The 72,089-nt window shown below is 40.1% G+C and overlaps 1 long non-coding RNA gene across 2 annotated transcripts; it reads left to right on the forward strand.

Annotated features, from left to right (window-relative positions):
• The first annotated feature begins 258 nt into the window (after positions 1 to 258).
• Positions 259 to 15,995, forward strand: LOC139678896 (uncharacterized). 2 transcript variants are annotated; one of them, XR_011699111.1, is made up of 3 exons: positions 259 to 381; positions 14,137 to 14,342; positions 15,591 to 15,995. It is a non-coding gene; the product is annotated as an uncharacterized lncRNA (long non-coding RNA). The 2 variants fall into 2 exon arrangements; XR_011699112.1 differs by having other exon boundaries at positions 14,137 to 14,277.
• Positions 15,996 to 72,089: the final 56,094 nt, after the last annotated feature.

A 72,089-nucleotide genomic window follows, 5' to 3' on the forward strand; every position in this document is an offset into this window, starting at 1 on the left:
TGGCTTATTATAGTTTATTTTTCCAGAGTATTTTTATAAGATACTGATAGTCTTCTTTTCAGGTGGATTTTGAGTTGCCCTATTTATAAAAATGTGTTATTATTTTAGTTGTGAATATCTGTTCACCAGGGTGATAATAAACATACACTCTGCTTTCCTGCCTCTACAGAGCTGGAGGCGGGTTTTCACCTTGTCCTAGTTAGACCAGTCATTGATACAATGTAGAGGTGATCATTAACTACAGCTGTATACAGAGACCCTACAGTTTTAACAGTATTAGGCTTTTCTTGGGCAAGTGAAGAAATGCCAGAGGAGATTGTCTAAGTGCATACTGACACTTTCAAGAATCAGCTGTTCCCCTAAACATGTCTGACAAACTAAGTAAGTATTAATTATCTAATTTAATGTAGCTTGGCTGATCTGTTTATCAGACAGAAATTTTGTATATCATGTGTGTCTTTTATTATTGTTGTATGTCAAACTGAGGTGGGATTTGCCTCAATTTTTGAAGACTTGTTTCAAAAGAACACAGCTAAAGTTTGCAAGAGAATTATTTTTGTAACATTTTCCCACAAGGTTGGCTTGTCAGCCTTATCAAGGCACTTTATGTGCTCTCTTATAATGTAATATTTAATACCTTTGTTTTTTGCATTTGGTTTCCTTGGTACCATTAGGGTAGGACATGAAAAAAGGCAGATACAAAAGTGTAAATGTTGCTTTGTCATTTAATCTGCCAATCTATACACAACCAGCTGGATGACTAAAGAGCAGGGTCGTGATCCTGCAGGCACCTAACAGAGCACTTCTCATTCTTCATGTGGGTAATTCCACCCAGGTGTTCTCACTGACCAAGGAAACATTTTCCACTTTGATGCATGGAGAACCACAACATAGCACATATGAGGCTTCCTGTGGCAATTTCTCCCCTTGAACTAACACTATAAGGTGGTTGAAGGGCTAGGGCTCAAATGTGAGGTTATGTATGCCTGACAGTCAGCCAAACAATTGGAAATGCAAGAGGTCTGTGGTTTGGGCTTGTTGTAGCATTTAGCAGTCTGCTCAAGTATCTTCAAAAATAATGTTTCATTTCTGTGGCTGCTTGGAAATGTTGAATTCTGCCCCTGTACTGAGTTTTTGGGTTGCTAAAGGTAGTGCCAACTGCAAGGGGAATTTATCACAAACAGTGTTACCAGAAGCTAAGAGAACATAATTCACATTCCCAAAATACAAGGACTTAAAATAGAATGCTGTCAGGTGTGAGAGTTTATGTCCTGGCTATTTTCAACTTTAGTGAGAGGTTCTCATCCTGAATTTGTAGTCAGTGAATTTAGATTTCCACCTATGGCAACACAAAAATGCAGGCCTTTCCTTTTCATGCTCATTCTTACTGGCAATTCAGTGGAGCTTCACTGAGTCTCAGCTGCATCCTCCATAAATAGGGGAATGTACTTCATCTGGCCTTTTTCCAATTCCCTTCATTTTTCTTTCTTCTGAAACTTTTGAATATAGTCCAGTAATGTGGTTCCAAAAAGGAATTCCAGTCCTACTACTATCCCCTACTTTATGTATTTATTTCTCAGTCTTCCTTGTCCTCTATTTCTTCAGTTTCCCATAGGGAAATAAAATAAGAATCATAGAATCAGTTGAGTTGGAAGAGACCTCTGAGATTATGAAGTCCAACCCTTGATCCAACACCACTGTGATTGCTCGATCATGGCACTCAGTGCCACATCCAGTCTCATCTTAAAAACCTCCAGGGTCAGAGAATCCACCACCCTCCTGGGCAGCCCATTCCAATGCCTGACTACTCTCTCTGGAAAGAATTTCTTTCTTATATCCATCTTGAACTTCCTCTGGCAGAGCATAAGCCCATGCCCTCTTGTCCTACTGTTGGTTGCCTGAGTGAAGAGACCAATCCCCACCTGGCTACAATCTCCTTTCAGGTAGTTGTAGAGAGTGATAAGGTCTCCCCCGAGCTAACCAGGTTGTAGAGAGTGATAAGGTCTCCAGGCTAACCAACCCCAGCTCCCTCAGCCTTTCCTCATAGGACTTTAGCTCAAGCCCCTTCACCAGCCTTGTTGCTCTTCTCTGGACCTGCTGCAGTACCTCAATATCTTTCCTGAACTGAGGGGCCCAGAACTGAACACAATACTCAAGGTGTGGCCTCACCAATGCAGAGTACAGGGGAAGGATCACTTCCCTGGTCCTGCTGGCCACGCTATTCTTGATACAGGCCAGGATCCCATTGACCTTCTAGGCCACCTGGGCACACTGCTGGCTCATGTTTAGCCTGCTGTCCATCCAAACACCCAGGTCCCTTTCCACCTGGCTGCTCTCCAGCCACTCTGTGCCCAGCCAGTAAGTCTGCATGGGGTTGTTGTGGCCAAAGTTCAGGAGAAGGAACTCCTCCTTTTTTTTACTTCAATTTTTGATCTTTGGTCCGTTCCTTGTGACAATGGTCATCTCTACTAGAAGCAACATCTCTTGAGTAAAAAAAAAAAGACAAGCCTTTTAAATAAATCATCTCTGCTAGGAGGAAGTGGGAGATGACGGCCATTTTCAGGCACAATCCTCGTTGGAAAGCCAGGCATTCTGTGTTGATTTCAAAGCCCTTTGTTACTACAGAACATTGTTTTATATTCACAAATGTCAGTCTTCAGTAGCATTCTGCATCAAATCTGAACAATATTTTTAAATACCCTTCATTTTTGCTAAATTAGCATAGATTTGTTAATATGGCGGAGAATGTTTGTCTGCTACACAATCTTTCCATATGTTTGATTGCTGCCACTTGTCTGAGTGCAGCTGAACTTTATTGTAGGTCCTACAGAGCTAATTTCACCCAGCCAAAGATGGCACAAGATGCACCTGGGTTTAAGTTTACTTTCTCTGGCTTTTCTGCCATTTCTAACCCCAAGAAGCAACCTGTACTGAATTTTTCCTGAATGCGAGATGTGATACTTTAGCACAGGTGGTATGGCAAACTCAAAAGGTAGTAACTATCCAGTGACACTTCAGGGTCAAAAACAGAGAGAAAACAAGCATTTTACCTTCAACTCCTGTCAGAGAAAGTAGTGGTACGAGTCTGCCTGAAGTACATAAAAACAGCTTGTGTTTTTCTTCTCTTTCAGAAATATTCCTGGATTTTATGTTTATTGTTTAAACAGAACTAGTGAGACCATGTATACTGTGAGATTTTTACACTCAATAAGCTTTGGCATTTAAGTTTCACAAATTGTGTGCCTTCATTAGCTATATTCTCAGAGGTGTTAAGCTCCTGAAAACTCCAGTGTTCAGGGTACAAGTTACTAACCAGCTCTGAAAACTCAGTTGCAAGAGATAGACAATTTTCTTTCTTACCAGCACTTATTTCACTAAGCAGTGTTTCTTGCCGTATAGACTCTGCACAGGGAAACTTTTGTAGTGTTTGCAATATTGTTTCAGAAATGGTTTTATGATTTGTGGCTTCCAGAAAAACATATTCCAATGAAACAGCTTTGACACTTGCTTCACCTGGTTACTCAAAATATTAACATCTCTGTTGAGTGAGGGTATGGCAAGCACATCGAGGACATAGTAATCTTGGGCACTTCCTCTTTCATCACAGACAACTGACACAGAAATTGTTCCAGTTAATTTCTTTTTTCCCCCGGCAACATGGTAATCAAAGACTTTAGGGAGATACTCAGCATGCAACCATTGAGATGTTGGCATGACCCCAGGAGATTTTAGGTTTGCTTCAAGGTAGTAATACAGACTTGGGTTATCAAGATCACTGAGTGCCACATTAACACATGTAAATGCTCCCACCATCTTAAAAAAAAAAAAAGGCTTACCGAATTGTTTTTGTTCTAAACAGTTACCTGTTTTCCTGTGGGGCACATGGGAACAAAATCAGGGTCTCCCCTTGTGCCACACTCTGTGGGTCCAGGACAACCGATGGGGAGCAGCCTCTTCTCCAGGAGAGCAGGGCTGGTACCTGTGGGCAAAGCGCCGCCACCAGAAACGTTAAATGGCATTTCATAGGGAAAAGGTGGAAACCACTTGGAAATATTGCTAAATATTGTTTTTGTCTGCCTCATCCCCATGGATACAGTGGTTCTGGTTTTAAGCTCTCTCTGTTTCTCAGGCTCCTGCCCACCCTGAGGGCACCTGACCTTTTAGGAAGTGGGGAAACAGGAGAAAAACCAAGATCTGCTTCTGTGCTTTAGGGGTGTTGCATTACCCACTTTTTTTTGAGAAATTAGGGGTGTCTCTCCTCCCTAAAGTCCGGGGCTGTTTCTTGCACCCCTCACCCCCACCCTGGGTGCGGAAGCTCCCTCTGGTTGTGGTGGCATGAAGGGCCCTTTGCCCAGGGAAGGAGAGAGCTCTGGAGAAGAACCACCTTAGTTTATTTTCAAGAGCTTCAGGCCTCCTCCCTTATGTGTTCCCTGGGAATTTTCCCCTCTGTTACCCAGGGCTAGGAAGGGGTGATGGAGCCCAAGGGCAGGCTGAGTCCTGGTGGACAGAGCTGCCCAGGGGCAGCAGAAGCTGTAGGAATGCTGGGCCCATGGAGCAGAATGCCAGTGGCTTCTGGCACCTTCCTGAGCCCACTCATCTGGGTCAGCATGGGTACATTAAAAGAGGGGCTCATAACAGGGAAAACGCTGTGTGCAATAGTGCTGTGGGGCAGCACTTGGAAGTGCACAGGGGTTCTGCCTGATTTTGGAAGGCATCACCTCCTGGAGCAAGGGGCTGACCCCCTTAGGAGCCCCCAGTGGTGCCAGTGACTGGAGGGGGAATGGTGGGAAGGTGGAAGGATGGGACACGAGGCGGGGCAGAATGGGAGAACCCTCACACACCCCTTTGCTGTCTGGTTACGTCTGTCTCCAGTCAGGACCGCATGGATAATGCAAGTACCAGATAAGCGAACACTTATGGATTTCCGTAGGATTTAAGGGTTAGTTAAATATGCTCCTCTAAAAAAAAAAGGAAAAGTTTTCTCACTGTTTTGATACAGTATTTCTGTTATCATGATATTAATAATTTCGAGGACACTGTGGAAGACTGTACTAAGCTGTTGCCGTGTCAATTACACAGAGCTATATTTTTGTGCTCATTATTATTCTTGGATGTCTCTAATTTACATCTAAATGTACTGACTAATTTTGATTCAATCATGTCAAAAATGATAGGTCATGTGTGGGAGGAGATGACAGTCCTACCATCAGGAATTGCCAGAATGTGAATTCCTTGGGGCAATGATTTAATGCCCAAGTCAAGCAGTGCTGTCAGAATTGGAGGCCAAATTATGACACATTATGCTGTACTATGGACTTGCACATACAATACATATGAAAAAAGTAACTGAGATTGCAGTTATTAAACTATGCTTTAACCACTGCTGCATTTTCCCTCTCACTCTCACTCTTTCCCCCACCACTGTCTTTTCTTTTTCCCTGCTCACTGCATTTGTTCAGAGGTACTAATAATGGTACAGAAATCTCTTCTGTAACAACCAACATCTCAAACCATTCTGAATAGCAGCCTGTGATTAAAGTGGGTGATAAAATAATGGCACTTGATGTACATTTCTGGCTTAGCCTTTCTTTAAATAATTTACACTATTTTAGCAAGCTACATGTCAAATAGGTGTTCTGTGAAAGGGCAGGGCCCACTTGTTCCATTGTGCTTTTTTCCCCAGGATAAATTTTTTTTAAAGAAATCCACTGTCTCTTTGTAAACCTGCTGAATAACCTTCAACAGCTCCTGAGCAATCCACAGGAACTGATTTGCATGTTGGATAACCCATCCTAATTATTGCATCCTATTTGTCTTTTTTTTTAGCTTAAGGGGAATTGTCTGTCAGAAGTGAGGTGTTGGGGTTTGTTTTGTTTTTTTTTTTTTTTTTTTTTAGGAAATGTTTGCTTTTCTACCTGGCCTTTGGAAGCTGGGAGAGAAGGTGCAGAGCTGTTTAGCATGAACACTGTGTGCAGTTCGTCGCATACTCTTGTGAACCAGTGCTGTGATTAATGTCTTATAATACTAGGTTAGAGTCACTGTGAAGCTGTTGAATTTGATGATCTCACATTTTCATATTGCTATTTTGTATGTTCATCTATTGCAGTCCTAAAACAGTGCTTACCTACTATGATATAATTGATAGCTGAGACAAAGTAACTGTTTTATCAAGTATATAGAATAACTTAAAAATCCCTCCCTTGATATTTCAAATCATTGATTTGAGGAATTCTCCTAATTGACTTTATGGGCACAGGAGTGAACAATTTCAATGGTACGCATCTGAATTTTAAATGAAATCCTTTTTTTGATATACTGGAGATGAAAGAAAGGGAAATAATTTTGTGCTGTCACAAATAAAACATTTTAAGCATTCCATTTTATGAATAATAAAAACAGCTGACATTTAAGCCTATAAGCTGAGAATGGACACTGGGAGAAAAGGCCATTGCTGAATTTGGAAAAGATCGGTTTGATTGTCGGCAAGTCTGGATTGTTTGGATGAAATGCAGTGACATTTTCAGAGAAGGTTTGGAATCCTCTTGATAAATCCTTAGGCTTAATGTTCACAGAGCCCCAAATCCTGAGAAGTAAGTCTCTTCCCAAGAAGATCTTCCTTGCTGCAGGCATGTGGTTTGTGTTGTTCTTTTCTTACCTTCCAGGGTACACTGAATCTAATGGTGTCTCAACTTTCTCAGTCGGGCTGTAGCTGAATGCTAGCCTGGGAACTCTCTCCATGTCTGATGTGGTGGTTGCCAATTTTAGCTCCAAATACCCAACCATGTCCTGGAAGTGCAAGAGGTTTCCAAATGGCTTTTTTACTCTGCGTGCTGTTCTAGCAGCTGTTCCTGGTGTCCTTTGAGGCCATGGGGAAAAAAAGGCAGCAGAATGGATGGACTGCATGGGCCAGCTGGACCAATCAACTCAATTTTACATTACTGCAATGCAAGTGACAATTTTTGTTACACTGTGAGGAGACTGTATTACACCTACTCTCATGAAGGCAAGGTGAATGCACTGTGTGTTATATGGAAAGGTTCCTCCATCTTCTGGAGAGTTTTCAGACAGTTGGAATTGTCCCCAAAGCCTCAGGATTTTTTATGTGGTTGTTGATGTCTGTGCCAAAGCTGCAATGCTGGGTGTTCCAAGGGGTCGTGCAGACAGCAATAGGAATGAAAAGTTCAATACAATCAAGTTCCTATTTCCCAGGGGCCACTTTGAAGAAAGAGGAGTAGAATTTGTCAGGACTTGGAAGGAAATCAGTGAGAGGTTGCATGGACAAGACTGGGTGTTGCGATTGTGAGAGGCAAACAGGGAAAGTCTACGGATCTGATTTCACTTCTGCAGGCATGCAACTGAAATTCGTCCTTGCACTGATGTGTTGTAGAAATGATCTGCAGCCAAGTGGATTTCATACTTCAGTCTGCATTTCCCTGAATGAGGAGAGTTCCTATTCCTGAAAATTAAACTTCAAAGCTAACACCCTATTAAATAAATCGAGATATTATTTCAGTCTGTTTGGTCACAGTCAGTTGACATTGTGAAGGCATTAAAGAGAGCTATGAACTCCACTGTTTTCAAACAAAAGCATTGTTTTAAAAAATACAGCAAAATCATCAGGAATATCTTAATCTCATTATGTCTGTATGCCCAAATATCTCTTTTCAGTGCTTAAAAATAACATGAACTAAGCTAGTTTTCCTCACTTCTACTTGCCATAGGCATACTGAAAAGCTAGGACCATCAGTCTCATTTCAGTTGCAGAAGGAAAGTGAACAGCTGACAGGGAGACCACACCCGGAAAGGCAGAAAGCCATAGCTCAGTAAGTTATCTTACCATTTTGCTGGTACCTGAAAGAAACACATTTTTATATCACACACATGTAAACTTGCAAGATTTTGTACAAAATTATTTTTGAATTTCTATTTGTGATCCTACATTAAAAAGGCAATTCCTTAAGATTTCTGAGCACTGGAAACTGCTGAAATTTTGCATATGCAACTGTGTCAAGTAGCTGTCCTTCCATTTTTGCCAATCAACTTAATTCTATTAGTTCCTGGTTTTCCTGGAGATTTCATGGTTGTTTTTTTTTCCAAGTAAAGTTTGCTCTATTTCACAAAAAGTAAGACTTCTTAAGTAAGCTTGTCACTGGTCACTGACCTAACAGTCTTATTTTCTCAGGATTAGGGTAGAAGAGGAGCTAGAATAGACTCTAAAATGCTGCTTGAATAGCCTGCAACTTTATTAACACATCTGGGATCTATCCAGCAATAACTTGCACAAAACAGATCATTCTTCCTTCCATAATCCACTCCACCTGTTGGAGGACTGCCATCAGGATGACTGACCACCATGGCCATTCTGGCTTATTTTGCATCATTGTTTTCCATGTGGTCAATATAGCTGCGAAGAAATGATCAGACATCAACCTCATTCAGCATCTTCTCTGGACCCTCAGTGCCTCTACCTCTTTGCTCTTTTCTGGTTGCCAGCCTGCTAGATCTATTGTCTGCCTGTCCCACAATAGTCTCTTTGCAAGTTCTAAAATATTGACCATCATTTTCCAAGCTCCATTCTGAGAACTGCTGTAGTGACTTTGCTCATTCTTTGTTCCATCTGTAACTCCAGTCCAGTTACTCCCTGTTAAAAAGGAAAGGAAACGAAGAAATTTTCCCTCATCTGGAAGAATGTGGCTTTTATTGAAACATGACTTCCCTAAACTTTGTCTTTTTTAAATGCACTGTAATCTAGGAGCAACACATACCTGAAGGAGCAGCACATACCTGAAGGTGCTTAGAAAGCCACCCCACACTGAATAAGAAAAGTTCATTTCAGACATACTTGTCCTTTTCCTTTCCTGGAATTCCTGTGCAGCACGATAGCAATGCTTATTAGCAGTAGAATAAATTTTCAGCTATGGAGATACAAAACTTACAGAATACAAATTTTTGTGAATCTGACAAGCTATTTTTAGAAACCTCAAGATTCACCAAACATAGTCTGAACTTACAAAAGTTCTGTAATTTGACCCATAGGTACATTTTCAGTCACATTACCCACAGAAATAGTTCTGACTATCTAGGAAAGACTTTCTGTTAGCATCCTCAGTCATGTTTCCTCTCTTCTCTTAATAAAGCTACCAGCCACTGATACAAGCCATCTTTTTTTTTTTCATGTTAGCCACTGACCCACAATGCCCTTTTCTGAAAGACAGAGGAAGAACAGGAAGTACAGTTTGGCAGGAAGGTCAGAGCTGTCTTTGTGTTCTTCTCATAGTGTGGGAAGTCTCTAAGGAGGGACATGAATCTCACAAAAAGGAAGTCTAACCCTCAAAATTGAGAAGAAATAATACCAGCCAACAGAAAAGTTATGCTTGGATGTGGGAGTGGGAGGGTGTTGGAAAAGCCAGCCACTGCTGGGGATAGCATGTTTGTGAAACAACTTGCACAGAAAGAGCAGCTTTCAGGAAAAGACTTGGAGTTTGTGGGTTGCTTGTTCATGGATAAAAGGGGTAGAAGGATGGCACATCCAAGTCCTTTACAGAGGACAAGTTCAATTTGCATGTGGTACTCTTTTTCTTACTCCTTTCCCTACCTATGTGATCTGGAAAATCTACCTTCACTGGTGTATGAAAACATTCCAAATTAAAGCCCATTATGAGCAAAGGGGCAAAACAGCAGATGTGAATACATGCACTAATTAATTGAATGCTCCACCTACAGTATGGCACTGGTGCTTCTGAAGATTAGAATAGAAAAAATGTTTCTTGAAAGTTATGTATTTCTATACAGAAATCTTTCCTGTTTGGCATTATGGTAAGATGAATGTATTATACAGATTACAACAAATGCTGTTTTCCAGATGTGACTTTACCAGTTACTCCAAGCTATTAAACTCTCAGTGCCCCCAGACTTGACACATATTTGACATATAAACAACGTTACACAAATAAAATAGAAATTCCTTAGGAAACTGATCTAATAACATTGGAGTGATAAACCTTTAATGTTAGCTAAGAATAACATGAATTATCAACAGCAAGTGACAGACTGGGAACTGTGTTAGCAGGACAATGCCTATGGTGTAAAGAAACACAACAAGCAGAGCAAACAAAACATTGTGGCTGGAATTTGATTTGGAGGACTGCTCTGGCAGGTAAATGTATAAGGCGCTGCACGTGCATGTGTTTTTATGTGGGCAATGGTCACATCATCTAGTTTTGAATAATCAATAACTGAGAAAAGGCCATGAAAATAGCTGACACAATTTACTGGGTTAGGGTGCACTCCGTTGATTTCACGAGTGGAGGTTGCTAAGGGCTTCCTTCCTATGGCTCCTGCAAGGAAAAGGGGGAACTGATTTAGCACTTGCTGCTTTCTTTCTTCCTATTCTGCTTACACCTTTGCATGAAATGAGTAATGCTTTTGTTTCTTCTGCCTGACTTTGCTGAATGATTTACATTCAAGAAAAATGGTTCCCTGTGGAAATAACAGTTATTAATTTCAAGTACCAAGGCTACAATAGCCTTGATACCATCATGATAAAGAATAGTGTGGTTACAATCACTGTGGTATAGCATTCACTATGACTTTTTTAAATGTTAATTTGGTCTCTTAATTTGACCTCCTGTTAGGCACTTTATGAAATGCAGATAAAAATGGAAAGGGTAATACATTAATGCTTAATCCACTTAATGAAATAGGATTTCCTTTGTGATTCTATATAAATTAGTGTATAACTGTGACTATTTTACCTGACATAATAATAGAGATGAAATTAATTCTCAGCTGTAAATCCTTGCAGTTAATTTTGAAGTGGTCACTTTACCCCTGTGGATTACTGCATTTTACTATTGTTCGGGAGACTTAGATTGTAGTTTTACTTTGTGCTGTTTTCTACTTCGTGCAGTTTTTTGCCTCCTGCATCTGATACCCTACAGATGTGAAGAATGCTGTGGATTAATATATGCCAAGGGAAAGGTTAATAACAGTGCATTCCTCACACAGGATTGTTTTGAGGTGGTCTGTGCAGGTTACTATGTTGCTTCACTTTTTTTGTTTTCCTAAGTCAAGGCAAGTGATTAAGAGATGAAGAAGGAGGGCTTTGGATTCTGCATTTCTTTCTCTTTGAGCCTCACAAGAAATAAATAATTTGCATGTAAACATCTTTCAGTCTTCATGGCTTACTGTTAAGCATCCAGATTTGAGGTCTGTGTCCTGTAGGTGTTAGCCATTGTCCCCTGAAGTGAGTCTTTCCATGGTTCATGTATGATTTATTGGCATTGTAACCGACACACTGTGGATTGAATGAATGATGTCAAAAGCATGAATGGCTATGGTATGACTTAAACCTGTCTCAGCCTGGCTGGTCACTGATTCTGTGGAGTCTGCGTAGGGGAAAGATCAACAGCACACACATTAATGGGTCTTCATGTTGGAGGACCTGAAGAGCATTAATGAGTGTTAATCTTGCCTCACCAAATCTGTGCATTGTAGAGCAAAACAAAGACAGCAAATTATCAGGGCAGACAGTTTATGGTATAGGCACACCATTTAAAAGATATTAAATATACTTGATCATATGCAGTATTATATGTGTTTTGCTAAAGAGTTCATGAGAACTTGGTGGAGTCAATTACACTGTGGCCCAATTAAGATTTCTCCACAACTGCTTTGCAGTTTTTCAGCCCCCATGGAAACACTGGAATTACTCCTCATTTGTAGGTTTGTGAGATCAGAGTCACTTCACTCCACCATCACTGGCTACAGACAGATGCTTTTAACACAAACATCCCGTTCTGCCAGTGGATTTGTCGTGTACCAATTCTGTTTATGGTTTTGGTTGAGTAATAAATTCCCAGTTATTTAGTACAGTGTTCTGCCTCTTTGTTTACATCAGCAGGACTTTTCCATTAATGTACAACCTTGTATTCAGTTGGGACCAAGTAATGTTCCATGTGTACTGATTTTAGTGTATTAAAATATTACAAATTTTGTATTTTTAAAAGGAACCACTGGAAATTCAATTCTTTCTTTCTTTGAGTTTCATTATTCCAATATCAGAAAACATATGTGGGTCTCTACTCTGTTGTTTGTTGTAACATGTGGCTGAAAAATAATATAAAATTGGGACTTAATTGGACTAAATGATTGGCAGTCAAGCTGCATATGGTTTAAAGAAAACCCACACATCTTTCTTTCTGAAGAATGTGGGCCTTGAAAGTAGTCAATTGAGAAGGATTTAAAAAATTATTGAGCAGATTGAGTAAAATGGCCTACCAACCAAGAGATTTGGGGTCTGATTCTGATGTTACTTGCCTGGCAAAAAACCAGTTGCTTCACTAGAGTTAGAGGCATTACAGCAGTACAAAACCCATTAAATGTCAGATCAGGGTCTAGTCAGTTATTTGGAATTGAGAGTATTGTAGTCCAAGATCTGCAGTCTCTGCCTTTTGAAGTGTAAGGGCTCGGTCCACCAGGTCCCAAAAGCTTTATATGCTCTGCTGGTAAAAATCTGCTCTGGTCTCTTAATTTCAGAGGTCATCTTCTGAGCTTGGAGGAAAAGGCAAGGAGCAGGCAAGATGAGGATAGGTCCTGATTTATTAAGGTATTACAGTAACGTAAAAGGAGAAAAAAAAAAGAGTGCAAGTACTTTAAAAAGTGTAATTTTCGACTGTTTGAAGATTTGTGTAATTTAAATGTGCAGTTCCTTAACTTGGAACCTCAGCTGGCTTTATCAAGTATCAAACCAATGGGAATCCTTAGGTAGAATGGCAAATTTAAGTGGTTTCCCTCTCTCTCTAAGCCATATCTTACTTTTACACTATGTATGTCATTTCAGTTGTATGTGCAGCAAGCATCGAAAAAGAAGTGTGGCTGGGGTGAGAGTTTGACAGGTTGTTTCACTTAAGGAACATTTATTCCTTGCTTTCTGTCATGGCAGAGCATTCCCAGGCCTGCCTTAATGTTTCTCCTGGCATTCAGAGTAAATATCCTGAAGCTGTTTAAAATTAAAAAGTGAAAGTAGTTAATGCTTGTATATGGTAATTCCCGTCTGTGGAATGCAGTCACGCTTTTGCGAGAGGAAAGATGAGGCATGGAAAAATGAAGTGTTCTTCATATGATGAAATAGTAAGTTGGTAGCAGAGCCTGGAAAAAGGAAATTGGATCTTTAGATTGCCAGCCCATTTCCTCCACAGCATGGACTCTTGGAATGGGCATTAATACCAACATTTGTATTTCCATGTCAGGCTTTTTTTTCCCAATGAATATTTATCTACATATGGTTGGGGGAGGAAAATAACTGTAACCCTCCTCTTCCCCAGGGTACTGCCTTTAACCATTCAAGGGTGCATTACAGAGGAACATGGAAGATTTGTGTGTCAGTACGTTAATGGATTTCTTTATCACCCACTTGGGTTTCAACCTATTCCACTCAAACCTGATCATTTGCAACAAACATGCCAGCTCTGAAGGCTGTAAATTCTGAATGTTAATTCTGTAAGTGGTGATCCAAACCGAAAACAAGGAATTAAACAGTAAATGACCAAGCAGAAGAGAGAACAAAAAACCTGTCTGCAACTGGATTAAAGTCTAAATAAAAGATTATTGTCTGTTCGGTGACACCAAGGATAGAGAGTATTTCTAAATCTGTTTATCTTGATTGCCATAAAATACTTAAATTGGGCCAATTGTATTTTTTGCTTCCAAAAGACAAGCAGGCAATTATTGTTTTTCAGTGCATAAGAGAAACAAAGAGAATCTCTTACAGAAAAACTTTTTTGAGCATTCAGACCCAATAAACCAATTTTCTTTCCACTGAATATAAATCAGTTCTATGAACTTCATTGGATTCAGAAAGTGAGATATTTTTGTTCTTTTTGCTGTGTTTGGAAACTCACAACAGCTAAGGAAGTTTGGTTGATGCTCATAGTGCTGTTTATCAGGGCTACACTCAAGTGGAGCAAATATGAGAAGCAGCAGAAAATCTTGGTCACTGTGTTTTCAAAAGTGGCTTGATGTATCAAACAATAAAATGTCATAAAATGAGACTCATATCTCATTTCTGAAGTACCTTGTGAGAATGACAAAACAAAGAAATTCCCACAGTAACAAGACTTTTTTTCTTCTCTTTAGCAAAGCTGAACCTTTGGAAAAGGAATATGCTGGAAGACTGTAGACCAACTACTGAAGATGCTGCTTGGGAAACTGCAGTTTACCTTATTGATTTTTCAGCTAGAAAATTGTTACCTGCTCACACTACCTGGTGGAAATAAAGTATGTGTTGAGGGAATCAGGCGACTGAGATCAATAATGATATGGAGAATGTCAGCTATTTTAGTGTAAGTTGGACTTTATAGACAGATCAGACATGTACATAAAAAAACCAGCAGGGAATTTCCTTGAAGTACAGGTGTTTCAACAGTTACTAGACCTCAGCTTGGATTCCTAGGAAGTTTTTAGGCAGGTCAGTGGCTTACAAAGGCAAGTGATTTTTGTTGAGTCTACAAAGGGTGGCCAAGTCCTGAAGTAACGTCCTTACTTGGGAATGGTGCATTAAAATGATCCTTCCTGTTTTTGAAGCTAAAAGTTGTAATGAACATTAATTACAAGCACTCTTGCATGCTTTGGCTCCAATTTAGTCTCCATTTAAATTAGCTGGAAATCTATGCCCTTGATTTATTGCATTTGCAACAGTCGCACTAAAGGAAGGTAATTCCTTCTGAAAATGCCACATGCAGGCAGGAACAGGAAACCAATTAGGAATCAGTGGATGATAAATGGGCATTTTTACCAGCAGTTTACTTAATATCCCCATTAAATAAGCCTCTTTGCATTTATCATTTCATTCTCCCTCAGTCTATAAGGTCCTTTAATTGCTGCCTAAATGAGCCCTGTGTTTCAGTCCAAATTTAATCTTGGATCGGGAGAGAGAGATCCTTTCCAATGCTTGCCTGCCCTGCTGCCAAGAACTGTCAGAAATGATCACATACCTTTGCACATTTCTCACAGTCTCATTGGAGAAATTTAAGATTGACAGACCGCCCTCTCCCCCCCCACCCCAGCCCCCAAAAAACCAAAAAAAACCAACAACAAAACCAAACCCCCAAACAAAAACCCCAACCAAAAATGCAGGTCATATTTTTGCTTTAAATTGTAAACTGCAGTGTGAGCAGCCCTTTTCCTCAATTACATTTCTTGTATTTTTTTTAAACAGTTGCACTAAAAATAGATGGAAGTTGTAATGTTGCTCTGTGCTTTTTCATTTTGGAAAGTTACCTTCACTGGTAGTAGATGTGTGGCAGAACTAATGAAGTGTTACAGAGTTTGTGCAGCAAACAATTATTGCCTGGCTGTGGCAGAGTGGGTTGGTTACTGAACATGTGATTTGTGGGTGGAACATGTGATGTGTGAGTGGAACATGGCATCTCCAGGCTAAATGGCAGTTCATGATAAAGAATCTCAAAGCAGTTGACTAAACCTGCTTTGTATTTGTTTTTTCTGTTAACACTCAGATTCGGAGGTCTAGGGTTGGGGCTCTTGAAAATGAAAATTTAATTGTGTTTTGTTTTTTGCTTCTGTTATTTCAGAGGTCTTCTTCTGAGCTTGGAGCAGAAGCAGATGTTTGCAGCATATGTAGAATTCAGGGATCAACCCCCAGACATAATTTTTTTAAGGGGACATTTCCAAGCATTTAGAGTCAACTGTTTCCTGAACTGCAATGGACTTTCACCTGGGTGGTCCAGATGTCAGACCTCGAGCCAAAAGTACAAAACCTAATCACCAGTGTACTAAACTTCACATATTTCTGAAAAATTGGCAGCAAGTAACAGGCCCAGAGGAGGCATATTACCCAAATATTCACTGCTGATTAATTTCCTACTGTCAAAAGCATACACATCTGCCTTGGTGCAAAGAGCAACTCAATGCCAATGCTGTTAACTCACCCTTCATCAAGACCCTTTAGCTTCTAATTAAAAATATCTATCAATGTGGATTCTGGTATTAATGCTAGAGGAGTTTTAACTGATGTCAGTGAGACAGTCTAGGACTGAGTCACTCATATCTAGTGTTAAATGATGACAAGTGTTATAATAATCTCCAAAACCAGAAGGATGACTGAATCTCTTGTCGAACTTGTCCTTCTAACACCATAAACCAACAAATAAGACAAGAAAAAAAGAGAAATACAGCTTCTGTGGAGATCTGATCGCAGGCATGGGATTATAAGCAGTGCAAGCAATGCTTTATATATGTTCTTGTCTGCTATTTTTCTTCCTTAAAAAAAAGAAAAAAAGGAAATTCAGAGTATATAGACATATAGACAATAACAGCATGTGAAACGTTAGACACATATCAAAAATATTTTTCTCTTAATTCACTGAACGGTGGTTGACTATGGACACTGTCATGTGGATTCAAAACTGTAGAAAAAATCATATACGAAGGTAATTGTATTCTGTTGAAGAAGGGAAATGATTGATGGGCTTGAGGGTGTACTAATATAAGATTTGTCTTATTTTACTGTCTCTGCTAAAGATTTGAAGGTGAGAGTAAGAAGGAAGTTATTTGCATTCAGACGTGATACAAAGCTGTCATCCTATGCCATCCAAAATCAGTCACTTTCGAGCATTTTTGTCTTAATGTTTTCTTTAAATCATTTGTCATCACTCAGAGTCTGGGGAAAACCCAACCTGAAACCTAATATTTCAGATAATGAAGATGAGATTACTGTATAAAAGTGCCTGTATGAAGCAAGACCATAGGTCCATTTATTCCAGCTTCTGTCACAGAAGTGGCCAATAGCAGATGCCTAGGGAGGAGTATAAAACAGGGCAAGCCTTCAGGGATACTTTTCCTGACTAAGGAAGTGTAGGTGTCAAAATATGTGGTATTCATCCAAATTAATACATTCAGCACCTGAGAGGCTGGTAAGGACTACGTTAGTTATGTTCAGCTTCTGAAAACCAGCAAATACTGTTCTCGTTTTTCAAAAAACTGATAAGAAAATTAAGTCAACAAAATCCAGTTATTCTAGGGGAGGTCAAAGTGTTGAAATTCTACCACCAATTGTGGCTGGTTTTCAGGCAAAAAAAGAATTGGAATAAATAGTCAATTTTTAGCATGATATGACAATGTTGCTGTGTGTGATCCCAAGCATATAACAGACCCCTTTCTAATCTGTAAGAAGTGGGGGAGGAAAAGGTTGAGCTCACAAAATCTGCAAAATTATTTAGGTTAGTCTGGGTGAAATAAGAGTGTGAGAAACTCTGTTGGGACTTAACAGAGCTAGATGGCTGGGGAATATGATGTCAGATGAAATTCAGTGCTGACAAATACATGGTAATACATATTGGAAGGAATAATTTGATCTACTTTGTTCACATTGCTACCTTTTAACTGAGCTGCAGAAAAGGGTTTGTCATTGAACAAATAAGGGAGCAGCAGTGATGAAAAAGCAAGAAAAGTGTTAAAGTCAAGGACTAGAGAACTCTGAAAATACTGAATTTTGATCATATAACTGGAAATATAGTGCATAAGTAAGATGGGCAATGGATAGAAGTTATTAAAGGCAATTCACAAACTCTGTGTCTGGGAAGAATTGAAAGGTTACAGCATGAGAGGACAATTAGAAGGAAGCATGATGAAAGTATATAAAGAGATTAAGCACTTCAAATAGATATATCATGGGTTCTTATTCTTTTTCATAATAAGGAAAATAGGGCTGTGAAATGAATGCCAAGAATAGGGCTAAAGGAGTTCAAATGTCTGTTAGGCCTCCTTCAAACTAATGAAGAACTGACAGAAAAAATTAATTGCTAACAAGGCAAAATCTCTGAGAGTCTTTATTGAGTAACTTCCTTGCTTGTCTCCTCCCCATCACATTAAAGAAACCTAAAAAAACCCCAACCAAACAACTAATTCTTAGCTTGATAAATAAAACATCTTTTTGAATAATAATTAAATATTACTCCCTATTTGGTAGAAATGCATTAATCAAGCTTCCTGCTGGCCAGTTTTAACATCTGATGTTGAAGTATCTCTTTGCCATGCTCCTTTACTCTTTCACATCCCTTGAATCTTGAAGACTTGTGGTTAGGTGACGGTATTGTGCCAGACATGAGGTGTGTTTGGGTAAGCATGGTCAGCTGACCCTCAGAAGCGATTATCTCAGCCTGGACTGGAGCTCCCCTGGCCACAGCTCTTCAGTGATTTCAGCTTTTTGAGGGGATGATTCATGTGAATGCAAAACGCTATTTGTAGGTATTGCATGACTTATCCATGCCACTCCTCAACTTTTGATACTATTGAGGCAATAACGTTACCTAAAAAATATGAGATATGTATAGATACAAAGTTCTAATTAGGGGTAGAAAGGTCTGTTATTGTATGACATTGAAGAGAACCTTGTTTTTTACCATATTTTTTGAGAGTCATCCATTAAAAAACTTTGAAAACTTTATAGTAACAGTCTAACACTATCAGCTCTAGGATCCTGGAACTGACACTGGCCCCTAAGTCCCAGATAAGCCCTATGCAAAGGGATATAGCCACTGGTTAGTAACATAAAATATCTTGTCATGACTTTACAAGGTCCAAGCTTCTGAGACGTCCCATCAGACTGGTCTACAACTACCGCAGTGTCATAAAATCAGAGTCTAAGAATTTCACCTGGTGATCTTATGTAGTAAGAGTATAGAAACATTTATTAAAAAAAATCCCTCTGCTTTGCTTGCATGCTCCAGTAATAACAGTAAGAGCATGAGCCTCACTGAGTTTGGGTATGTGGTATGCATGTGTACACACATGTGTGTGCTTCGTGGCATGGCTGAATTCACTACATTTCATTCTTCATGACTAATCTTGACCCTTTCTTTCTTTAGCAGCAGCAGATCTGTAAGAAAGGTTGCTGATTATACAGCATATATATATATATATTCTCATATATATATAATCAGCTCGGAAAAGAGAAGTCTTTGGGGTGACCTAATTGTGGCCTTCCAGTACCTGAAGAAAGCCTACAAGAAAGGTGGAGATACTATTTACAAGAGCATGTGGTGACAGGACAAGGAGGAATGGCTTCAAACTGAAAGAGAAGGAGGTTTAGATTGGATATAGGAAGTCTTTACTGTGAGGGTGGTGAGGCGTTGGAACAGATTGCCCAGAGAAGTTGTGCATATGCCACATCCCTGGAAGAGTTCAAGGCCAGGCTGGGTGGAGCTCTGAGCAACCTGATATAGTGAAAGGTGTCCCTGCCCATGGCAGGGCTTTGGAACTACATAGTCTTTAATGTGCCTTCCAACCCAGGCCATTCTATGATTCTATGATATGCAGCAGCCTGTGGCTGGCTGTATGTATAGCCTTGTGGAGGGGTATTCTTCAAAGCCAGCTACTATGCAGGAACATTTTGAAGTGAGGGGGAAGCCCAAGTCCCATGAACCTCCTTCACATTGGAAGAATGAGAGCAGGGCATATAGACAGAGACCTCTAGGCCAGAAATGTGCAATAGGCTGATGGTTTTGTAGGAGAAATCCTCCTTTGTTTGGCTTGTGGTGTTCCCACTTGCCCCCACACCCCGCTCAAATTTACTCAAATTCTGAGAAGGAATAACACTTATTCCCTCAAAAGATCAGCCATTATACTGCACGACTGTTGTCAACCATAGATCTAATGTACTTTGTAGCCTTCCAGAATAGGGTGAATTTCTGTATAAGACTCTGCCTATTATTGCTCGTTTGTTTTTTTTTTTTTTGACAGCATAACTGTTATGCTGATGTTAACCAGTGAACTATGGAAATAAAGAAAAGAGGGAACAAGAAAAGAAAAAAATGAGTGCACAACTATTTTGTGCATTTCCTAAACATCTCTGTAATTTAACACTTTGCATGTGCCTTCATGAAAATCTCCATGTTGCATGAAACAAGGTGCAAAACATCTTTGAAAATGCAGGCTGTACCACCAGAAATATAATTAAGAGAAAATACTAATCACATTTGTATCCAGGCTGACATTAGGGGCTGGATTTCAGTCATAACCTTAGGCTGGAATCCAAACAATGTAATGTCAGAAAAGCGGTGAATAATTTAAGAAATTCTTTTCCAGTAGAATATTTTTACCTTTGAGAAAGTAATTGTTGCTAATTTGCAACAGCACATACTGGCACTCTTAAATAAATATTTCCCAGGATAATAATCTGGCTAAAGACATATAATGAGAAAACTTTCTTGCACCATTTCTTGAAACCATTTCTGGCAACCTAATCAAACTATTCAACAGTGCATACATGTTGCACAGGCTTCCAGCTTTGCAAGGAATATGTATATTTTTGTAACCTATCCACCTTTTCATTGAACACCTGTGTGTTTAAAATTAACAACTGATTTTCAATTGCCCCTACAAGTGTGGTTTCATGCAGATTATTAGAACATGAGGTGACTGCCTTTCTCCCTTGTATGAATAAAGCTTACTCAGTCTTGATCAAAAGTTTTGGGTGTTGGGGATGAGCTGAGCAGTGAATGATGGGTCTGCATTGGAGAAGCACTGGAATAGAAGTGGAAGACTTTGGGATCAAGGACAATTATTCAGATTTGGTGGCTCAAAGATATAGTTGCTATTCTTGGCCATAGTGGCTGTAGAGCAATTCAGGGAAGCTCTGAGGTTTGGCAGGACACGGTCCATTCACAGAGAGTTCATGAAGCATGATTATGTAGACTGTAGAACTTTCGTAGTACTGTGCCATAAATACTTGATGTAGAAACATATCCTTTTATTACCTTCATTGTGGAATATGCAAAAATATAAAATGTGGACATTTCCCAATTAATTTGATTACAAAATTTTTAAATAATTAAGGAGTTTATTAAAAAATCCTAAAATGTAAGCCACACTCCTAAACTGGGCTCTTAGTCTCTGTTATGTCTTCTAAGTGTTGCAAATTTCATAGTCCTATATCTTAATCCCTCTGTCTTTGATGCCAGTTGAGATGATATGGCACTTTTGGGTAGCAGTTCAAGGTTGACCTCTAATTTTACACAGTCAGCAAAACTTTCATGTAAGATACTGTGCCTTATCCTATTCTTTTTCATTCCTATGTCTGAAAATCTTGTCATACTTATAATTGCTTAATTATAGATCAAGTTGCAACAATTTATCTGTAATGTTAACCATTGTACTTTCATTTGTTGACATAGAATGATCAATAGTAAAGGACAAGACAGTAAACTGAGTTTGTCCATAAACCACAGTTCTTCTGTAGCTCTGCAGGGATGATAAGAAGGAAGTGTGGACGTCTTTTTATCACCAGTCTTCTTTATAATCTTTTACATTTTGACTATGAAACATGCATCAAATCCATGGTGACTCAGGAATGCCATTGTTGTCATTATGCTGTGCACTGTGGCCTCTCAGAGCTGGGTGGCAGTAGCAGAAATGAAATTCAGTCCTTCTATTCTTACACATCAGATTTCTTCCACTTGGGAAACTAGCAATCATGTGGAACTTACAGAACAGATAGAGGTGTCAAGTCTGTCTGGTGGAGACTGGTAAGTACTGAAAGAATGAAAACTGTGTTAATGTACTACGATCACTGCATAGTGGTAATGTAGGAGTGAGTCTCACAGACTCACAAACCAGTTACAAAATCTGATTGATAGGTAAGGGTTTGGAATAAATTTCTATATTTTCCACTAGTTTGAACAAAAAAGTGATTTTTCCTATTCCCTTCCTGGACCAGGAACAATGCAGTTTATAACTATCTGCTATAATATTAATATAATGAATTACTAAAACTGATGAATTGATCAATGGGCTGCAATCTCTATCATATCTAGTTTCAATAACTCATTACTTTTGTCCTTCTGCTTCTTCTCAAAAGTAGGGGCTTTCAAGAAATGCGGTACTCTTTCCCATGTTGATGGATAGAGGACATAGAATGAGGCCAAGAAGGGAGACAGTCAGCAGGCTTACAGACATTTTGCATTAAATGAAGCTAGGAAATTAAAACTAGCCACTCCCTCAAGCAGAGATGAGATCAGGAAGATGTACTGGAAAAGAAAGTAAAACCGTATGTTCAGGTTGTGTGAGTGGATCTGGTACTATGAAGATAACTCATTAGGTTGTCACTCAACTGACTTAGAGAAAAACTTTACAATCAGCAAATTTTCTGATGACACCAAGTTGGGAGGGAGTGTCGACCTGCTGGAAGGCAGGAGGGCTGTGCTGGTTTAAAGGCAAACCAGCAGGGGAAATGAATTCATCATGAGAAAGATTATAAGTCAGAGCTAAAATTTAATAATAATATTACAATAAATACACTGACACAAAGGGAAATTGCTTTCAACTCACAAAACCCAGCAGTATAACCCAGTATCCTGGGGCACAAACCCAAGGGGGTTTGTTTGCCCTTGTGCTGAGACCTCTGTGGTTCCCTCAAGGCCAAAGCAAAAGGAAGTGAAAAAACCTCTTGGTGCAGGCAAAGGCTGTAGTCTGGTCGAGAGTGGTGATCTCCTCCTGTTGAGATCCTGCTGCTCCTCAGGATCCAACAAGAAGTTCCCCAGGTCTTCTTACCCACCACTTATGTACCCTCAGGGAGCACCCAGTCCCTCCCCCAGGGTGGGGACACACACAATGGGTGATTAACTCTGGGAGTCATGGGGTATTGTTGAACCATTGATGGCCCATTAGCAGCCACGCCCCCTCAGGCTGGGTGTGAAGGTGCTAATGGCTCCCTGGGCAGCTGCTGCTAATGGTCCATTGTCCTTGGGGAATGAATAGAGGGGGTAGAATACACAGCTTTGATCACTCCCACACAGTGTTAACTGGTCCCTCCTGCTGAACTAGGACAAGGGCTCTGCAGAGGGATCTGGATAGACTTGAGAGATGGGGTGATTCCAGTGGGATGAAGTTCAATAAGGCCAAGTGCTGGGTCCTGCACTTTGGCCACAACAACCCCCTGCAGTGCTACAGGCTGGGCACAGAGTGGCTGGAGAGCAGCCAAGTGGAAAGGAACCTGGGGGTACTAATTGACAGGAAGCTCATCATGAGCAAAGACTGTGCCCAGGTGGCCAAGAAGGCCAATGGGATCCTGGCCTGTATCAAGAATAGCGTGGCCAGCAGGACCAGGGCAGTGATCCTTCCCCTGTACTCTGCATTGGTGAGGCCACACCTTGAGTGTTGTGTTCAGTTCTGAGCCTCTCAGTTCAGGAAAAATATTGAGGTGCTGGAGCGGGTCCAGAGAAGAGCAACAAGGTTGGTGAAGGGATTGGAGCACAAGTCCTATGGGGAGAGGCTGAGGCAGCTGGGTTTGTTTAGCTTGGAGAAGAGAAGGCTCAGAGGTGACCTCATCACTGTCCAGAACTACCTGAAGGGAAGTTCTACCCAGGTGAGGGTTGGTCTCTTCTCCCAGGCACTCAGCAATAGGATAAGGGGGCACAGGCTAAAGCTCTGCCAGGGAAAATTTAAGTTGGAGATCAGAAAACAATTCTTTCCAGAGAGAGTAATCAGGCATTGGAATGGCCTGCCCAGAGAGGTGGTGGATTCCCCATCCCTGGAGGTTTTTAAACTGAGACTGGGCGTAGCACTGAGTGCCATGATCTGGTAAATGGACTGGAGTTGGACCAAGGGTTGGACTTGATGATCTCGGAGGTCTTTTCCAACCCAATCGATTCTATGATTCTATTCTATGATTCCACGAAAAGACCCCTGTTAGATGTGCTTCTCATAAACTCTAAACTGGACAATGTTGTGTTAGCTCCTCTTTTCAATTTGTTGGAAAATACAAAAAGCTGCATTTTTTTTCCAACTATTGTTCTTTCCTAGTTGTTTGGAATAATAGGGACCAGCTGGCAGGAGTAGTTTGTAATGAACAACAAAAGCATTGCATCTCTCATCTGCTGATTTATAACCACCTTTTAGTTATAGCTACATAACATAGGTAAGTGAAAGTATCAATTGCCGTTTAGTGTTATTCCATAATTGTTCTAAGGGGATTATAGGCTGTGACATAGTGTTTCTCTAGTTGCCTCTGGATTTTTCTAGTTAGCATATTTGCTGGCAGTCTTAACAGAGGTCTGAGAGCTTTAATCTTAGTGGAAGGGATTCATCTGGGTTATTGTCAAGGCCAGTATGATCAAATAGGCATTGCCCCTCATACAGAAAGCACTGACTGCAGAGATATCAGATAAACTGGTACCTAAAATGTGCTGGGGCTATTAAAAACACAGGCTCTTAGGTTACTGCTGAATGCTGTGCTTCTCTCTCTCTCTCATGTCTGCTGCTATTTTATTTTTATTGTCTTTATGGAAAAAAATTGAAGGAAACATTCTTGTAAAGTTACTTGCTAATCTGTAGAGCTAGCCCATAGAGGTAGAGAAGATAATTTTTCAGAGGCTTTAAAAGTTTGCAAATTCACTGCCTTAAAGGTCTTGTCTAGGCCCTGTATTTACAGAAATGAACATAAATGCATGCACAATCAATGCGTGCCCATGCAGTAAATTTCTCCTGACATATTTTAGGAAGATGTTCTTACAATGCAATCCTTGACTAAACCCAGTGCTGAGAAGTAATGGTATTTGACTCCTACCTTAAGTTTTTTCCTTTGGATTTCCTTCTCTCTCTCTCTCTCTCTCTCTCTCTCTCTCTCCCCTCCTCCCTGAGAATCAGATCCTCAGCAGTGAGGGATTAAAGTCTCATGCTGTAACATTTATCCTTCTTGCTGAATGAATAACATGATTAAGGTTTGTGGGGAAGTGGAGTGACAGTAGCAAGTTCCATGGGTACAAACCCCCTCAGGGGTTGCGCTGCAATATACAGTGATTTATTTGGCAGCTATTTGCATGCAACAAATGCCTCCAAACATTTTTCTGGAACTCTGGACAATTTCCATGATGGAGGAAGCAGATCAAGACTTGTCTAGGAGAGGAGCAGAGTTTCTTCCTCCACTACACTGACAATTCAAAGCAGGAACAGGGTGGAGTGAGGGGCTAGCATGTTCTGCATGTGTTTTGGTCTATACAAGAAATAACATATTGAGTCCTGTACACTATAGTGTAATAACAACAGTCAACAACACGCAAAATTTTATAAATGATACAGTGGTGTTCAGGTATCACAGACGAAGTTGTGCCCGGCCAGCACAGCCCTGCTTTAGGTGCAAGGTCTTGCTGCTCCAGAGCGAATATACTTTTTCCTGGAACCTTGCCATTGACTGAAGACCTACTTTGCAAAACCCACTCATGAACTGTAATTTCTCTTTCAAAGACTTCCACTTTTCCTGTAGGGCTCATCCCCTCACAGATTTTACTGTGTGCATTTTATTCAATGTTCCTGTTACAGAAGAGAGTGCTCCTATTCTCTTGTAGAAGGGGAATGAAGTCACATCCATGAAATGACCAAAGTTTCCAAACAGTGTTTTGGTATCTTAGACCAAAACCTGTACTCAAAAATTCTGCTCACCTACTGCTTTAAACCTGCAGCTTGGCAAGTTTTTGACATTTGGGTTTTTCAGGAACCTAAATTCTACTTTTGGTCATTTTCAGAGGCACCTCAGCTTTGACAATGTTAGTAGCTCAGAGCCTGTGTCACGTTTTAACTTTGTTTGGATCCATAAATGAGGTGTTTTTTTATTTTCTTGCTTGAAGGGCTCAATCCAATAGATGTTCTCCAAACATAACATCTTGACTGTGTTTTGCACAAAATAGAATCGTTAAGTACCTCTCCATCTCCTCACCCCTCCTCCCTTCAGCCAAGGGACTAAGAATTTGTCTTGGCTGTGTGAGAAACCTAGCATGAGATCCAATTGATAACTAAAGGGATTTGAAGTAACGTCCTTGATGCAGAAGGAAACAGTGTCCAGGATGGGCTGAAACTGTGTTCTCTTGGCAGAACAGCCCAGGAGCAGAAGGTTAAAACTTCCTGTGAAATAAGGCACATGAATCCCATCAGTTAGAAGGCAATAAACGCAGTGCTCCCAGCTTTTTGTGGCTGAGGCTGTGAAAACTCTAATGTGGTTATGAAGGAAAGCAGCAACCTACTCTCATGTTTTGAATCAAAGAGCTTAGATAGCTGCCCTGGGGAGAGCATTCAGGGCTCTAAGTATATACTGGTCCTACTGAAAAAGAAGCTTGAGGTACAGAGAGAAGCATATCCACTTGGAGGGACCAGCATAAGTCCCCAAACCTGCAGATCTACGTCAGCATGTTCTTGTCTTCTTTGTATGACCAGTATCATAATATTGAAAGACCTAAAGTATAAGATAGTAAGTGATAAGTGAAAATGATTGTTGACTTGAGGAAAGATTCAATGTTATGCTTAGAACGCCTGGCTAGGGAGCAGCAACAATGAAAGTCTGAGAGCTTTTCACCATCAAACAAGACTTGCAAAGTTTACCTTCTGCTCCTAGATAAGTGGGGTGAAATTAAAGATTTGATTAAAGTCATTGTATCATTAAGATTTCAAAATAAGATGAAGTGAAATTTGTGGATAAATTGCCACAGATAACTTTGAGAATGTGGACCAAATTCTATTCTATGATGTACTTTCTGACTCCATGTGCTTTGACTAGTTTTCTGTTTGTGTGGCTTCTCTTCTCTTTTGTATGACTTTTTGTACTTGTTCCCCCACTACTTCTTGCAAGCGGCCATGCAGCTACCAATATACTTGTTCTGATTTAGAAACTGAAAAGATAATCACAGCTAAAATAATATGTGTTTAATCAAATGTCCATTTGGGTATGGAAGAAAACCTTTTTTCTGTTTTGAATGGCTAGATATGTAATTTTCTGGTAGACCAGAAAGATGAGTTTTTGTCTCTTGTGCAATTTTTAAAAAAAAAATAGGTCTAAATATTTTAGAATCAGAAACCTGCTCTGATCTCTCAGGTAAATATGATGAGTTTTGGAACTAAACATAAAAGGCATATTAAAAATATTTTAAAGGAGAAGCCTGAATGTACTAGCAAGGCCTATATGACTGCGCTAACTGTGGTTGAACTTACTTTGGTCAACGTCATCATTTCAATTCCCTTAAAACTGCAAGTGCTTGAATAAGTGATCAGAACATTTGTTTTAACAGAGTGTTGAAGTGCTTTGCTATGCTGTAGTGGAAAATTGCTTGCAACTTCTTTCTCTGATGAACCCAAATGCTCTCCTCCAAGAACTAGAGAACTTGGAATCACAGTGCAATGGGGCAGTGGGCTGTGAAAAGCTGTGCTGTAGTGATACGAGAAAAAATGTGAAAGTACAGCCATACTTGTGTTTGACCCCAGGCTTTCATCTGTTTGTGATTTGTATTTACTCTCATTAGTATGGGAAAAAGCTTTTTGAAAACTCTGGAAAGATGAATTGATCTTATGGCTTTTTTTTTCTTTCTAAAAATAAATATCTGATATACTTGATAGGAAAGCTGCTATTTAAAAACATTTTCTTTGTGTGTATATCTTACTTTTTCCCTGTTACAGACTGAATGGAGAGAGTTGAACACACTCACCTGCCATTTTCTTGTAAAACAACTGTCTGTACTCTCTTATGAAATTCAGTGGACCTTCATTATGAACTGGTATTACATTTAGAGCTTTGGCTTAACAATTTTTTTCTATTCAGCAATATTTTTTGATTTTTTGCTATCTTTTTAGAAAACAGGAAGATTTTTATTAATGTGCAATATGAAGAAGACTTTACAATTTAAGAATTCTTTTTGTTGCAGGGTCTTCCTATCTCTGTGTACATTAAACCGTATACTCCATTTTGAATATGGGTCTTGTCTTTGTTTTCTGCATTTCTTTGATTCTGAGGAAAGAGAAGAGCTGGAGAAAAATGTTAAGACCAGAATAAATGAATAGAAACTGGTCATGAGTGTTTTGTGGCTGGGAATTAGAACAGAGTTTCTATGTGTTACAGCAGTGAGGCCATCGAATAACCTTGCCATAACAGTGGTAAGACCAAAAAAGAGTTGAAACCCGATACACTTTTGAGGGAGTTTCATCAAAGGGTTTGTATGACTAGTCCTTGTAAGAGCAAGTAACTGCCCTCAACCTAGAATTCTTTTTGAGTCTTATGTTCCTAAAACATGATAGCCTTTGGGACCCTACAACAGCTTTTTGTTTGGTAGGTTCAATTAACATATGTCCCTGGATAGGGAAGAGGTTTGGAAACAGGAGAGAGGTTGTATTTCAGGTGCTAATATGCTCTGAGACTGGCATTGCTTTGGACCTAGAGCACCTGGGATCTTATGCTGGGTATTAATAGAGGGGTAGAAACTAATGTTCAAGAAAAGTACTTGAAAGATGTTGAGGTAGGAACAAACATGGGAGTTGTGCAGACACGTTGTAACTTATTAGTATGCAAAGCCCAGTACTGAGGACTTAAATATCAACTGAGTGTCTGCCCAAACCAAAAAAGCTGCCGGCTTGCCAACATTTCAAACTATAGTAATGAAATGAGAGAAGCTTTCACTTATTCAGCTTGTTTAGAGTACCCTGTTTTAAATCAAGGCTTGGTTAACGAGCCTGATAACATACAGGGTGTGAATGGTTCTGCAGGGACTTGCTGCCATGTGCCGCCTTGCTCCCATGGCTCTTTACCCATGGATCGAAGAAGACCACAAGCTGTGCTGTAGTTTTTCTCCAGAAACCTAAACCTGTCATTGCCAAATCCCGCCACCATTGAAGCAGAGATGTGCTGAAACTTATACCATCTTGAGCAGGAAGGTAAACTGATCTGTAAATCTGGCTGATCGAATTCTTTGGCTGTATCTCACTGGGCAAATACTGTGGATAGAGCTGTTTCCTCATCAGTGTCAGGGCTTCCTGGAGTTGTTTTGCAGGAGCCTGCTATGACTGTCACTGTCCTTCTTGCATCTAACCTTGAAAACCATATCATGATAGAGAGTATCTATTTCTCGACAGTGATAAAATAATATTAGGCATGAAATAACAATAATTATTGCCTTTATGCAGGTGGATTGGCATGGTGTGGGTAATATTAATGGGGTTGGTCACCATTTCATTCTGGTGGACTTGTTATTGCAGTTTGTCACAATCTGCCACTCAGGGAGTACATGGAGACCTTTGTAAATCTTGGACACAGTGAAACAGGACAAGGTCCAAGGGGTTTTCTTTGTATTTAGAGGCAAAGTCAGATGCTCCTGTCTTTACTTTTCCTTCTCACTCTGATGTGGTAGAACTTTTGTGAAAAATCTCATGCTTTTCTGTTTAGGTGCAGAGGGGGCACCAATACATGTCACAGTTTCCTTTGAAAGAAAGCAGATCCTATGATTAAAATGTATGCTTTGAAAATCTGATATTAAAACGCAGAAGGAAAGCACATGGAAAAAGGGATTTCATGCTAAAATTAAAAGTGGCTATGAGATGATAATTTCAGTGGCAGTCTAAACAGCATTATGCTGAAAATTGCAAAGGGCCTTAACAGGGAATGAGGCACTGTGATAAAGGAAAAAATAATCAGCAAGAAAATGAATGGAGTGGATGTCATGTAGAATCATACTACAAGCAGAATGTAGAAGTCTGTGCATATATTCCCGCCTAAGTGGATGCTGACAATGCCAGCATTAATTACCAGAGGTTTTATGTTTAAGATGCTCTGGGCTCTGCTTCAAATGAAGGAGTCTGTCTTATTTCAGAAATCGCTGAGGTGAAATACAGCAGAGAATATGGGCCAAGAAGTTTCTGCAGAGAGCTAATTGCTCAGGTGAGCACCACCAAGTCTCCTTTCCACCATGCAGAAACACATCAGCCAGGCAGGTCATGAAATTTGCAACTTCTGATGTTGCCTGCTACATTTTTATCTTTCTGTGTTATAAACGTTTTTGGCCACAATTTCTGTCACTTTAGAAGAATGACAGACACTTCAAGGGTTCTTCTCTCTAGAGCTTCTTTGGCTACTTAAGTAATTTTGGATTTTTTTAAGATGGACTGTGTCTACTCCTAGGCAGAATCATTAGTTACTCTGTGTGTATGTTATGTGTGTGGGATCTGTAAGGTTCTTGGGCTGTTGCAGACCATGTGTCACACTCTCATTGTTGATTTAACCTCACTAAGCATGACTAAGAACACCTGTTATTATAAATGATCCTTTTTCTTCACATATCTCACAGCTATTATTATTATTTACAGAGTATTTTTAGACTTCACATTTAATCACAGCATAAAAGTGCAAAAGTCTGTTTTCCACAAGAAAAAAAAATTAAAAATGTTTTTCATTATCTTGTTGGGTTTTTTGCTTAATAATTGCATCATGTTTTTGACAGCTAAATAAATGGATTTTATTAAACAGGATTATAGGCTGAGATTATTTAGTATTCCTTTTTTATTATCTGGTATAGCCTCTGCTGGGAGCTGTGAGTTTCTTTTCTTCATTTCCAACATTGATTCTTGCATTAGATGGTTACATTGAATAATTAATATACTTCCTGTGATTGATGATTTGCATGGCCTGAATATTAGGTTATCAATCATGACCCACTTGTTCTAATGTAATCATATTGAAAACATGTCAAAAGCTGTTTACCCAACAATGACAACAGGAGCTGTGATATTGAAGGTGCCTGATACACTACAGCAGAAAATATCCTGGTTGAACATTCATAATGCAGAGATTATGAGTTCTTCAAATTGATGTAACAAAAGCCTGGAGCCCTTGGTGAGAGTTATCAGCTCCAATAAGAAAAGCCCTTTTTTCAGCTAGAAATTTGTACTGATTTCTTTGCCTTTTATCAGCTGCTCAGTGACTTTTTGAGCCTACAGTGTAAAGTAATTATGTTCTGTGCTGCACAATATAAAGAAACTGAACAAAGAAATGGAAAGTGTTTTGGGTTGTTGTTTTTTTTTTTTTTTTTTTTTTTTTTCCCAAAAAGGAGCCTGTATCTGTTGTTACTGGAAAGAAAGAGCATTGTTAAGGTCTTTCCACAGTTCACTTTCACTGGTTTACCACAAACATTGAAAAAGTGGGTTTTGCTTCTGTGGGAATCATTAAAGCAGAGCACCACATTTTAACACTCAGCATATAATGCACATTTCACTTGCAATGTATTTCTTAGCTCATAGATGTTTCTGCAGACCATACTGGTTCCGTTTCAATACCCTGTTGCTCTTTACCTTGATCAGCTACAATGACAGGTTTAGTTGTGCACATTCATTTCACTCTTCCCTTTTTCCTCTCACAGCTCAGACTAACATGAGAAATATACTGGGGTTCAACTCCATGAACTCACACTGACAGAAATACTCTCTGTGACCACAGCAGAGTCACTCATTTCAGACAGAGCTGCTTAAGGTGGAGAATTCTAAAGAGCTGGGCTTTACAACTCTAAACAGCAAAGCAAAGCTGCTTCCTTCAACCTCTACCTGACTTCCACTCTGAACTGTTGCATAAATGGATTTTCCAAACTCCTTTGTTCATAAATGTCATGCAGTGATGCTTTTCCTAACACTTGACAGTGCTTTACTCCTCATGTCATCTTTTGGCTTTGATGGAGTCCTCGAAAGCTTTGCTTCTTCCAGCTCCCTGTTGCTTCTGACGTTAGGAAACTTAATTGGTGGATATAGACCAAAACAGATTATTCATCAAGATTAAGAGTACCACAGTTTAACCCAAATGTAAGGACCCTATTAGTCCTGGCTAGCCTTCAAGCCATAGAATTATGGAGTTCTTAATGGTGTGGTCTCTGAATAGCTGGCATGGTTGACACTCATAAGAAGAAAGACAATTGAAAAATTTAAAAGCTCAGGAAAAAAAGAGCCCTACAGTTTGACGCCTTTTTTTTTTCTTTCCCTCCAAAATGGGAAAGAGGAAAAGTGTATAGGAACTATGTAGTCTAAGTGACACAACCCAGCAGGAGGGGTAATCTCCTGGGATATCACCATAATTGAAGGTCTAGTATTTCAATTATTTTATGTATGTCAATATTAGCTTTGTTGTGTCTCACAGAGATTATAACAGAGAAGAAGTATGTGCATTGTTATAGGAAAACAGATTCTTAAAATAATTTGTAATATTAAAACCACGGAAATCTGGAACCAGAGAAAGTGTAGATGGAAAAGACCTAGTCATCTAATTTCTCTGCCAGTGTAAGATTTCAGTGTGCATTTTTAGTACCTTAGTGTAATAGAGTTACTTAGAAAACTATGCCCCAACCTGTTGGATTTGAACATAACCACAGTGATCCATGGTTTTTATTATTTATTGGCTTGAATCTCTGTACTTAATTCAGAGCACCTCGAACACTAGTGCTTCTACAACCATGGGAAATTAAGTAAATTAATTAGATCATAAGAAAAACTAACTATATCTTCTTCTATTGTGTTTTATCACACTAAATAGTTCCAGAAATGTCAGCTCAGGCCTCTGAGAAAAACTGTGTTTGGTTTCTTCTAATCTCTTCTTAGCAATTGTCTTCAAAATGAGACCATATAGAAAGAGTATGTTCTGAGTTTCCTTTACTTGCCTGATGTTTTAAAAGCCTTTAATGCCCATTAGTCATCTTTCCTGCATATCTAAGAGTTTGCAACTGTTTATTATTTTTAAAGTAGGAGCAGAGGCTGTCCTTTAGTTGAAATGCCTCCAGGAAAGACACATCCAGAAATACTCTCTATATCTTAGGCTGGAGTTGGAAGAATTAATAAAGGGAGCATTGTAATTTCTCTTTCAGTGGTGATGAATCTTTCAAGTATTTCTGTATCTGTTGTGTCTTCCCTTGATTGCATCATGGTTTTACCTGCTGTATATTATGTATGAAGTGGGTCAGGAGAAATCCCTGTACATAAAAGAGGAGCATAAAAATTACAAATCTGTAGTTTTATAAAACCCTCCTGCAGGAAAAACTGTTCTGCCTTGTGAATCACCATTTCTATATTTTTTTAATTAATGAACCAAGACTAAAGGCCCACTAGTTTTCAGTTGTTTAGTTTCTCAGCCAGTAGTAAAATTCTCCTTGGAAAGAAACAGCATTTTATAGAAACTGTCAGTAAACTTTATTTCTATGGAAAATATTTGAGTAGCCCTCCTCTTTGTACATAGCTATAAAAATATTAGGGCAATATGTGCTAAGTAGGCAGCACAATTGTTTCAGCACAGAGCACCAATCTCTACAATTTGCTGCCAAAAGCAAATTACTATAGCAAGCTGTTTAACGTAATAGGACATAGCAGGTGTTAGGCCATATTTTCAACCAACAAAAACCAGGCAATGACTGATTTACTGCAAGGAGCAGTCTAACCAAAATGTTCTTCTTCTGACCCACAATGCCTGACTTCCACAGGAAAACAAGTCTACTGTCCTTCAATTCAGAGCTCATGTGTGCAGGATACAAATCTTTCTAAGCAACTAGAAATATGTCTGATACTATGCTTGGAAAAGATCAAAATAAGCATGGGCTTCTGAGACGAGATGTGAAACACATCTCTCTGAACATTCCTCAATATACCACAATTATAAATAAATACAAACAAAGGCCATTCCCTGCTGACTCTAAATGGAAAAGAGCTGGAGAGAAAAAATAAAAATTGACCGTACATGTTTTCTTTATAATTTTGGAATGCATTCAAGCTTCACACCAGGCAGCAGAGGGAGAGAAGCCTGTTCTGGTACACATCTCATGCTTGGAAAGAGCGTGAATTTTGTCATTAGCACATTGTGAGCAATGGTGTCTTGACTCTGAGAGCAGAGTATTTCTGGTTCCACATTTATGAACAGTGAAGGATTAATTTGCAGGTGGAAATATGAGGGGTAGTTTAGTTAGGGCAAGGACCAATTTGGCTAATTTTGTTTTGAGAAGTTTGGCACTCCAGATCTCTGCCAGCAGGAAGGTGGGCTTGCCTGGAGCATCTTCACCTACCTCTGCGTTTCCATGAATTGCTGGGAAGCCTGCAGCACCATCCTCCCTTAGCCCATAGAAGACTGATCATGCATGAGGTTCCTAATGCACGTGACAGCCACTTTATATTTGATGTCTCTGATGCCAGCCTAAGGTGACAGAGTTGTCTTATTCTTGGAATCCTTGCAAATCCTGTTACTGTCTGTGGATACTTCTCATAGCTACTACAAATGCTGTAAGAACTGCAGAGGGGGTGACAGGATATTTCGGTTTTGTTTTGTTAACTTCTATGAACAACAGGAAATTAAGCTGGGTGTTGAGCGGCACTTGGCAATTTCTTCCCTGGGTGGTTATTATTTTTTTGTAATATTCTGTTTCCCCCTTTCCACTTCTTTCCCCTGCTAGATTCTCAGTGACAATATTAGGATGAATGTGTCTGTCAGCTTCAAGCTGTGACTTTTTTTTACTGTTTTTGTAGAGCTGTCCCAAAGCATATCTTGGAGCTGGAAATATTAAAAAAAGGAAGAAGAGGCCTCTGTAGTGTAAGATCGCTGGCCTTGCCTGTAACATGAATGCATGCTGAAGTGAGGGAAGAGGCGGCTCATTAGGTGACTCCGACTTCAGCTGCCTTTGCTATTTTTGGGCCAGCTGTCATGTGCACGGGGTGATCTGCCTGGCCTTGACATTTGGCATAGCATCTCAAGACCAACCCATCGTACCTTTTCCCTCTCGCACCTTGCAATGGGAGAGAGGCAGCCACCTCTGTCTTTACACTGCCAGGTCATATGGCCAATTAAGCAAGTGTGAGCTGGATGTGTCCAGGCAAGGGCTCAGGTGGGCAGAGGGGAGCAGGGTGTGCAGAGCCATCACCTCAGAGTGCCCTGCCACCTCTCCACTTCTGCCGCATCCCTGGGAACTGCCAGGAAGAGCATCTGAGCTGCCTGCAGCGTTAACGGTATGGCACAAGGGAGCAGAGGTCTCCCAGGATTAATTAATGGGCATCCCGAGAACACATTCTCATTATAGCTGTAGCACTAGGGCTTTTCCTCATTTTGCAGAACATCAAACGTATTAGATAGCATGTGGGGTGGAGGCAGGGAGGAGCAGGAAAGGCAGAGGCTGCAGTCAGAGGGAAGCAATATGGACTAGGAGATTGAATCTGACCCTGTCAGAAGCTGTCACAGGACTTAATATTGCATTTATTTAAACTGAATTTTCACTGGTATAACGTGGCTGACTTTGGGGGAATGAGCCTTTCTTTTGAGGGGTGTGCAGGTCCCTCGGGGAATGAAATGCCACTGATAATAAAGAGCTCGTGCTGACATCCTCCACCATGATTTTTATTTGTTTGTAGCTGCTCATTCTTTGTTAGAACACAGAAATGGTCAGGCATGTGCATTTTGTTTCTTTCATGTGATTTTCCCCGCCAGTCATCATGGCTTATGCTCAATTAATTCCATCAATATACGGTCCCCTCCAGCCTCATCTGCACTTGTGTAGCATGACAGGCAGTTGTGAATATACCACTAACTGTGTCCAGACAAAGGCGTGAGGAGGCTCCACAAGGGGTCTATTAACTCCACAGACAGACTGTGGCTTCGACTTCGGCACAGCCTCTTTGCAGGAGGGGTTTCCTATTTTGTGAAACACTTAGTAAAATGTATTTCCTCCCTCCTGGTGAATTAACCACCACTCGGATGCTGGTGAGCTGCAGCACTGCCGTCTGAACCTCATCAGACAAAACACAGGGGTAGCTGGACATGGTTCTTCAGTGCTCATAGGCACATATGGAACACAGGCTCCGAGGAGGTCAGGAGTCCACCCGGCGTGATCAAGTGGGGCAGGTGATCAACTCCGGCTGAGTGTTTCAATAACGAAGATGCTCTGACCATGTACTGTCCCATCAATACAATTAGGCAGTGATGACTTTCTCTGAAAGAGCACTGAAGTCCCCAGCCGTCATTTCATCTTTTTCTGTATAAAATGGCAACAAATGCACTGCTATCTCAGGCCTGCCTAATGCCGTCAGCAGTGAGGCAGTGTGCTTGCAGGTGGACTTCAATATTCTGAAGAACAGGAAGAAAAATAAAACCGGCACTTTTCATCCAAAAAAAGAAACTTTCTGTGCACTGGGTATTTCAGATGCATGAAGCCATACTAATTGGGGTGCAGTGTAATGATAAATCTCATTAGAGGTGCTGTTTACTGATTACCCACTTGTTTGAGGCACTAGAGAGCAACGTCAGAATAAAAAAAAAAATCAAAAAGGAGAGAGAATATTTTTTTAGAACTGCTGTGACATGAGAATGTGAGAGATGTTAGTTATATTGAAACACTCTTTCAGCCGACAAGGTCACTTGTGGCAATAATCCGCTCATTAGAGGTGTAATCCATCACTCAAGTAATATCAATTTAGTGCCAGGGTTTTAATGCAGGTTGTACTAATCATTAGCGGCAGTTTGTCAACTGCATAATTCACCAGGGATTGTGGGTATGCATGATTTAGCAGGTGACCCTTGACCTCGGTGGAGTAAGAAGCCTGCCTTAGAGGCAAAATCAAGAGGGACAAAAAGCAGTGCTCACTCATGAACAATTATTATGCTTAACAGCATGACTGTCATTTTAGAGGGAAAGGGAAAAAACAGTATGTCCTGAATAATGAAGGATTAAAATTCACCTGAGACTTGGCACCAACTACAATGCTGGAGTCACCACCCTTGCTTAAGGGAGCAGGAAAAAGAAAACACTTTTTTTTATTGTTTACTTAATGGCCCCTTAGCTAATATCTAAGAGTGAGAAGCCCTTCTGCCATGCAAAACATGAGGGGTGATCACAGCAATAAACTTATTTATTCTCCCACAGTGAAAATGTTGGTTTACTCCCATCTCTATCCAAGGTGCCAAGCACTGGGATTGACCTGTGACTGTCATAGGTGAAAAGTATTAGCTAGGAAAGTCTGCATTAGTGTCAGACAGGTAGAGGATTTCCCCTCAGGCTGTTAATTCATTTGGAGGGAAGAGGAGAATAACCTGAAGTGAATTTCTGTGCCCACCTGAAATCTACTCAGAGAGTTAAATGCAGGGTTTGATTTACCAATCATTATAAATGTAGTATAGCATCATATTCTCTATTTCAACTATTGGAAGAATCCATTTCTTTTCACATCCCACTTGGGAAGTTATCAGTGTCTTGCCTCGCTGTATTGCTGCTCTGTTTTATAATAGCAATAATCCTCCTGAATTCTGGCAACTAGGAGCTGTTAAGTGCCCTAAGCTTTACTGTAATTAAGGTACTTTTTTGCCTGCAATAAGTCAGAATTGGCTTTGACTTGAAAAATGAAATTTAACAAGTGATTTAACCTGTAATGTGCTCTAATTGCTTCTGGTATTTTGAAAGTGGGGGTTGGGTGGGAGAAAGAAGAAAGAGGTCAAACAACTCAGTAATTTAACAGAAAAAGTGGCAAGTGAAGTTGCATGTTAGGCTTTTTCTGACTGGAGTTTTAATATGCACACCAGCCTCCTGCTTGTAAGGCTTTCTGATAATGCATCTTATTTAAAAATGACGCATGGAAGGAAAAGAGGGACTGAGTGAACCCATTTCCTACCTAAACATTTCGAAATGTCACTCACACTGTCAAGAACAAATTCACATTGCAGCCCTTTCCAGCTTCCAAAGAAGGGGCAAGGAGTGTGATGTCCCATCCTGAACAGGAAGGGATCACCCAAGATTCATAGATGACCATGATCAGAAAGGAAAAACAAAAGTCAGTGGGTCCCCAAAAATTTAAAGTTTTATTAGTAAATTATATACTCGGCATGGAAATTGGTATAAGTTAGTCCCTTATCTTCTAGTAAAAACACATGACAGTGGATTTTGAATAGAAAGAGTGAAAGAGAGAGATAGGTAGAATAAAAGAAAGAGAGAAAGAAAAAGAGAAAGAGAAAGAGAAAGAGCGAGGGAAGGAAGGAAGGAAGGAAGGAAGGAAGGAAGGAAGGAAGGAAGGAAGGAAGGAAGGAAGGAAGGGAGGGAGGGAGGGAGGGAGGGAGGGAGGGAGGGAGGGAGGGAGGGAGGAAGGAAGGAAGGAAGGAAGGAAGGAAGGAAGGAAGGAAGGAAGGAAGGAAGGAAGGAAGGAAGGAAGGAAGGAAGGAAGGAAGGAAGGAAGGAAGGAAGGAAGGAAGGAAGGAAGGAAGGAAGGAAGGAAGGAAGGAAGGAAGGAAGGAAGGAAGGAAGGAAGGAAGGAAGGGAGGGAGGGAGGGAGGGAGGGAGGGAGGGAGGGAGGGAGGGAGGGAGGGAGAGGTAGGACACTGGTGGATTGTTGCCTTTTGCAGTGCAACAAGAGTAAAGACAGGGTAAAGAATTTTCCTGCAGTTCCTGTAGGTCAATTACAGCACTGGCAAGATATAGAGGAGGAAAAAAAAAAGAGAGAAAATTGTTCATCAGGAGGTATTGACATCACCTAATTTGAGGGATCTGCTCCACTTCAAGGCAGGATAGGGAGCTAGGATATTCCTGCTTAAATCACATTTCTGCTCTAAATTATCTCCCTCTCATGTATATCCTTGGCCTTTGGTGGTTACCAGAGAGAGGCTGTGGCTTTCATGCTCAGGCCAGGCTGGCTTCCCTTGGTGCCTTCTGCAGAGGCATGATGCTGTGGTGTGCTTCATTTAGCTGATATATGTATTTCCTTGTCTGGGAAACTATCTAATGAAGCTCCTGTTGGTGTCTCCTGTCAGTGCAGTCAGTGGAACATTTAGTGTTCAGTCTACCTTAATGTGAGGTGAATTGCTAAATTTAGGTATTTGAGCTGAGTAACATCCAAAGTGATGTTCCCCTTATTCAAAACAGGGGAGAAGTGGAAATGGAACTTCAACATTGGGTCAAGCCTTGGTTGTAGTTCAGCCACATTTAGTGATTCTGCTTGTCTCACATATTTTGATTATAGGGATTTTTAGACAGGCGCTGTCTCCTACTGCAAAGAACACTGCATTTCCACAATCAAAAATAATTAAAATACTCTGAGGATATCACATAATCAATAGTTCACATGTGAGTAAAAGAAAGCTTTTCAGAAAAGAACAATTTTCATCCAGTCAGATATCAGATGACAAATTCCTTCCTCAGGTACATACATACAAAGTAGGCAACAAATCCAGCCAACATTTGCCTAATGAGTTAGCATTCTCCTCTGCTGGAAGTCAAAAACCTTCACAGCTTCAGGCAATATTCTTGCCTATGGACCTGAGAACAGTAAAGCTCATGTCTCCTGTGGACTGGCCAGAAAAGGAAGCAGATACAAGCTGAGTTTCTATTTACTCAACTGCATTTTGATCAGATCCTTCGTATAATTGTAGCTTTTGTGAACAAAATTTCTTTTTTTCCCCTCTTTTAGTCTTTTTAAGTTCAAAAGCTGCTGTTAGTAGGAAATCGGGGAAAAAACCCCTACAAGAAGTGAAACATTATACTATCATTAACATGTTGATATTTGGATATATCAGAGGATAACACAGTGCCCATCTGGACTGCCTTAACAACACAGTTAATTGCATTATATATGGAGAAGGGATTCAAAAGAACAAAGAATTGAATCTATTCTATTTAAGTAGCCCATTGCTGTGGTATCTAAGCACAAGAGTAGATCAGAGCATAAGAAAAGCAGATTGCTAAAACCTATACATCCCAAATCTTATGCACAGCTCTGTATAGAGATTAATAAAACAAGTAGAGCAGCAAGCTGAAGTATCAGTGTCAACAGATTTACTCCAAGTGTTCACAAGGACACCAACTTCAATGACTTCCAAACTGAGCTCTACGCAACACTGATGGACCCCACAACAATTGCTAATATTTCATGCCAATATTTCATGCAGAGCTGCTGGTCACACAGGACAGGGTTTGAAGGTGTCTTCTAACATATGGAGGTTTGTCTCGTGGTGGTTTCAAAAAATCTAGCCACTAAACTCACAGGAAAATCTCATACCAGATTTTGGGGAATTTCTCTGCAGAGGTAGAGGGTATATGGGGGGATCCTCTCCAGTGTCTGCTGGCAGCCCAGGCCAGAGATGTAGGTGCATGCTGGCTGCTGCTGCCTGTAAGGTGCTGGCAAGAACAGAGAGGGAAGGGCTTGTCCCTGGATGGCAACTGTTTCTACCATGCCTAGGAAAAAGGGGGAAACCTGCTTGAGCCACATTGCTGGTCTTAGCAGGTTGAGGTATGACATTTCATGGAACAATGCTTGGGGAAGATTCAGGGTCCCCAAATCTGTAGTTAAATCAACCCAATGACCGTGGGTTTGCTTTTCCACTATATTTCAAGTGCATCATAGCACTGAGGATCATTAGGCTTCTCTAAAGTATAATCCTAACATTGCCAGTAAGTGGCTGCAGTTTTTAGTGGAGGGATGCCAATTAGTGATGATCTGCCCTACTGAAAATAGAAGAGAAGTCAGTTCACAAGACATCAGAGCTGTTATTTCCGGGTGTTTGCATATGGAGTTTTGTGAATTTACTGGATGGCTAAGACCACAGCTAGTACCCCAGATGCTGATTGGACCTTCATGGTGTCTCCTTGAGATAATATCTCCTTGGAAGAGCTTGAACTATGTGGAAAGCATGCATGCAAACAACTGCAGCTAGTAAAACCATGTGTCAGACACAAGGGTAAACCCATGTCCATGTGGGGTCTTGATTAAACAGGCCTGACCTCATGTCACCATGGGACCAACAGCATCCCAGTTTCACAAGCATACACATCAACCTCTCAAAGGGGCATCTGCCCCAGGGAAGTGACAGACGATCTTCTTGGGAGCATTCATCTCCCAAGATGTAGCAGCCAGGGATATCTGAACTACACAAAAATAGCTTAGGCATCTGCATGGGCAGCCCAGTGCAGCACAGGATGTATAGGGCAGAGACCCACCCTGCCAGCAGCTGCATCTCATCCTGCAGCTCCATCACTGCCAGAGCTAGGAAACTGCAGAGAAGGGCTTGGTGTCCCTTCTACCAGGTCTGCAAGTATCTCATCCAGTGTCAAGAGCAGTCCTCTGTGTGCCACTGTCAGAAAAAAACTTCTTGATTTGGTTGATATCTTCAGTGTTTTGACTCCTTGTTTTGGTCTTCCTGGCCTTGCTTTTGTTTCTGTTGGAGTTTATTTTCATCTGCTGATTTATTCTGAGATGTCTAATTTCTAACCATATTTCTGTGTTCTTTGTTTTGTTTTGTTTTGTTTTGTTGAGGTTTTTTAATGGTGATGTTTTGTCAGGAGCGAACTTCCAAAGAACTGTGGCTGCTGCCTCCACAGGTGCTCTAATAATACCAGGTGCAGAAGATTGTGGGTGTCCAAAACTGTAACCATTTCCTAGTAAAATTGGACACATTAGATAATGTGTCTGTACATTGAAATGAAACATTGTAAATGGCTCTGTACATTCAAAACCAAGTTGTTGGACTCATTACAACTGACATATGCAAACATTTTAACTGCAAAATTTCAGTAACTGATCTCTGTTAAATTCCAGGCAGCAGATGACACTTAGAGTCTTCAAAAGAAAAAAAATGCTAGTCTTTTTTTTCCCCCACTGCTTTTAGTATTTGCTCAGTATCATTAATATAAATATGCAATCATCGAAATCAACACAACTGAAGTTAACAGAGCAACTCCAGATTTACATCAGTGTAAATGAGAGCAAAACTTGATCCCTTGCATGTAATTTATCTTTAATTCTGGTTTAAGTCTCTCTCATCTTGCTGAATAAAAACTGATGTTCTTCTCACACACAATCTGTATACCATTCATTAGTGTCTTTTCTGTTTGGAAGAAAGATTGGAGCCTGTGGTAATGAAAGCTCAAATCCTGGGGAGCAGTACACATGGTATTTTGTTTTAACTAAATGCTGTATTGATATTCTCATGAGTGGCTTTGCATTACTTGAACATTTATGAGTAGCTTGAACTAATAAATCTCTAATTAGCACTAATTACTAATTAGGTTATTGATTCCTCTGACTGTGGACTCCTCACTGGTTTTATTCATAAGTGGAATGTTATTTTAAAAATTCTTGTGGCCATACCCTCAAACGGAGCTCCCTCCTGCCGTAGAAAGGAGCAGAGCAGAAGGCTCTGGGCAGCATGCTTGTCAGAACAGCACCTGGGCTTATTCAGACTGAGTCAGTCAACTGAGGGGCAGAGGAACTTTTTTCTAGTTAATTGAGCTGCCGGAGCACTGCCTTCTTGTGTAGATGCACCACAAAACCCCAGCACTTTTCTGCTTTCCCGCATGATGGATTCTTGCTGTTTGCACCCTGCTGTGTGCTGAGGGGGTCCAGCTCCAAAGGTGGACTGATGCTCTTCTGATGTTTTGGGGTAGTCATGCTCTTTTTGGTCTCATGGCAAGACCTAAAGCAGATCTGCTGGAGCAAGTTGATGTACTCTGCTTTGCTTAACACAGTCTGCCTTTCTGTTTGTGGTTTTACAGGTAAGAAAAGCCCTTCTGGATCCTTGGACACCCAAAGATTTTCCCCTCCTGTTCTCCCATCTCTCTCCAGCAGCTGTCCTGCTCACTATTTACCTGACAAGTCAAAATGGCCTATATATAAGTCTTTGTGAAAAGTGCTCTGGACTCTGAATTACAGACCTTTCCCAGTAGGTCTTTGCAGAAACAGCCCCTCCTGCCCCTAAAGGCTCAGGAGCTCCATAACCCTAAAGGCTCAGGAGCTCCATAACCCCATTTTTTTTCCTGAGAAGTCAGAGAGTAGGACTCCAGGCTGCAGGATTCCTAAACTAACCGCTCACACTGATACCACCATCACTGCCACACCACCTCACCAGCCTTCTCCCAGTTTCTCACACCTACAAATTCATTCATAGGTGAGCATTGTGCTTGTGTGGTTTATTGAGGACAGTAGTTAGCACTCTGTCTGCTGACTTTCTTCACTCGAAGGCAGAGCACACAAGTGGTTGTTGAAATTTTGGGTTTCTTCACTGACAGAAGTGATTTTTTCTGGAAACAACTGATTATCTCTCTGTTAGGACTGGCAGGAAAGGTCAAGTGCAACATTACTTTATTCAAACATCAGGCAGTTTCACTTGATGAAGTTTTGCACATGGCACATCTTCAATTTGCAAACCCAGACAAGAGCAAAATGAGGCTTATGTCTTGTTGGCATTATCTGTAGGGAACATGTAAAATGTCTTTTTTCTGGTGGCTGCCTTCTCTTTCTGTTTATTTCTGCATACAACTCAATATGTTTGTTTTGATCCTTACAGTTCTGTGCAGGTTATGTGATGAGCCACTGTGACACTGAAGATCAATGGTGTTACGCTCATGCTGACGTTCTTACCAGCAGACTCCAGGCCCTGCTGAACTTTGCCATTGCATGCACATAATTCCTTAGGACAACTGTGGGAGATGTCTGCGTGTGGCAGCAAAGAGATAGAGCTCCCTGTATAGCAACATCTGGGGACCAGAAATTGAGTGTTCTTGGCTACAGGCCCTCGACTCTGAAATATGATCTTCCCACCCTTATGGTCCACCTCTTCATGGAGAAAAGGAATAAGGAAGGAAGCTGAGTATCTCTGGATGGGAATCCAGTCAGCTAATTAATATCAATGAGGTGCATGTTATTTTTAGTTATTGCAGATGTGCTCATACCTCATTAGCTTAAACACTTTAAAGCAAATAAATAGCAACTTCTGTCATGCTTACAGGAAACATTTTATAAATAGGTTATTGATCTGGACTTCAGAGGGACCCGGTAGGAAGTCTGTAAGGCTTCTTCTTCCAGAGGAGGGAAAGGAGGGGAAGATTTTACAGAAGTAAACTTGATGTGCCCTGTTTTGTATTGCACAATAAGATAAAGCCAAAAGGTTGATCTGTTTCCAGGTGGACCTGGTGTGTTTGAGTTTACAAAGGTCTGGTTCCTGCAGACACCTGTAGATGCTTTGCAGTGAGATGGCCTGAATAACTCCCTGCAATGATTGCTTTGGGATGAGAGTTGGTCCAAAAGAAAGGGTTTTTCCTGAGCCTCCAGGAGGAATATTTCTTTGACACCACTCACCTGAGACATGAATTTCCATATTTAGCAAGAACCCCAGATGTGTGTTGCAGGAAATAAGTAACTTGTCAGTGGTTTTGAGGTTTCTCGGCAAAAAGAAGATTAAGTCGTTTTGTGCTGAAGTATTGAAGAGAGTGTTTTATATTTTGAATGCTAACGAGCACAGTTTTTTTTTTCAGACGGGAGCCATAAAACTGTCATTATGTCAGTGGTATGTCTTTGTTCTTAGCTTTGCTCATGCTAATCAAAGACAACAGTGGTATATTTTGAGTTAATACTGTAACAAGAGGAATGGCATTAGTGGTCATCATCATGAGTGACTCCTGGACATGTGGTAATAATTTCTTGAGTGTTTCTGAATAGTAAATGAGTGAGAGAGAGGGAGTTCAGCTCCAGCCCTGTGTAGAATGGAATGTACCATTCAGCTAAAATGGTAAATCCATGGCTCACGTTTGAGGGGCTGTAAAAGCAAAATCTGCTTTATAATATAATTAGCATATCTCCTTCCACAGTCCCTCTTTCTTCTTCAGCATCAGACTCTGACTTTCTATTTAGGATAAAACAACAAATTTTAGTGTAAGTAACTGAATGAGTTCATTCCTCTCTGTTCTTATGGAAGTCAATCCGTTATGGAAGGCAAGCTCTCATCCTTTGAGCATTTTAGTTTTGCATAGCTGGATGTAATTTTGCATCTTCAGTTGAAATGGCATTTTCCTTCTTGTTAATAGATGCTCCCAGATTTTGTAAATACCTGGAAATAGAATTGGCAACACAATATATTGAAGTGTCAGTTTTCTTAGGGAAAAAAAAAAAAACAAAACCCTCCCAAACCTTTTTTATTATCATCATCAGGCAGTTTTCATTTATTTGTTGAGGCAGTGTGTTTGCATTGGCTGGCAGGCTCAAAAATGGCTTCTGCATAACGAATCATACATTTTAAAAATACTTTCCAAAGCTTTCATAAAAATATAAAAAGTTAAATAACTTTAACACAGTTATGTGATCAGTCTGATTAAGTTAAGGCATTTAGTCTAAGCAACCCCAGTGGGATTTCAGCAGTACTGTACGTTCCAGAGAAGGGAACAATTGGTGTATTTTCACTGTCTGTGTTTCTCAGAGAATGCTGAACAATATTAAACATTCAGAGGCTGCATTTTCCCTTTGTTTTGACAAATGCTAATAAGTAGCTAACTGCAAGAGAGGGAAAAAAATTCCTAATTCAAACCAGTTGTGTGACGGTCGAGCTCAGCAAATTCCCTGACCAACAAGATGTAATCTGGAAAGAAAAGAGTGGTAGCCTTTGAAATGACTAATAAAGTCATTAAACAATGTTTAGTTGAAGAGAAACGACTGAAGCCAGAGAAAGACTATTCTGTGGAGCTCTCAGAAGGAACATTAATAGGCTTTGGTTTCTAATTAAGTGATATTATTAGGAGCTTTGATAAAAGCCCTTGCACGTGTGACATCTTGTGTTTCCCTGTGCATCAAGAGTTGAAGAGAAACTAAAAAAAGAGAGACTTTTTAATGATAATACCTGAAAAGTGTTTTTCAGCACACCCATACATCATTGTCAAGTGAAAAGATTAAACTTTATTGTTTCTTTTTGAACCAAGAACTCAAGGTGAGTGGAAATGTCTTGAAATGCAAAGTAGTTTGGCAGATAAAGTAAAATGGAGATGAAAACAGACAATAAAAAGACATTGGCTGTAATAGAGGAAAGAGTGGGGAAGTTCACTCTTTAATGTTGCTGGGAGAACTTTCTTTTTGCTATTAATGATAGCTTTTAAGTGTTACAATTACAAGCTTTTATTGAAATGAAACATTTCATTTAAAGAATGGCACCAAAATCATTTTTGTGTGTAATATGAAACATTAGTTATGTGATGCTGCTGCCAAAATAAACCCCACCATTCATTTAAAATATCAGGAAACTCCATTTGAGGGGGTAGTTATACATCCATTGAGGATACTCTGTATATTATTTTTCCTTGGTATTAATAAAGTCTATTAGCAACATAACTGCAATTGATTCATAATGTCACATTTGTTTGCAAGTAATGAATGTAAGGTTAAAATGGTTTAACTATTACAATGTTTGAAAATGATTGGTGTTCCCTAAAGCCTCCTTTATTTTTATTATAGTTTTTTTCCCCTTCAGCAACCAGTTGTTTTGCAGTTGTTAAACTGCTTTCAGCTGTAGATACTCTGCATTATCAAGATAGCTGGGGCTTGGTGTGGGATTTCCACAAAGGTTGGATTCTGAAAAAATAACTTCAACAGTGTGCCCTTGAAAGATTTATTTAACTTGTCCCTTAATAGGACAGGCTGCACCAATTTCCACCAAAAAAAACCCACTCAGTTTTCAGTCAAATACTGGGCTGCTTTGTTGGGACACTCATTTGCCTGCTGTTTGGCACGACAAGCTTGCCACCGACCCCAAAGCACTTTAGATGCTTGTCTCTGTGCTGGTGGCTGGCAAGAGTCTGTGACTCTGGCTGCCTTTTTTAACCAAGAAACAGAGGGTTTTGTTTGCCTTTTTGTGCTGCACTTACAATGGCTGTGAAGATGCTGCCACATTGAGAATGTCTGAGCACTCCCTCTTTGCTTTGGCTGTATGTCATTCTCTTATCCATGTCCAATAGGTATAGATAGAAGCAATGCCTGAAAAACTCTGTTGAGGGACAGGCAGACATGAGGAGCAAGCGTTGGGCATTCAGAATATGCATTGCTAAGTTTTGAGTTCCTAGGAAGAATGTTGCCAAAATTATGTATTCTATCACAGCCCTCCTTGCCATCTTAATTCGCAATTTACTTTGAGCAGAGATTTTTTTTTTCTCTGAGGTTGAGAGAGAAATGTGTATAAAAGCAGATAATTTGGCACTTAAGTCTAGTTTTGTAATGGGTAGACAAATGCTTCACTCAGGTACAGGCACATTGTTTTGCCTCTTATATTTTACAGTCACATCCAATGATAATTTTATGTAAGAGAGAGTCCTGGCTTGTGTGCCAATTTGTACTCTATTCATACATGTACGGAGGGTTGGGTATAAGTTTTTTTTCAAGGAGAAAATAGAAAAAAAATTATTAAAGAAAACACATAAGCTTGAAAGAAAGAACACCCCTAAATTCTTTCACCTAATATATTGACTCACTGTCAGTATCTTAAAGTACCAGAAGTGAAATTTTTTAAAAAAAATCAGGTTTAGTTCTTTCTCACTGTACATTTGCGATTTTCTGACCTTGTAATTGGACAATGAAAATATTCTGGATTGGTGGACTTCATTTTGGCTTTGCTCACCGCCAGTTAATTTCACTCTTTGATTTCCATGCACTGACAAAGGGTTACAATTTCTATAGGTTCTGTGTGTATGGCTCTCAGTAAGCCATGTGATAGCTGGCGTTTTAAAACAGTTGTACAGATGGATTTTTGGACTGTAAATACAGCAGTGGGATATTTATTTAATTTTAACAAAGCTATTTTAGCAGGTATTTTCAAGAAATCATGGACTCCCAGATTTGCAATTCATGTGTATTTCTAGCCCTTAAAAAGCTCAAATTCTAATTGTTCTGCTTTGTCCTGAATTTTCACATCATGTTATTACAGGAGTTTCTACCAGCATAACCATGTAACAAGTTTACTTCTGGCACAACTGCATGTGCAGTAGAGGAATTGCATTCAATAACTGGATCATTTTCCAAATGGCACATAATCTGTATGCAGAATGAAGCCTCAGCCTTGCAAACAGATCCAGTGTGTCAGTGGATGCAGAAGATCACAGAATACACTGTGTGGGAAGGTTCTCACAAGGATCATCAAGTCCAACCCTTAGCCCTGCACAGGACTATCTCCAAGAGTCACACCATGAGTCTGAGATAATCATCCAAATGCTTCTTGAACTCTGTCAGGCTTGGTGCTGTGACCACTTGCCTGGGAGCATGCTCCACTGCCAAACCACCCTCTGGGTGAAGAACTTTTTTCTAATATCCAACCTAAACCTCCCCTGACACAACTTCAGGCCACTCCCTTGGGTTCTGTCACTGGTCACCACAGAGACGAGAACAGTGTCTGCCTCTACTCTTCCCCTCACAAGAAGTTGTAACTGCAATGAGGTCTCCCCTCGGTCTCCTTTTCTTCAGACTACAGATCAAGTGCCCTCAGCCACTCTTCATATAGCCTCCCCTCAAAGGCCTTCGCCATCTCTGTTGCCCTCCTTTCAACACTCTCCAACAGCTTAATATCATTCTTTTATTGTGGTACACAAAACTGCACAAAATGTTCAAGGTGAGACCACCCCAGTGCAGAGCAGAACAGGACAATCCTTTCCTTTGACTGGCTGGCAATGGTGTGCCTGATGCACCCCAGGACACAGCTGGCCCTCCTGGCTGCCAGGGCACTGCTGACTCATATTCAACTTGCCATTGACCAGGATCCCCAGGTACCTTTCCATGGCACTGCTTTCCAGCATCATGTTTCCAAGCCTGTATGTACCTCCAAGGTTGCCCCATTCCAGGTGTAGAATCCAGGACTTTCCCTTGTTGAACTCCATATGGTTGGTGATTGCCCATCCTCTAATTTGGAGAGGACTCTCTGTGGGGCCTTCCTGCCTTCCAGGGAGTCAACAGCTCCTCCCAGTTTTGTGTCATCTGCAAACTTGCTTAACATCCCTTCCAGTCCTGTGACTGAGTAATTTATGAAGTTGTTGAAAAGCACAAGGACAAAGGTGGAGCCCCGAGGAACCCCACTAATGACAGGTCACCAGTTTGATGTCACCTTATTCACTATTACCCTCTGTGCTTGTCCTGTGAGCCAATTACTCACCCACCACATGATGTATTTATCCAGCTGTGGGCTGGACATTTTGTCCACAAGGATCCTGTATGAGACAGTATCAAAAACTTTACTGAAATTCAAACAGATTACATCATCTGGCTTCCTTTGATCCACTAGGTGGGTTACCTTGTTGTAAAAGGAAATCAGGTTGGACAAGCAGGACTTTCCTCTCAAGAAGTTGTGCTGGCTGTGACCAATGACTGCACTGTCTTTTGGGTGTCTTTCAGTACTTCCCAGAACAATCTTCTCCATAACTTTATGAGGTACTGAAGTGAGACTTACAGGTCGGTAGTTTCTGGGGTCCTGCTTCTTGCCCTTCTTGAAAACTGGAACTACCTTCACCAGCTTCCAGTCAGCTGGGACCTCTCTGTATTCCCAAGACCGCTCAAAAAACATTGAGAGAGGTTTTGCAATGGCATCAGCCAGCTCTTTGAGGATTCTCAGATGAATCCCATCTGGCTCCATAGATTTGTAGGGATCCAGCTGGAGCAGCAGATCCCACACAATTTTGGTGTTGTCTGGGAGTTGATCATTCTCACAGTCATGGTCCTTCAGCTCAGGACACTGAGATCCCCTTGGTCCCTCATTCATGTTGAAGACAGAGAAAGCAATAAACATCTCTGCCTTGTCTCTATCCCTGTTTGTGAGGTGACCATCTCCATCCTGTAATGGGCCAATGATATTTCTATACTGTCTATTGCCACAAATGTATTTGAAAAAACCTCTTTTTATTGTCCCCCACATTTCTGGCCAGCTTCAACTCCAACTGATCTTTGGCTTCATGAATTTCCTTCCTACAGTGTCAAGCAGCATCCTTATATTCTTCCCATGTCACTTGACCTTTCTTCCACTGGGCATACATCTTCCTTTTCCTTTCTTGCCTTATTTCCAAGAGAAGATTCCCATTCAGTCAAGCTGGCCTTGTGCCTCATCTGCTTGATTTCTGACATTTGTGAATTGCTTGCTCCCGTTCCCTTAGGAGGTGATGTTTGAAAAATGACCAGCACTGATGGACACCAGCACTTGCAAAAACATTTTCCATGGGTCCTGAAGTCTGCTCTCCTCAAATCCAGGGCTGAGGACCTATTCCATAAAGTTGTAATTCAGAATTTTTAGGAATCTTCTGGCCTGGATTGTACCAGCTGTATGATGCTCCCAGATCAGCCTATTTGCAAAAGATCTCATCTACTTTGTACAGGGTTTCAAACCTTTGTACAGGGTTTCAAATATTTTTACAGGGTTTCAAAAGAGAGGTATGTTTGGGAGGGTTTTTTTTGTTCTGTTTTTTCTCACTGAAACTTGCAGGGCAAGTCCCAGATAGACTTATGTGCTGAGTTTTGTCTAGTAAGTATTTTAGGTGGTATTTTTAATGTTTTTTAAAAGTAATGCAAAGTAACCCCAGCATATTTACAAGAGCAATGATTCCATGTGCATGCAGGATTCCCATTGCACAAGCAGTGGAAGGCTCACCAGGAAAATGCAACTGTGGAGGGCAGCAGCCACTTTTTGTGTGGTGACAATACAAAGTAACATTGAAAGTGTCTGCTCTCAGATTTGTCAGCTTCAGAGAGCTTTGCCTCTTCAATGACGCGATTGTGTTAAAACCAGTGTTGCTGTCTGTAAAGAGCAGAAAGCTCAAGACAAAATCTGTGATAGTGTAATTGTTCCCAGAGGTACTGTAACAATTCACTTTACAGTGCTGCATCTCACTTGGAAAGCACCATCTCTGGGAGTGATATAAACTCTTTGTTAGTATGGATGATAAACTTCAGGATCATGCAAACTTGGGCAGCTGAGGGTATTAACTACATAATTTCAAACACCTTCATAAAAGTTTTTCCTTTCACTTTTTGGATGGCTTGCCAATATTTACATTAAGCTTCTGACTGCTTAAACAAATTCCATGACCAGTTATTATTTCAAGCAAAATGAGTCCTTAGACATCCCAAACTGTCAGACTACAACTACCTTCTCAGATCGATGGCTCAGGAAACTTGCTCCCATTGGGTATGATGTGCTACATTAATAACTTTGCAATTAGGAAAAACAGAGGTATCACCAATCCAGTTTTAAAAATTGCTTTATGAACTGCTTTACATAAAATAAAGGAGCTAGTTTGTTTTGTTTTATTTCTGCAATGCCTTGGCTACTCTGGTGTCCATTGTTTTGGGATTATCCACAGTTACTGTTTCTTCAGTCAGATACTGATGAGCAACGCTGCTGGTGGGAGAGGATGAGAGTTTGCTCCAGGGCACAGGCTTACTCCTAGCCTGGCATGGACCACTCCAGCTCCTTGCAAGCCACAGAGGTCCCAGCTGCGTAAGGCAGATCAGATCCCTACTCTGCACTGTGTTCTGGGGGTGTTCCCATGTTCAGTGGCCATGGATGCTGGGCTGTTGGTGAACTCCTCCTCCAGCCTTCTTCCCTGGGGGACTGTTGATTTAGTTTTCTGTCTTCTACCTGGCCACCAACTTCTGTGTCAGTGACAGCAACACACTATCTTTGGGCCTGTTATCTCCTGCTCTGTCAAACAGGTTGTAAATTAGTCCAGACACTCCAAAATTATTAAGAAGTGATAGACAAGCCACACCCAGAAGCTCTGCTAAAATCTTTTCTTATTCAGCAAACCATTTCAACCATGGCTGTCATTCTCTGCTAACTCCCTTTCCCCTCTGAGCAGCGTTGCTGAATGGCAGATGCTCAGACAGCACAAGTAATATGCCTAAAAATTTACAAAAAAAGGAGGGATAATTTACCTTTCAGCTGATCACTGACTTTCAGCTGAGAGAAGGATATTTCTTTGTGAATGGATTGTAGTTGTAGGAGTGAAAGACTCCAGCCCATTTAGAGTTCTAAAATAACACAGCTGATATGATGTATATCTGACTTACTTGACTGTTTTGGGTATTTAAGGCACAGAAAACTAGTTTGAGGCAATAATCCAGGCAGCATCTACACTCAGTGTCCAGCCTAGGATGATTCATCATATTCTAAAAATGATGTCCACAATAAGGCTTGAGTTATGGATCCCTCTATTTACTCTAGAGGGTGTTCATACACCTGCTTTAGCCTTGTGTTTAGACAGGTAAAATTAAGTGGGATGAATGCTGCTGAATGCCACTCTCATGATTAAGATGTGAACCTCATTTGTGCAAATGTATCAACACTGTCACATCTTCTCAGTGAAAGAAAAACTTAGTGCCTCAGACCGACAGCTGAGTACTGCTGTCATACCTGCCTCTACACACCATGTATCATAAGTTCAGTGACAGTCAATGACTGTCATTCTGTCAAATGGCCTGATTCTCTTTGACATGTAATGCCCTTTACCCCACTTTGGCAGTGGCAAGAAGCCACGCAGAAGATGTAAGCAATATTAAAAGAGACCTTAGGGCATCTACGCATTGCCTGAACAGCATAAGACTGGTCTTGTATAAGAGACAATCAGGTGTTTGGAGTTTTTATCTTGAATTCCAAGGATGCAGGATGAATCATAGATATAGAGGGGTTAAAACAGCTAAAGTATACCAGCTCTTGTTATTCATCATGTGATGTTTGGTTAGGAATAATATATATAACATAGTTCCACAAATTCACATTTTAAATTATATTTTGTCTTTTCAATATGTTTGGCTTTTCCCTCATATGTTTGAGCATGAATATATTCTGACATCCCAGTGGTCTTGATAATGATTTCATTGTTCCTCACTTGATGTGCCAACATTAGTGTGTTTTTAATTGTGTTTAAAGTGCCAGGGTTTTCAGGTTGCCATTGTTCATGTGCAGGAGAGGCACAACATATCTGAGCTGTCCTTTTTGTCTTTTCTTGTCATGACATACATGCCTGGGTAGAAAAACTATGTTATAAGGGTAAATGACTATGGGATTATACTCTCAATAGGAAGAACAGGAATGATATTCTTAAGTGTTTGGAAGGAAGGCAGCCAAGGCCGAAATACTTTCATTTTTCAACTTCATCGATCAAAAGCTACTCTGTGTAAGATGGTAAATGACATCTGACGTATCTGAAATTCTGGAATAAAACACCAGTAGCAAAAAAGCCTAAGCAGTAAGGTTTCAGGGCTAGTAAAGCAGACTTCTGCTGAGGAGAAACATTAAAACTGCGTGAAATACACCCAAGCAACTGACAACTTTACTTAGCTATTCCATACATTAGAGGATAAATCTCCATTCTAGGAAGTTTCAATGCCATTTTAGTTATCCATTTAATCCACCTATTCATTTAGCAGGAATGGTAATTACGGGAAAATTGCTGCCAAACTATGATGTGCAATTAAAATTCAGGCTATTTTGTGTGATGCAAAATCTCCCTTTTTTACTATCATCTTACAAATCCTCTGATAGAAAGTTTGTGCCTTTTTGAAACAGAGCTTGTAATAATAAGCCATCTGGCTTACTTAAACATGAAAGATTAAAATGATATACAGTATGAAGGCTTCCTATTCAATTGCTAATGTCCAAGAACTCAACTCCAGTGGTGAAAGCTGTCATTTGGAGGGAAGAGGTAATTAAAAGATTTCCTTGTAGAGATGGGTCCTAGAGCAGGGAGCTGGCACATCCAACAAGCAAAACTAATTTTCCAAAAGAAAGCAGTGCTGGCCAAATGTCTTGCAAGATAATCTTCTGTATCCTTAGTTCACTCACAACTGCTTGAGTGGGACTGAAAGGTGGTTTGATGACTGGTTGGACAAAAGCAACCAAACCTTGCTTTATTTACCATAAGCCAGTAGTGCTTCGTAACATGGGCTTCTCTGAGGCAGACAATGAGAGAAAATGCATTGTGATTAAATAGCTACCCACTCTTTTTAAAGAGGTATGAAAAAGGTAGCAAATGTTTTAGGCAAACTGTAATGCAGAAATGGAAGACCTGAATTCTGAGAAATGACATGCAGAAAGGCACTCTTCAGAGATGAGATTTTGAAACACATGCATTAGTAGCCCTTACTACTTTATAATTGGCAAGTGGCTAACTGAGGGCACAGTGCTGGGGCTTGTGCAGCATACAGATCATCTGAAAAATGGGGCAATTGTCAACTGGCTGTAGAGATAAAACAAGAGACACCTCAGTTGTGACAGTGCACATTCTGTTGATTTCATTTTCCCTTTGACTTCCACCTCCAACTAATTAATTTCCAAACAGGAATCTACCTGTTGAACAGATGAAGTTCTCAGCCTAGGGGCTCAACCTAAGTGGAAGCAGAGTTGAGTATGAATCGTTCCCAGGCAGTTCTCCATATGGTCTGGAGTCCTTGTATGGAGTGCTCTATCTTTGACTTACAAAGAAAAGCCTAAATGTTATGACATGTAGCTTGTAACCCTCTGGGGTGAAGAGGTCATGTCTCATTCCTTATAGGCAGAAAAATTTAATACAGAATGACAAGTTCTCTAAATAATTGTGAGGTCAATATATCATTTATAGCAGGGATCTTCTCAGTTGAGTTTTACAGAAATGTGCTCTACAAGTCTGAAGAAAAATAAACTTCCTGTTTTTTATTCTGCCATCACTGTTGCTTCTACAGAATCCTGCTTAATTACCAGTGAACTGTATTATCTCTGTCTTTATCAGACTTTTTCAAAAGGGAGATGTTTTAAAGTGCTGTGTGCAGGTACAATACTCCATAAATAGAGTGCTAAAATGAGAACCCTCCCATTAAAGACACTATCCTCATCTGCTCCTTTTCAAAAGTGCTGATTTAATGAAGATCCTTTTGCTATTAATTCTACTTTCAGGCTCCATTTAGGCTAAGAGGAGGAAATAATGAATCATGATGTAATGGAAGTTCCTGTAAACCTTTCAGCTTACCTCACAGGCAACCAGACTTGCATGTGCGTTTGTTTTTGTTTTTAAGACTAGTTCTAACAATAGCAGCCAGTGAGAACCTATTAACTTCATCGAGTCTTAACTTTCTCTTCAGTCCTTGGCTATCTTCCAGCTTAATTCCTCTGAGTCAGCAACACATTCAAAACAGGTTAAATGAACTCTTGGATAAGAATCTTCACTAAAGAAATAATTGATCTTTCCACTGCAGCTCATCACCCTTTCCAAAAACACAAACAAAAGTACCTGCAAAGGCACCATTTTAATATGCAGCTCTATTCAGAGGTGAAAGAATGGGTGAGAGCAGAGTGTGGGGATGGATGTGTTGGGGAAGCAATGATGTTAGAGTTGTTAAGCAGCCAAGATGAAATGCATAATTTGGCAAAAGTGAGAGGAAAGAGTCATAGAACTATGGAAAGTGAGTAGACTATATTTGCTTGTCTTAAGGAACTCTGGTTTGCCTTCAACAGTTTCTCACATTGTCTAATTTTCTGACACTTGCCTTCTTACTGTCTGTAATTCTGTCCTGTAAAGTGATTAAGATTGACATGCCCCTTTCATGTCAGAGGAGAGAGGATCTCCCTCTGCTGAGGACCATAAACATCTATAGGAAAAGAGAACAAATCCCCTCCTTTGTTGGCCTAGATCGTCACCCAGGAGGTTGGAGGGAAGAGGATAAGAGCTGACTAGATGGGTGCCTTCTGATTGCTCAGTAAGGGAAGTGAGTACCCAGACAGAGAGATCATTAAGGACAGAGCACTGAAAACATGCAAAAATCAAACACAAGAATTCATTTTGTATAACCAAACATCATGTCAGCTGCAGGCCCCCTTTTTTTTGGTATTTTCATGGAAAAGGGTTAATGGGTACATGGGCAAGCCAAACAGAATAGGCTCTATGTTAACAACAACAACAAAAAGACCTAGGGAAAAAATGGCCTAGTAACTCTCATGCTGTGGTACCAGTTCATTAAACTTGAGTAGACACATTCTAAAGCAGCGCACTTATTGTCCTCTAGCCTTCTCACTGCTTTATTCTTACATCCATAGGTGTGCAAACTTGGGGTCACTGTACTTAAAAGTCTGTATTATGCTGTAGAATGGTAATTTTGCTATTTAAATAAAATTTGAGCTGTGAATTGTAAGAGTGAAGTGTGTCAATGGACTAAAACCAGCTTTCTTGAGGACTTCTCTGCAATCTCCATGAGAAACTTGGAGTTATCCTAAACTTCATACTCCTCTCTCAAATTCAGGCACATGTGAGGGAAAGAATAAACCATATGTAGTGTAGATATGTCCATCATGCTGCTGGGGTCTCTGCTGAAAAGTACATAGGTTCCATGGTGATGAAGACATTCAAAGAACACGGAGAAGATGCAACACCGTTATGCAACAATTCCTTTTGGGCTTCACCATGGTTTGTTGTATTATATCAGTGGCTCTTTGAGAAAGAGCCCAGTGCTTCCTCCTGTGTTTGCCTAAAGCTGATGCAACAGCATCATGTTTTGGACTGGGATTTAAGGTAGTACCAGAATAAAAATGTGCAGTGGTGTATTCCTAGGATGCAAACCTCACTCTAAAAAACTGCTGCTCTTTGCAGAGAATTTCCATGCACAGAATACTAATTTTCCCTGAAAGCTTTATCTGTGGGAGATTATTTGCTTGTTGAAAGGCTGAGTGGGAGGCAACATTCTGTGTGTCTGATATTTCTAGTCTTTTCTGTGCTGGCTTTATAGATGACTGTGTAGATCAAGTGACTGACCAGACCTTGTTTCCTCCTTTTCTTGATATGTCTACTCATCTCTTCAGTCATTAGAAGAAGGAGAAATTTGAGAACCTCTTAGAGTATAAAACTCATAAATCATACAGAATAAGATTTTCCAGAGAGATGATTGTTTACATTGTAAAATATGTACTAGAACCCAAAAGATTTACTCTTAGAAGGGTATCTGTCTTCTATAGATGTCATTTGTAGAGAAGTAAGAGGAATAACTTCTCCTCTGACACTCCCATTCCTACCCACCTTTTGTGAAATAACTCATTGGGAAGAAGAGTATTTAGTCTACTGACTTCAAATCTGATGTCATCACAGAGTCCTGTATTTCATTTGAGAGAACTCCAGTGTATCTGATACAGGTGAGAAAAATGAGAATAATAATTCTTTTTTACTTTTTTTCACCAAAACATGTGTCTGGCCCAGCATGACTTTAAGCTCAGCAAAGGAATCACCAGTGGAAGTGGCATAGATCAGCATCCTGAATGTGAACCAGTGCAGAATCATTGTAGGTCTTTTAGCAATGGCACTTGCAATTGTGGTTCAGTCAGAGAGATCTGACGCTGCAGAGATGTTCCCATGGCAGCCTATTTGACTGATCACTGACACATGCCATAATTAATCTGTTGGGTTAGCTGATGGACATGGAGTGATCAAGACAGCAAGGAAGCCTTTCTGATTCAAAAAGTTGTGAAGCTGAGAACCCGTTTTACTTTTAGAGAGATCTGGGAAGAAAAAGACATATGACCTAGAGTAATAGAACTGCTACTGCTTAATCTGCAGGTAAGAGAATAGCTTAGTTCTTAACCTCAGAGCAGCACAACATGTAGGCAGGGTATTTTGAAAGAAAGGTTTCCTTAAGATGAATAAAAGTCATTGTGGCTCAAATGAAGGGGGATTTGTCTTGATTTGATGACATAGCAATGAGAGGCAAAACAACACCTGAAGGCTACTCATTGACCAATTTGCTGTCCAAAGAAAACCAAATATATTGCTGTGCTGCCCACCCTTCCCTTTCCTCTTTTAGCAGTGTTCTGTATGCTACCATTATATGTTTGTACCCACAATAAAAAACCCTAACAAACTACTATTCTTTTTCAAGCCCCTCCTTGAGCATTCCTTCTGCAACAGTCTTTCAAATCACTGTGGAATTATCACGCTATACTAACAGTGGTCTTGATGTTGAACCTTATCCTAGAAGAGAAACTACTTTATCTCCTCCTTTTGTCTCCTATTGTCATCTTGGCCTTCTCATTTTTCCTCTTTCATCTCTAATTGCTACATTCAACAGTTGCAAACTTTGTTGAGGCAATGAATGGCCTTAATTTTAGCAGCTATTTTGATTCAAAACTAACGAAAAGCTAATAATAGTTAATTCAGTAGATTTGATACTCAAGGTAAAGGAGTGGGTCCAAACTCTGCTACCAGTTATAACTGAGCAGCCCCAACCAAGTCAACATCTGCTCCATATCAACATTAAACCTCTAGAAAATTTCATTATATGCTGCAGGCACAAATATGGACAGGATGTTGATGATTCATGTTGCTCTCTATTCGAAGCAGACACTGACTCCAGCTATCACGGAAACAGAGAGATGTGGTTGAAGAGAAGCTGGTTCAAACAGCTCTCAGAGTAAATGGTTATGCCCTCCAGGACTCTGGAGCATTCTAAAGCCAGTTCTTGGGTGAGCCTTGCAGTCAATAAGATCCTCCTAGCAGGTGCGGAGGAGAGCAAAGACATGTGGTTGCTTGACTTTATTTGGTAGTGTCCTATTAATGAAAGAAATGTGTTCATGTCATATGAAAAAAATACATAAACTATTATCTTTGAAGGAAAGGACCTGAATGCAACCATGCACATCTGAAATTAGCTAACAGCAAAAGCCTTGTGGCAGGAGGGCCAATGGTATATGGGAGTGCATTGGGAAGAGTGTGGACAGCAAGTCAAGGGAGGTGATCCTCTCCCTCAGCTTGGCCCTAGTGAGGCCATATCTGGAGTGCTGTGTCCAGTTCTGGGGTCCTTAGTACAAGAAAGATGATGGGCTACTGGAGGATGTCCAATGGAGGGCCACAAGGATGATTGTCAGTCTGAAGCATGTTTCTTATGAGGAGACACTGCAGGAGATGGGACTGTTTAGTCTAGAGAAAAAAAGACTGAGAGGGGTTTTCACTAATGCATATAAGTATCTCGAAAGAGAGTGCCAAGAGAATGGTGCCAGACTCCTTTTGGTGGAGCCCAGCGACAGGACAAGGAACAATGGCCGTAAACTAAACCACAATGTTTCACCGCAACATGAGGAAGAACTTTACATTGAGAGGGGCAGGGCATTGGAACAGTATGCCCAGGAAGGTTGTGGAGTCTTCCTCTCTGGAGACATTCCAAACCCAACTCAGCATGTTCCTGTGTAACCTGCTCTAGGTGACCCTGCCTTGGCAGGGGGGTTGGATTAGATAATCTCCAGAGGTCCCTTCCAACCCTAACAATTCTGTGATATTGTGATTCTAGTCTGGCAGTCATAGACACAAAGAAGTTTTAGCTGACTTAAATCACAGCAGTCCACTATACAGCATTTGTAGATTACCTCAAAGTATGCAGAGTACTAGACCCTCACTACAATAAGATTTTTTTCTGTTCTCCTTTGAGGTTTAAAAACCATTGATGTAAGTAGAAGACACTGCTGCAGTAACAGGTCATACAGCAGTACTAGGACTTGTGCTGATAGGACTACTGTTTTCCTTTCCCCTATAACAGCACCTATATAAAATTTTATAATCTACCCAGGAAAAAAGCCCAGATTTCCATTGCTCTGGGGAGCCAAAAGGAAATCTGCATTTTCCCACTTCCTAGGTTTAAAGCTGGGCTTTACCTGGTGTGTTGGCTTTACCAAGGCTCAAGGCATTGGGTTTTTCCCAGTTGAAAACCAAAATGTTTGCAGTCACTGACAGCAGAAAACCAGTCAAAATAGCAGATCATCATATTAAACACCCCTTGGATAAATTGCTTCTCCTTCTGCAGCCATCCTATATGCATTTTTGTTAAATCATTCTTTCTTCCTAACTTATCTGATTTCCATAGTGATTTGTTTTCTGAGGCAGTGTTATGATAAGCCCAGAGAGTTTGCTAGAATGTGAGCATTTTAGCGGTATGAGAAGCTCAAACCCAGAGGTTGCTTTTAGCCCTGTTGGTAAATATGCTGCATGCATGACGTGATGCCACTTCATGCAGAAAAGTGTAACTCACTCCCCTTGTATTTTATGGTATCACTTGCTTCTGCTTTGTATTTATTTTGTTAATGCTGGCTGCTTTCCAATAGCTTCTGGCCACAGTGACTGCTGCAATCTTTTGTCAACTAAATCAGACACAACCTGCAGACAGAAACATATTATTGTGTACATCATTTTCAAATAAAGCAATGCACATGCAAGACACTGTGTTTCTATATGGAGGTGTACTGAATTAAATTGAAAATGCTGTTGACCCCATCTAAAGGAATAGCTGTAAAAAGTTGTAAGAAGATGATTTATCGCCTGGGTTTCAAATGTATTAAACATAGGAAAGTAAGACTTTAAATTGATAGACTCTAAGAGAAGTCAAGTAATTAAATATGGTTCTACCTTTCTTGCCCCAAAGAAGAATTTAGGGGAGATGTAGGATTAGTAGGTTAAGATAATAGACAAGTGACTGTCTTTTTCAATGTTAAAAATTAGACTATGTAAAACAGCAAAAATCTTATGGCCTGTGAGAACTCTTTAGTGATTTGGGGGTTGATGTTATTTTTATTAATGTCAATGAATATTTTTCCTTTGGTTTTCATTGAATTAATATTGTGTCTCCACTGCTTCAACAACACTTTCTCTGGCATTGATGAATGTCATGTCCCTGCCCTTATATCTATTCAGAAAACTGCTACAGAGACGATAATTTTCCTACTACGTAGCTTTGACTTCCTTCTCAGATTCTCTCTGCTCTTTTGCCTAGAACTTAACTACTTGTCCTCATTTTCTACACATTCTATGGCCCGTCACTTCCTATCCTATCATCACAGGCTTGACCTGCCAAACAGAAGGCAGCTTGGGAAAAACAACAAAGGTATTTGGTTCAAAACCTAAACCTCAAAGCAAACTTCAACTGTTTGTTTCTAGGGAAGTTTTCCGAAGGCCAGTGGATAGCATTGCCTGAATTTTGAACACCACTGGAGAAATTTATTCAATCTCTTGCAATTCCTGTTCTTTCTGGCAGCAGGCAGCTCTAAGTATTTATTATAGAACATTTTCAGTCAGAGTATGGTGTTGATTCACAAGCAATGAGGGGGTAATGGCTCATACTCATGTTGCTAAGACCCACAGCAGTCAGATCAGTCAGCATATGCCTGTTGTGTAGCTTGAACCTACTGCACCCTTGTGCCCTTCCAGACTGTCAAGGGGTGTCTTGGCTTTGTGTGTGGGGGGACACCATGGCCCCTTCTCTTGGGAGCAAAGCATGGAGCAGCAATTGGTACTTGTTCTGATTCTGGAGAAAGGGACAAACCGAAAAGTCTGAGTGAGCAAAGCAATCAGTATATGCCTGTAATAACATTGACATGAACTCAACTAAGCTGTGCCAACAGATGAAAATGATGTAAAGACAGAATCAATATTCTTGAACCAAGGAGTGACAGTGAGGGATCAGGGCCCCAGATTCAGACATCACTTGGTGCTGCAGGAGCTTCAGCTGGGTTCTGCATGCTATCAGTATTTTTTGTATTATTTGTATTTTTTGTTTAAAATCTGCAGTCATTGCTCCTATCCTTTAAGACTATCAGAAGGAGGATTCAGTCTCATAAAAAGCAATGCCTGTGAGCAAAACCACATAGGCTGTGCTTGGGTACTGTGGCTCAAAGAAGTGGCAGATTACGTACCCTCAGTGAGGGCCACTGGCTCCCACCATACCTTTTCTGGTTTTAAGAACTCCAGACTTTTAGGAAAACCCCATGAATCACGAACCTTTGATGGTGTGAAGGCTGGGGGAAGGCAGTGAATGAGACACCAGGTGCAACTGCATGTGGGAAACAAACATATGGTCCTGATATGAAGCTTTTGCCTTTGTCTAAAATTTTGTCTCCAGTTGAAATTGAAAAAAACCCCAGTTCTACTTCCAAAGGAGCAGAAACCAATGGGGGCTTGTGGTTTGCATCAATAACTAAAGTTGTTCCTCACTGCATCATCTATAACCTTCTGATGAATTGTGTGACCAGAAACATGCCCATTACCTGCCACCACCACCATATGCAAAATGGACTAACAAGAGAGAAAAAAGGCATAGAAATAGGAAAAAAGGTGGTCTTAGACAACCAGTCACAAATACACTGGGACTCAGTGAGAGCATCTCTCATGAGTCAGGGCCTGACAGGGAGCCCCTTGAATCATCAAATCATAGAATGGTTTGGGTTGGAAGGAACCTTAAAAATCATCTTGTTCCAACCCCTCTGCCATGGCCTGAGACACCATCCATTTGACCAGGTTGCTTAAAAACCCATCCAGCCTTGGCTTTAAACTGTTTTAAAGTCAGCCATGGGGTTTGGCAGGGGATGAATCTGACTATTATTGAATTCCCAACGTGTTTGCAGGCTTGGAGCTGAAGCATGTTGATGCTGTGAGCAGAGGAAGTCTGTGCTGTCATTGCCCTGGCTGCCACGATCCCCTGGAAAAAGACAGACCTTACCAGTGCAACGTTTGTCTCTGAATCCATTTTAAACTTCCCCAACAAAATCCCATTTCTTTCTAGACAAATGTCCTTTGTTTCAGTTGGTATCAGAGTTCTTAGCTATTATTTTTAAGAGTATTCACTTCAGGTCTCCTACTTTCTGCCCAGAATTCACAAGATGTTCTTTAATTTATGCTGCCTAAAATGAGATAAACCATGAGTGACCAGTCTCCTGGGGCAGCACCATTCTGTAGTGAGCCTTATGTAAAAGATACAGGGCACATTCTCAGCACTGTAAGTTGTTATTAATGAAAGCTGTGTGCACAACTCTTTGTCCATCACAATGAAAATTTACCCTCATGTATCTCCTAAATCTCAGATGTAGATTTCACTTGCAGCATTTTCGGATATTCTTTGATTATTTTTTTGTATTAGGGGACCATAACGATAAGTCCCCGCTCAAGTGAATATACAACTAGACCTCGACTGACACTAAAATTTGCTAGTTTTTCTTTTTGGACTTAAAAAATTTGCCTTTCAGAGCTATTCAATAAGATAAATGTTAATGAGGAAAATTTTAACAAGGCAAGCCCTGGCAGTGACCCTCTTGGATCTAAGCAGCGCTACAAACTCAGGGCAAGCCTGATGCATGAGGAACATCTTGCAGAATATCGCTGGCCTTCTGTTCTATCCGCACTATAGCTCTAGAAACAAGGCTCTTAATGAGGAAAGATCAATCCCAACAGGAAAACCTTGATATTTGACATCAGTAGACAAGCATCCATGCTATACAAACCACCCCCCCTTCCCCCCCCCCCCCCCAGCCAGCCTCTGCTTACAAAAAATAAAATAAAAAATGTAAAATTCTGTCATTTTGATTCAAAGTCTAAAGACTAGGGATCACTTCATGTAGCATTTAACTATCATTTCAGTCAGGCTTTTGAAGCTGTTTAACTTCTTTTGTACCCGAGTTGTTTAATGTTACTCAGACAAGGTAAATCAAAGTCTAATAGAGTGGAAAAACAGCAAAGGCAGAAAATAGGTAAAAGATAAATCGCACAGGAAGTTTTGCTTTTTTTTTTTTGTTATTATATTCATTGAGATCAAAGTCCTTGTTTCAGCTCTAATTAACAAAAGCTAATGCAGATTGGAGACCTTCTGGCACTGAGCAGAGCCTTGGAGGATACAGTTGAAATCTTCTGAAGATTTAAATAATTAATATGACACCTTGAGCTTCGGATGGGAAAATAAAAAATAAAAAAAAAAAGGTGGGGGGGGAAAGAGCCCCATGTTCAAGTTTAAGAACAATGCCATTGCCAAGTTTGATACCATTTGTTCTGATGAAAATGAGCTGAGTAGACTGCACCGACTTCATTGTCTGGTACATTGGCAGTTCAGTGGATTGTTTCACCTTTTGTCATGCTAAGGGAGTCTTTTGTGCAGTACTTTGTTACCCCCAAGTCTGCCCCAGTTGAAGGAGGATAGAAAAAGGCAAATCTGCTTTAGGGACTTGGAGGATGGTCATTTAATGGTTTTTAATCCTCTTAATCCACGTAAGAATGGAGACCTCTGAGTGAAAATCCCATCCCAGAAGTCCTTATGATTCAAATGCCTGGCTCAGGAGACTGTCTTTTGAATAAAAAAAAAAGCAGCAAAATATTCTCCACTACTGTGGCATTGTGGTTTATTTCTCTCTGGTTTTCTAATCCTGTCTGATGCAATATAAGCAAAATGAAATTGAAACCTACTTCAAATCCTGTGAAGTATGAGAATAGAGAGTGCCCAGTGCCAGTCTGTGTGATTGGGATACTCTAGTGATTCGGTTTGATTTCATAAAATTGATAAGGACCCTCTTTTCTGATTGTCTCAACTGTATGCAAATCTACTCCACATTTGGGTGTGCACTAATGCCCTCACCAAGCTGTTTTCCACTTGGATATTTTCTAGGTAGATGAAATCATCTATTGAGTTTGGATATTGATTACTTCTAAACTATTGACATAATTATAGCCGAGCCTTTCTACTGAGCTCATTATTAGTTCATAGGACCATGATTTCTCTTCCCTGCCACAAAAAAAAAAAAAAAGAAAATCAATATAGCAAATTAGATAAACCTCTAAAGAACTGCTAAGAGGAGGCAATTTTTATAAATAAAATTAAAGAGGATCTGAAGACATAATGGGCTTTTCTTTCTCTCAATCTATAGACTTGCCATTTGCCACAAGAAGTTGACTTTAAAATAATTTTTCAATTACATGCGCAATGAAATTTTTCATTTGTTTATGTATTTCATCACTTCATTTTTAAGAACTGGCTAAAATAAAGAAAAAGTAGAGCTTCCATCTTGTTGCTATGTAAAAGATGTAGAAAAAGGCTTGTTAAAAATGACACAATTTCTTTTAAAAAGATGAATGAAAAAAAGTTCCCACTGCAATAATTTTCATCTGAGTAGAGAGCAAATGTTTTTAGCAAAAGTACTTGAAACAACTCAAGACATGTCTTTAAAAATTGCTACTCATTAATGCAATGCTTTCTGTTTCAGTTAGTTCACTGACAGTCATTTCTCAGCATCTATTCCTACAGCTCTCCCATGCCTCTGAAACAACAGATATAAATTCAGCAACAGGTTCCTAGGATTTTAATACAGTTGTTCTGCAAATTCAGCTTGCGTAAAGCCCCAATCTCTCTGAAATCATTTCAGCTAGATGCTAATATCAAAGTACTCTTAGTCTGCCTCAGGAAAAACTGGACATTATTTTGTTTTTTTCTCTACAGAAAAGGGCAGGCTAGTCATGTTGTCTGTTGCATTTCATAAATAAGACTTTGGCTGCCCCTTTGATGAAATTTCTATGTTTCCATCTAATTCAGGTTAACATCTCATTTGAGATGAGAGGGAAAGTAACTCTTACTGTTTGCAGCCCAAAAGGCCAATAGCATCCTGGTCTGTATCAAAAGAGGCATACCCAGCAGGTTGAGGGAGATGATTCTCTCGCTCTACTCTACCCTGGTGAGACCCCACTTGGAGTGTTGTGTCCAGTCCTGGGGGCCCATAATACAATGCTGAGTGTGGCCTTAACACGATATTTATTGCTTCACCAGAAATGCTGGAAAGGTGTTTCACTGTACTGATTCTATTTCTCTGTAACTTCACCTTCCTTGACTGTACTTTCACATGCAGCTGTTAGTCCCCTAAAGCTACTTTCATGCCTGCAAATGACAAATGTTGTGTGAAAATGTTTTCATGAGAGTCCAGTTGGGAAAAAGTGAGTACTTATATTCAGTGGTGAAAGGTTAGCTACAGGTAGGCTGTGATTCCCTGGAAGTAGCATAGTATAAGCCATAACAGACTGACAACAATAAAGTTAAGGACTGATCTAGGTGGTAAGATGGCTGTATCCTCTTTGGAAAATAAGGTATGTGGAAGTTGATTGAGAGAGGTTTTCATCCTTACGGAAAGGAGTAATGAATTGATAGTGAAATATTTTTCATAGGAAACTCAGAACATAATGCAGATATGAGGGAACTCCAGCATTACTGTTATGTGGAGGGGATAATAAACATGTAGAATAAATTACTGGGAAATGTTAATGAAGAAAAGAATACAAATGACAGTCAGAGTCATCTGGCTTTTCTAGAGGGAAAGGGAGTTACAGAGTAGGAAGGAAATATGTAGGGAGGAGAGAGATGAACTTCCAGCAGGCAGCTGTGCTGGCTAAGGATAGTGGCTATAAACCACTTTGTGTTTGCAAAAATTGATGGTCAGCACTCTTAGGGCCAGCTTGCACACTGTGAAATGTCTTTTGTGCTCAGTCTACCTTGGATACAGTATTTCCAGGAGAAGAACTGCTCTGGACATGAGCTTTTGGCCAAACATTATGGCAGAAAATGGCTATGGAAAGTGGCTCCTTATGTATTTGCCAGTCCTTCATACCTCATCCAGCTTTCCCCTAGAAAACTTGCTTTTGCCTCTCTGCTCAGTGGGACAGGCCAGGGCACAACTCCAGGAAGGACCAATCAGAGAGTCAAAAGCTAAAATAACTACATATTTTACACAAAAAAATCCCTGCGCTTGAGACAAAAATGGGCTAGTTCTCTGCCTGTGTCATCTGTTCTCCTCCCACTGACGGTGGTGGTGTAGCAGGTGTTGGGGGGTGGAGACTCAGCATAATCCCCCATGACCCACAGCTCTTGAATAGGCCATGTTTATTCCTGAAGTGAATGCTTTCCTTTTCTTTTGGACTTTGCAGTATTGAGGCCATCCTGCAGCATGGATTGGTACTAATTTTTTGTTTACGGACTCTAATCTCCCTGCAATGCATAGTTACTGCAGTGTTAGGAAAGCAAATATGAAAGCAATTGGTCAACAGTCTGACTGAAAGTTACCTGCTTTTAAAAAGGCAAGATTTCAAATCTACTGTGGAATATCATGGAGTTTTCTTTGAATAACAGCTCTTTTGGGAAGGAATTATTTTTGTTCTCTCTTTCCTCTATGAAAGCCTTCCTCCTGTTAAGATGATGTAAATTAATAACAACCCCTCTTGGCCCCCCAGATGAGAACACAGTTTTAGCAGACTGCTCATATTCTGCCTAGAAGCTGTCATTTTTAATGTGACTTTCCAAAGTTTTCTCAGCAATTCCCATTCCCTACTCACTACATACTTTATAGAAATGTACATACTGTTCTTCAGACTGTGTTATATATATTCAATCATGTGAATCATAAATTACGTAGTTCTCATGAAGATTACATGTTTGTCACTATTTCTATTTTTCATATCCTTACCTGACAGGATTCTGTCAACAAAATATAGCATCAACAGAAACATCTTGACAGAGACATAAATGGAAGGAGATAGAGACAATAAACAGGTATCAGACACACCACATTATAATGCAACAAATAAGGGTCTGACTCAAACCACTTTAAAGGACAGAGTAGCCCCTTATTACTAAACTACAAAGGCTGAAGTAACTCCTTTCCCTGAGGTGCCACTGCGATCAAGGAAAAGACCCCTAGTAATATTTTTATAGCCTTTGCTTGAAATGTTTTTGAAGGAAAACTCTGACTTCTAAAGAGTTCTGAAACTGTGTGGTGTCTCAAGATAGATCTTAATGAAATTTGCCGCTATCAAAACTAGACTGCCTAGAACATGGCAGAGCCTATTAGGACTGCAATAACAACATTGATTTTAGGGATTTTCCCCTCCCTCCATATACAGTGCATACTTTTTTGATGTGTGAAGAGACTGAAGCTTCTTAAAAGATATTTTCAATGGGATAGTTCTGAAGACTTCAGATAAAATATTTCAACACAGTACCTGCAGGGACAGGAGAAATTGCTTCAGTTCATTTTGCCTTAGTTAGAGTCGTGTTAAATCAACTGCTCTTGGCGTTTGCAGGACTTTGTAGACATTCTTTCAAAAGTGTTTGAAAAGCTTCAAATAGATGAAGGTCTTCAAAAGGCAACTATCACATGGGACTGACATCAATAATGCTCCAAAGACTGTCCAAAAAGGCCAATACATGATATAAATGAAGCTTTATTACCTTTTTTAAAATCTCAGATAGTAGGCATGTTCTGTCTTTGTTACATGATCCATTTGCTGTCAAGAGAATACCTGATACGTATCCTGATTAGTAGGAGACATGAGGGCCTGATTTTTCACAGCCTTGAAGTGGATACAGCTATTTGCATCTGACTTTCATATGCTGACAGTTTAACTGGTAATTTGTGAAGTTTTTCCATCAGGAGCAGTGAGAACACGAAGTGCAATGTAAATCAGACATGGTGACATCCATTCCCTCCCATCGCCTTTCCTTTTGTTGATGTGTAACACTGCACAGTCTAATATAAATTGAAAAGAGCAGTGTTTCAGTCCGAGCAACTACAGCATAAGCTGCATGTCTCAAGACATGCACAGGCAGATCCCATCATGTTTTAGCAGATCTATTCATATAAATAAGTATTTAATTACTGAAATTTGCAAAAAGTGAAACTTAAATGGCATACCACTGGAAAATCATACTTGGAAGACTATAAATTCCTAGAATTGAAACAAGAATATCTCTTTGCTCATCCATACTTGTATGTGTGTAATTCAGCCACACTTAGAGTAACAGAAAGAGGAAGGCATTCAGCTGCATTACTGTCTCTCCAGAGTGAGAAAGTGTTTGATGCTTTCCTTCCCACCAGAGATGGGAAGATCCAGTGCAGGCCCCTGTAAAAGACAAAAGTCAGTTTGAGAACCAAGGAGTAACAATAAGATCATGGGAGTGTCTCTAACAGACATGTTGCACAATGGTACTGCGGATTTTCCTGGTGGCTCAGTGTAAACCCAGGTGTACCACATAATTTTTGCCTTGTTATGGTGTGAGAGAAATGTGTGTAACTGAAATAGGATTGTGTGTACTCACTTTTAATAAAGTTGGTCATTAGCCTGAGCCTGGAAATTCTGTTGCTTGTGATAAACAATCCTGAGTGGCATTTTCTCACAAATATGCAGTCTTTTCTATGCAACTTATAAGAAAATCTTTTTTTTCTCTTTGGTCATAGACTTAGAGACATACTTATTCTTGTTAGTGTGAATCAGTAGATTTATAGCAGGAATGAGTGTGAATCACAGAGTTTCCCAAAAGTGCAATAAAGAGCTGATATGAAATATTATCAGGAGTGGCCTTTAAAATGAGTTATAAGAGTAAGTTAAGATAAAAGACTCATGCAAGATGATGTGCTTTCTTGTTAATGCTTATTGTATAATCATATCATATAATATTTATCTTGTTGCTATAGAGACCAGAGAAACCAGGTATTTTCTTTCTCTAGGAAAGCAAAGACATCTTCAAATTTTTCTGTCAGATCTCTCTTGCATTTTAGGGCTTTGAAGCAGCTTTGATGGAAATGTTTTCAGTGGGAAGAAGAGCAGAAGGCAGTCTTCCCATGATGAAAGTACCTGTTTGTAACCTGTAACCTAAGCATATGGGAAAATTTGAAGTGAAGGGAAAGAGGCAGCAGGTATTGTTTATTTCTGTTCACTTGTTGCTCCTTAGTATATTTACTTCAAATTGAAATTTGCATACATAGTCTTAGAATGAGAGTCCAGTTCCTTCTTTGCATTTAAGAGCTTTTTACTCTAATACAACTTTTACTGAACTATTTTATTATTGCTCAATATGAAATGTTGGGATGAATCACTGATCCTTTAACTTTTGAAGAATTCAGGTCGGACTTTGAAAGTCTCTGCTCCATACTTATGCTGAAAGAAAACCCAGGCTGCTCAAAGCTGTGTCTGTTTGAGTCTTGAGAACCTCTGGAGTTGGGAATGGCACAGCCTTTCAGGGAAACTTGCTCTGCTGCCTGTCCTTATGGGGGAAAACTCCTTATACCCTGGATAAATCTCTCTTGTTACTATTTTTCCCATCATCCCTTACCCTCTCCCCATGTGTCACTATGAGCAGTTCAGCCCTGTCTTCTTGGTGATTCCCTGTAGGCACTGGTGAACAGTGATACTATAAGGTGTCCCAGCCCAGCTCCTCTCAGGAAAAGTTCTCGAGCCTCCAGCACCTCTTCCCTTGAGCCCACTCCAGTTTGTCCATGTCTGTCCTATGCTGGGAGGACCAAAACTGGATGTGCTATGTCGATTTGGTCCAATGTTGCTGTTCAAACAGCTCAGTCCTGTCAACCTTCACATGTGCTAAGAGGTACTCTGGACACTGGATGAGTTTGTTGTCCACCAGGGTCCTACAGTTCTTTCCAGCAGAGATGTTCCACAGCAGTCATTCCTGATCCATTTGTCAATGCATGAATAGTCCTGTGTTCCCACATTTTGAATTTCCACCTTACGCTGACCTCTCCTTCTTCATCACATCTTGCAATGTCAGTAAACTTTTTCAAACCCCAGGCCAATTTCTCAATCCTTGTTTCTTCATACCCTTCAAGGTGAGCTATGCATTTTTGTGCTGTTGTAGCCAACAATGATTTGAAACAAAAGCTCTCTTCTGAAATTTTGGTGTGTTTCCCCCCGTTGCTTCTTTAACTGCCTATTTGAAATACCTTATGACAAGGCTTTTATTCATTTGAGGGTTATGTTTGATATAGTCATTAGCTCCATCTAACCTATCCACTGAATTTAATTCCAACAGCAGAGGCATTTTTAAAGTGCTTTTTATATATGTCCTTTATATTTATTTATAAATCTGGCTTGAATTATTCATTCACCATATGCATGTCACTGACCAAATGTCACTGTGATCTCCTTACAGACTGACTGGCCAGATAGTTATGCTCCTCTGAGAAAGAGGAGACTGGGAGCTTTGCAGCGCAGCGGAGTTTGCAGAAGAGACAAAGTAATCTGTTAGAAACAACATCTCCATCTTCCCATTTTTTCACAGCTTTATGTATAGCATCAAAGACAGGAGAGAAAAACGGTTTCAGTTCCTACTTACCTTGCTTCCCAGGTGTGCACTGTGGTTACTACAACACCTGCCTGGAAATGCAGGGCAGGCAAGACATGCTGCCTTTCTGTTGCAGGTGCTACTGCCACCCACAAGCTCCTGTCCAAACCTGAAGCAAACTGGCAGTAACAATGTTTTGTGCTGCTCTGTTGTGGGGTCTAAAGACTGCCAGATAAAGTGCTTGTCATTGTTAGTGTGTTGGGCATAACAAGTCAATTGCATTTGGTATTTCTGAATGCCAAGCTGCTCTGGGTAAAATGCCAATGGACTTCTCATGCAGCAGCTTGAACCAAGTTTCAGCTTTTATATTTTTTAAATTAATACCCTAAATATTAGAAGGAAAAAGAATGTTTAAGAGAAAATACTAACAAACATAGTCCTTAGTCACTTGGAAAATTTTAAAATATATCTTCTTTTTACTGACAGTAATTTTTACAACTCTCATGACGATTCTGCTTGTTCAGAGGGTTTCAAACTGATGAGTTTACCTTACTTTCAGACAGAAACCTTCCCTTCCTTTCATTAAGTCTCCTCTCTGGGAAATGGCAGCTTCCCAAGTAGAGGAACTTATAAAAGAGGGTGAAACTCCGCAACGTTTTCACTGCCTAGCAAAAGGTCATTAAGATTATTGACACAAAATTACTTTCTTCTCATCCATGCATGAGACTCTTTGCAACTTCTAACAATCAGGGCCCTGCTGAAAAAATGCCGGGATAAGTAGAGCTGTGAGAAAAACAGCAGGCTTGGTGGTTCATTCTTCAACAAAAAAATGCTGAGAGGTAAAACAGTAATCAAGTCTGCAATGTTTTACAAGAGAACAAGTCTCTCTTACACTCATGAATGTCAGTTGAAATGACCTTTTAAAAGCAGCAGCAATATGTGATGCTTCAGAGAAAAACCAGGAAAATGTATTCTTTTGGATTGAGAATGTCATCAAAATGTTAGTCAGAATCTTTGAATTTGAAAAAATTTCTCATCTTTGCCATTTTGCTTCAAATAATGAAGATGGAAAATACTGCATTATATAAGGCTTTGAGATTTGAAAGAAAAGAAAACAGAGTTGAGGAGCTTGCAGTGGGTTGTGGTTTGATTGATCACTTTTTCTCTGTAACATTCATTAATGACTATACTATTTCCATAAATTCTTCCTTTGACCTTTCTGTCAAAGTATGTATGACAAAATGACAAGTGCATTTCTCACAGCTTTTGGACCAAGAACAGCTTGTGTATTACCCCTTGAGAGCTTTGGCTAGCATTGTTCCAAATGTTTTTCTTTCATGTGGTAGCCTAAATCCTTTATTCTTCATCTTTTCTGTATCCATGTTTAACATTGGTCCAATGGGTGTTTTTTTAATAAATATTTATATTGCATGTAAATGTTCAGGTATTTCCTTTTTTGATTACATTGTCTCATGAGTTCATGAATCTAAGTTAATTCTAAGCTTCATGAAGAAATCTCTCTCATAGATGAAGAAAAGGTCCATCTTAGATTCTGTGTGAAAATAAAAAAAAATGAAATTACTACAATGGTTTTCTTACGTTTTATGCTAGAGGGTAACTTAAAAAATCCATTTTAATCATTTTCTTTCAAAGAAAAGATGCCTGTGAGCTCACAGCTTCCACAAAGCATGGCATGCTTG

The sequence above is a fragment of the Pithys albifrons genome, chromosome 1 (genome assembly GCF_047495875.1).
Source record: "Pithys albifrons albifrons isolate INPA30051 chromosome 1, PitAlb_v1, whole genome shotgun sequence".
Classification (NCBI taxonomy): domain Eukaryota; kingdom Metazoa; phylum Chordata; class Aves; order Passeriformes; family Thamnophilidae; genus Pithys; species Pithys albifrons.